At 40.1% G+C, this 55,601-nt stretch overlaps 2 protein-coding genes and 1 long non-coding RNA gene across 5 annotated transcripts; 1 reads left to right on the top strand and 2 right to left on the bottom strand.

Annotated features, from left to right (window-relative positions):
- Positions 1 to 447: 447 nt before the first annotated feature.
- Positions 448 to 1,903, top strand: LOC106651083 (transmembrane protein 223). 3 transcript variants are annotated; one of them, XM_023459389.1, is made up of 5 exons: positions 448 to 492; positions 633 to 830; positions 998 to 1,350; positions 1,418 to 1,560; positions 1,641 to 1,903. In XM_023459389.1, the coding sequence occupies exons 2-5, from the start codon at positions 637 to 639 to the stop codon at positions 1,788 to 1,790; spliced, it is 840 nt and encodes a 279-aa protein (XP_023315157.1). In that variant the 5' UTR covers positions 448 to 492; positions 633 to 636; the 3' UTR covers positions 1,791 to 1,903. The 3 variants fall into 3 exon arrangements, with proteins under 3 accessions (XP_023315157.1, XP_023315156.1, XP_014224954.1); XM_023459388.1 differs by having other exon boundaries at positions 486 to 531; XM_014369468.2 differs by lacking the exon at positions 448 to 492 and having other exon boundaries at positions 497 to 830.
- A 5,443-nt stretch (positions 1,904 to 7,346) lies between these two features.
- Positions 7,347 to 24,428, bottom strand: LOC111693774. Its single transcript, XR_002763477.1, has 2 exons — positions 24,070 to 24,428; positions 7,347 to 7,918 (listed from the first exon to the last, which is right to left on the bottom strand). It is a non-coding gene; the product is annotated as an uncharacterized LOC111693774 (long non-coding RNA).
- Positions 24,429 to 31,705: 7,277 nt separating this feature from the next.
- On the bottom strand, positions 31,706 to 50,786 carry LOC106654058 (zinc finger protein 467-like). The gene is made up of 3 exons (XM_014373785.2): positions 49,638 to 50,786; positions 34,552 to 35,718; positions 31,706 to 32,930 (listed from the first exon to the last, which is right to left on the bottom strand). Exons 1-3 carry the CDS (start codon positions 49,738 to 49,740, stop codon positions 31,831 to 31,833), a joined length of 2,370 nt encoding a protein of 789 aa, XP_014229271.1. The 5' UTR covers positions 49,741 to 50,786; the 3' UTR covers positions 31,706 to 31,830.
- Positions 50,787 to 55,601: the final 4,815 nt, after the last annotated feature.

The following is a 55,601-nucleotide window of genomic DNA, read 5'->3' on the forward strand; positions in this document are numbered from 1 at the left end:
GATGTTTCATTTTTCAGTATAATGCGCGCGGCCGTAATTGTGTATACTCCGTATACAGTATCATCGTTACAGGCCCGCGAGCTTTATTTTGTTGCGCGCAGGTGTCCGATCTGACTTGGGTTTCATCATAAATTGTATTCTGGCCGTGTGTATCACTCCAAGATTCGACTCGTCGTTCCTAGTATACCGAACCGATTTTACAACTTCCGCATCGAGTAAGTGGCGACACACGTACGAGTCTCAGACCAATGTAGATCGCTGAATTGCTTTGCGTTGGTAAAGAAAATCGGCCGAGCCGATCCTAATTTCTCGTATCGATCGTTGCACTTCCGTCGATATGATTATGACACGTCGGTTAGGTAAATGCGTCGAACTATGCAGAGCGCGCAAGTCGGTCTTTTGCAAAACTTGCGCATTTTCGCGCCAGATGCCACTGACTCGTTTACACTGCAGACGACGCTTTTAAATAGCAGAATAGCAAATGCCAAAATAGTGAGTACCTGCCATTTTTCATCACAAATTGTTTTTTAAGTAAACAAAAACACTATGAAATGATTATCTTATACTCGATTTACTCACTCGAAATAGCAATATTGAAATGATTCAAATTTTTTTTGTTTTGACAAATCAAGAATTATGTTCAGTGCAGTACTAGCCGCTTCGAGGCTGCATGCCGCTACAGGGACGGTCGTCGGTGGCTCGGTCTATCCCAAAATTGCTCAACAATGCCTTTCTCAAAGAGGCTCGTATTCTCAAATCGAAAAACCAATGCAAAAAGTTCGAAAATTTGGCGATTGGCGATCATTTTTCAACTCGAGTCTACTTTTCAGGTATGAGGTTATGAAACTGAATAATTCAGCGTGTATCAATCTGTACGCATTTCTTTACACTTATTCGTCTACTTATTGATTTATATAATTTCAAGAAATGTTTATCCTTTTACTTATCATTTTTTTACTGAATGTAGATTAATAATTTTCAATTTATATTGATGCAGGAGTGAAAATGTCAATGTCAATGCTGTAAAAAAGAACCATAATCAAAGTGTCAGCTCTAAGCGATGGAACATTATTCAATTTTTTAGAAGTTATTCAAATGTTCCACTAGCTAATCCTCTAAAAGTCAATACTAAGGTTTTAAATAATGTTATGTTATATCGATTTGAGAAACCTATCATGTTTAAAGCTGCAGCTGCATTTGGTATTCTTACATGTATTGGATGTTTAACAATGGCTGATACTATTTATTTAGTATTATGTAAAGATCTTTTTAATCCAGAAAAAGATTTATGGACAAGATTGAAAGCTCATGTATTACCCCTTGCAGGAATTTCAATCGGAGTGATATGTGGTAAGGATTTTATAAAATGATGTGCATTTGTAATAAATATCTAAAATTGTTATTGTTTTATTTGTAGGACCTCTTATATTAATAACTGTTTGGTTCATAACTGTTAGATCAGTTAAGTATTTAATACTGCATAAAGGTGGTAAAAGCATTACCCTTGTAGCTTATCATCCAATCAAAATGGAAAAAAAATATGCTCGCAAATTGGAAGAAGTAAGTTAAATTGAAATTTTCATCAATAATTGATCCTCATGCTGTTGAATTATAATAATCAAAAATATATTTTTTTAAAGGTGAGCAGTGTGGCAGCTAGAAGTGACAAGAAAGGCTATGTACCTTTAAAACTTAAAGGTGTAAGATTTCATTTCATTCTTGACAAACAAGGCCATTTTGTTAATCCAGAACTGTTTGACTGTACCGCAGGCGTAAAAAGATTCGAATAATAAAAAGTATAATGTATAGTGTAAATAAACGTTAGTGTAAATAAATGTTTGTAAAATTTGTAAAAAGAATATTTCACTAAAATTGATTTAATTTTTAAACATGAAAATTGAGTTAAAATATGATGCGCAAGGAAAATAATTTTCATCGCATTTGTTATTCATGAGATTTTTTTATTGTTTTGATTTAACATAATTACAAGTATTTGATAATTAAAAGATAAAAAGATTAATCATTTTATATTTACATATATATAATATGCATATTTATCACATACTTATGTACAATCAAGTGCTTAGAGTATATTTGAAGACTTTTATTTCAAAGTTACAATGAAAGAAAACATCGTAGTACATGCAAAATGCATTTTCGTCACTTAACTGAATCATTCTGATGAAGTCGTATATCGTTTAAGTTCGGTGAAGATCATATTGTGCTTTTCACGCTAGAACATTTCGATTCGAGTCAATGCATTGTCTTTTCTGCACTTGTTTATTTGAAAAATTTTTCTCGTCGGATGCGCTTGTTCGAAAATTGATTGATTTTAATCATTATTGTAATGGACGTGTAAATGAGGAAATATATATTTTTTAATTTCGCATCCGACATGATTACTGGCATTAAATTTTTTTGAAATTATTATTGTATTTACAGTCAGAATTATTTGATCGTTTAGAAAAGCGTAAAGCAATAGACTCTTTTTATTTTTTTAATTCTCAGCCTCTTTTTTCATTGATTTTCGTATAAGAATTAGTGTGGAAAATGACGATTTTACTTTTTTTTATATATATGGTCAATGGACGATCCATCATACATTTTTTGTAGTCGCAGCTAGATTTACAACATCGTTTCCATGTTTTATTCTTTATTTACAATCGAGAAGTACATAAATACCTACGAGATAATTTTGATTCGTTACTATTATAATTTTTTGTTAATTTTTTACATACAGTCGAATGTCTCTCGCACTGTGAGACTTATAATATATATAATATGTATATATTCGAAAGTTATTCGAAAGTTATAAATTTTTATCGTGAATATTATTCACGTAAAGAAGGTCTAAAAGGAGAAAATTTTGTTTTTCATAAAATTTTTTATATTATCTTTTAGAAAGTTTAACAGTACGGAAAATTTGACTGTACAATTTTTTTGCCGAAACATCTCATGTGTACAGAGCCGCAAAAAAAGCATAATTTTTTATATCTGGACAGACTTGACAAATTTCATTTGTCAAAAAATTTTTTTCTCTATCTCTCTCCCAAGTTTTATTTGTTTATTGCATCTTCTCATATTGCGCCGCACAATCGTATATAGATCTTTTTTATTCGTTTAATTTTTTTGCTATAATTTTGACAAAGAGATAATCATTCATATACGTTATAAAAAGGTCGTGCAGAATATTAAAGATTATTTTAAAAATTTTTTATCATTTCTTATCTAGTTCGAGACTTAGTTTTATCCACTCATCGTAAACAATATACGCTTACAAAATTCTTTCGCTCTTACAAGTGCCGAAAGAGTTTTTTTTATTCATAAACCGCAACTTTGACACGATATTCCGATTATGTTATAACCATAACGCGTTTTTTCCAAAAACTCACTTTTTTGATATGCACTTTTTTGCACGTTAATTTTTTCAATCCCCAACGTGCTAAAACTTGGAATACACATTTTTTCCATCCAAACGTCGCAAAATGGCGTTGGGGGTAAATTATCAATTTTTTATTGGAAATTCCATTCATTAACACCGAAATATACAATTTTCAAACAACGTTCGATCTTTCACAAAATTGAATATCGCGTCAAATATACAATAATTGATTATAAATATACGGGACGTGTTTTACGAGACGTGTTTTTCTCTCTTTTTTTTGTATTATCCATTATATATCCTAAAATTGAAAAAACACGAATTTTTTTCTTAAATATTGATATCGAATACATTACAGCGAAATTTTTCTTAATTTTTCACACTCCATCGATACATTGCGCATTTGCATACATACGTTTTTTTGTTAATATTCATTCCTAAACGATAATTTTTATTTTCCTAAGAATTATTCATGAAAGAATCCGGAAGCATATGATATTTATCAAAGTGATTTTTCAAGGACTTGATTAAAATGAATTTTGAAGGTACTAATATTAAATGCAAGTACATGACAATCATAATACAGAAAATATTTAAAATTGTAAAATTCACACGAAGATTTCCGGACTCGATGGTGATAATAAATAGATCATATACTTGTTAGTAATTTTTTTGTTCGATGTTATATACTTGTGTTGTTACTGTTTTTCATCATCGACTCTTATCATTCTTTTTTCTTCTTTCTTATATCCTTTCTCAATCACCAATTACGTGAAAGGTCTGTGGAAGTTATACAATGGTTGGAATAATATGGCTTTGTTTCAATTGTAACTGTAGAATTGTCTTCATTTTTAGTTTTGTTGCAAAAATAAAATCGCTGATTTATCTGTGTAACATTTGCTTATTATTTTGAGGTTGCGCTTATTATTGGAAGGACATGTTTATTATTTATTGTACCTTAATTACACTGCTCCATTTTGTTTTCATTTTTACCATTTCTATTAAATACTTTCTCATAGTGCGCTCGAGATAGTTTTTGCTCTTTCAATAACACATTATTTTTTGAGAAAACGGCCAAGAGAAAATCGGGAAAAAAGTTTCGTTTTATATTTGATAACAAAAACTACCTCGATTGATCATTCATCTTTTCCATTTCTGCCCGTAATTGTGTAATTTTTTTTGTTTTTTTTTTCACAACTTCAGTGAATAATACGCTCATAACTTTGCTTAAATTCATTTTTTCTCTTTCTTCATTTTCATCTATTATAGTGTAAAAATAGAAAACATTTTCAATTACAGATGCGCTCTAATTATCTTTTTTCTATGTATACCTCTGCATTTTTCAACTGCCTGCTCATTTTATTTTCATTTTTTGTATCAAGTGAACGGTTTTGTTTATTGTTTGTTTTTGTGCTCAACACACAAAACTATTGCGCAGTGTGTAATAATATAATTGTTATACTAAATATTGTTCATAGCAACATATTAATATTTCTTTGTTTCTATTTCATCTGTTAAAAATTGTGACAAAAGTACATGAGGAGCAAAGGTTAGGGGCTGAGGGAAACTTTCAACTTGTGTTTCAATTTTTCCCTTTGGATTTACACCATTTTGAAATTTTACGTATTTATTATTTATCATTTACGTTCGGAATTATCGTGTACCGTAATTCAGCTATTTAAGAAAACGTATACGTATTACAATGTTGTAATTCAACATGTCTGCTCGTGGGCGTGTCATTTTGTTTGTAATTGTACACTAATACAATTATAATAATTATTTAAATTTAAAACAAAGTTCCTTGCGCGAGTTTCAAAACACTATTTCGTTCTAGTAATGAATACTTTAACAGATAATATTTAATATCGATCCTTATTCATCGAGTGACCATAAACCATGTAATTATTACTGTTAATATAATGTTCAATAAAAAAATTGTCTGCAGTGTATTATAGTCTTTGAATTTTCATTATTTCATATTTTCGACCTTTAAAATTCCTGTTTATTTATTTATAAAAGGATAAAATTATAGTTTGTGTATATATAAAACTCTCTGCACGCTCTAACATCGTATTGATATGTCATTCGTCAAGAATGAAAAGTTATCCGAGGAAAAAATTAACTTATTGTATGTAGCTCGGCAATATGAAACAAGAAAATTCTCCGTAAATACTCTATAATTATAGTACAATAATCTTGAGTTTATATTCTGTACAAAGAATTCTGTCAACAATTATATTATCATTATTCATTAATTATTATTTAATATAGGAAGGCAAAAGTGGCGCACGCTCTTTACTCTCGATCTGGCTGTTACATGTATACATATCGATACGGTCACTCGACGAATGATAAAGGACTTGGGTTTTGATATTTTATTCTGCTCTCATCACGACGGCTGTTATTTATCATTTAATCGAGTACAATAAAATTCAAAGTTTTATTTTTTAATTTTGAATATATAGAGATGTGTGCGTGTGTAAAAACGTCAACTCGGAAACTCGCACTTCGTTTTTTGTTTACATGGAAAGGAGGAAATCCTTAGGATGATATATTTTTATTATATTTATTTTCTTAGCATTCTTCTTTCTCTCATACCTTACACAATACTGTTATATTAGTTATTTTTTATATACATACCTTGGGCGCCCGGAAAACTCACTGGATTCATAGTAATAATGCCTATTTTATTTGTATTATTTGTTTGCTTTGAACGACGTTCATTATTTACCAATTAATATCGGTTTAATTATAGTTTATCCATTTATTGACATGTTTTAATCGACGTTAAATCATAAAAAAGTTTGCTCTATTGTATCAGTCTTTTTTAATGATGAAAATTATACGGTATTGAGTATTCGATGGACTTGAAAAAAATCATCGTTATGTACGAGTTTTAGTTTCCTTTTTTGATTCCAGACGCTTTTTTCCTTTTCATTTTTTCATTTTTTGTTTATACTTGTCGAGAAGAAGTTTTTTAGACACCTAAATATTACACCATAAATATCGCATAATTATTACGTTTACTAGAGACGAAATTTTCTTACTCGTTAATATCGTGATTTTTTTTTACTTGAATACTTGCTTGTTTTGCTTATTTTTTTTTTTATATTTTTGCCATACATGAGATTAATAATTTTTATTTTCTTTACGCTAATACCATAATTTGAATTTTTCCTTTCATAGATAAATATGATAATAATTATTATGACGTAAAGGAAAAAACATGTTCAATTATTCGGACAATGTCTGCAAAAATTTTAGCTACACGTGTACATTGGTATATCGCACGAGGATTGTCAATAGGAAATAATGCATTTATTCGTATACTTTGATTGCAAACAGATCATTGACGTTCCGTAAGTTCTGCTTAAAAATAAAAAACATTTGCTTTTTTTTGCTATTGTTAAAAAAACACGCAACGACGCATCGCTTAATACGTGGAGTGAGCTATTGCGCGGAGACGGCAATTTACATTGAAAAATCCTCTTTAATTACTTTCTATTAGTACGTCATATCCATACAAGTATAAATATAAAGTGCACATGTTTTACGTATATCGTACATTGTATTCATCAACAAAAGAAGGAAAGACCATCAATAACTCGTTTGAGTCAGCGTATTCATATAATATGATGCGTTTTTCAATGTAAACCTGCCCTTTCTCCCCCGCAAATCGTATGTCGTTCGGATCTGTAATTACGTTGTATATATAGGCAGCTATGGCATAATACGTTGAGATTATCACGGTGTTGTATTTTCATTTTCTTCTTATTATTTTTTGTGTGAATTGTTTATTTTTTTTTTGCAGATACGCGCGCTCATATAGATTTATATTGAAAAACAAAACAAAGTGATGCTCTTATACCTACTACATATACATACCTAATATCAATTATGCATATTAAATTAATCATTTGCTTGTTGTATAATTTATTTTTCTTACTTATCCCATTCTCCTATATTATTTAACATTTATTCAATTCAAATGCGCTATATGCATAGCTCATCCTCGTCATCATTTGTATCATTATTATCGTTTATTCGAGACATTACGCTCTTTTTTCTCTCTCTCATTTGCTTATCTTAAGTCACACCAAAGTACGTATGTTCGATACGAGTCCTTTTTATTTGAAAAAAGATCCCCTTAGCCTTTTTCAATTGAAATTCTGACGCGCTTACGCAGCACGTGTAAGCTTCGCAAAACTTATGGACATTCGATTTTGGTAGCATATTCATGCGAGATTCTAAACTTCTACGAATACTTCCAATAAAAAATTCGTAGAAAGTTTGCCTAATTCTAAAAGTACCTATAGTATATTGTACGTTAATAATTAATTGTAATTAATCTTTATTTTCAGGGTCGAGATTTATTCTCGCTTTCGTATCCCGTGTACTTACTTTGTGATCGGAGCTTTTGAGAATCAAAAAAATCAAGCGACAATTTGCGTTTGAACAAAGAGTGATCGTGATGGGCAAATCTCAAGACGGCCTCTCTACTCAATACCATGGCCAGCTATTTTGCAGAACATTCGTCTGAAACAAAGCAAAACGAACGAACGATTAATTGACAATAAATGGAAAATTGTGATCAGTTTACTTTTTGCTACTCATCTACTCAGTATGCAGTGCTCATATATACGTTTGGCACTTAAAATGAATAGTATCTTGGATATTTATAAACACATGCAACCTCGAGTACATTTACATTCAAAAAAGATATCACACAGAGTAATTTTCAATTCATAGCATGTCAATGGTTGGATCACCAGGTAGGAGAAACGCGAGGCTCTCGAGTTGCAGATACCTATACATATAACTTTGAAAAATATCCTAAACACTTGTTACAGAGAGCTTTGAGAAGAGAAGTCTATTAAAAAAGTGTTTACCGCGCTGCTTAATGCGAATTCCGGTTAATAGCTCGTTTTATCGTTATGTTCCGTTTCCTGCTTTACCCTTGAACTCTATACGTGTTTTTACACGCTCACGCCGCGGAGAGTAGTAAAAAGAGCTCGCGTCACAAAAAATTAAATATGTCATTCGAGATGTTAGTGTGTATAGCTCAACGTGCACTCACGTATACATATATTTAAATTCTTTTTTTCATGGGAGACTTGCTAACGCGCCACTCGCTATATTGTGCATATATTATTCGCAGTCTTGAGAAAGTTTGATACATATTTCAGTTATTTAGACTACAAGCCCAAATGGAGCAACGATTTTGAATCTCATACACACGTTCCAATAATTTGCGAGCTTGCTGCCAATTGATTTACGATTGCTATGAGTCAGTCGATGGCATTTTTCAGAAAATTATCGTTTCGACGAACGTGCAACCGAGCCAAACACTAATGGGAATTCTATCGCTTTTTTCGTTGCATCATCTTTCAAAACCTATGATTGAGAAATGTCCAATGAGAGAAACTAATCGGCGGTCGACTGAGCTGAAAAAACTATCTAAACGGCATCAAAGCTGGAGGAAACGATAGCTTCGTGAGCAAGTGCACACGATAAAGGCAGAAAAGGAAAAGCAAGGAAGAGCGCGTATAAATACGTCGCGTCTCTGCTGTTTCTTCCTTCGTTCTGTTTCTCTTATTCTGTATTCTTGCTGTACGGTTACATACGCAGGTATAGTCCAGCTGCACTCCCTCACTGGAGTAGTAGGCCAAAGGATGTGTATGTATACACGCGCGCGCCTGGATTTATATGAGCTGTTTCTCTCGTAAGTCGTGCCACGTATTCACTCGTCATATTTTGTTTTATTTCCCTTTATACGGTATGATCAAAAAGAAAAAAGCAATAGTGTGCCACGAGACACCTTCGCTTTTTTGCGCGTCGAATTGTCGAAATAGGTCGAAAAAATAGATCGAAATAGAGGAGGAAAATCAGTAGTATAAGTCAATGATCCGATCACCCGGGCATTGTTTATTCGGCTGGAATACGGATTTTACTAAAAATATAGGTATAATGAGTGTTACAATTAATCGAGTTCGCATTTTAAAATAGCAACACATCGTAGTTGCTTAGGGCTAATGGGAAGGAAAAGTTGAAATCCCTAAACTCGCTGCAATTGTATTTATGCTATAAAAGCCCAGTCAGCCTATACCTCTTTTTTGCCATGAACATAATTTAACAAATCATCCTTCTCCTTTATTTGCCCTTTTTTTTAGAATCCACCCTCAAGTTTCATAATAAAAATTCTTTATTTTTTGTTGGTATATTTGGACCTATTTTTGGCTTGAAGTCCTATTAATAATCTTAGTAAAAAAGGCCTGAGTTTACGAGCATCTTTTAAATACTTTAGACCTGAAACGCTTATGAAATCGTCAAATTTTCCAAAATAATATTAAACCCGAATAATGTTAAATTATCGACAATTTAATATTTAATACAAATATTTTTAAACTTAAATTGAAACTTTAATTTTAATTTCAGAGATTTGATACCAAAGGCTCTATGAAAAAATATTATTTGGACAAATTCAACTTATTATCCATGTTTTTCAATTCTAAAATTTTGAATTCCATTAATTATTCTTGATATTTATTAATATTCTGATAAAAAGTTACAGTGTGAGACACTATTTACTTTTTACTCTTATGCAAAGTAGAGGTTGAATGTTAAAATTGCCAATACGTTTAGTTTAAAAACAACTTTTATCGAAAATCAAACTTGTATTTTTAATAACTGCATATTGATTCAACACAGAACTATATGTAGTTAAAGATGGTCGTATTTTGCATCATCAATTCGAGAACGACAATTAATTTTTCCAGCCAGTGAAGCGGTATTTTTTACACTAGTAATATTCCATTTTTCAGCAGTACTTTTTTAGAGAGAGGTTCCACTTCAATAATAATGAATTTAACGAACTCCCGCAATTTCACACTGACGATTTTTTTTCATCGTGCCATTCTCAAGCACTCGAAGAATGTTTATGTACAGTACGCAAGGCCTGTGTGGGTAATTAACGAGAAGGTAAAAAAAGCACGACGGAACATGTCGACGAGAGAGAGAGAGAGAGAGAGAGAGAGAGAGAAAGAGAGAGATCGTTTCTGCTTACACGTATGCGTGTGCATGGGTATATATGTGTAGGGCTCCTAATTAACAAAAAAGAAGCAAGGACCGCAGACTAAAAAGAGCCTTGAAGTTTCGTTTCGCTCCCGCGCACATCATTTTGGCTATACGACATATTATATGTGTGTTTGTGTGTGTGTGTGTATGTGTACACATGGCTGCGCGCATGCACCACATCCGTCTATGTACGATGACGAGACGCTGCATAAAACTTTATGCCATTCGCGTGCTCTCCTTACGGAGCATTTTTTCCTTTAATGCATCCGATGGACTTTGGCAAATGAAGCTGTTGTGCAAAAGGATTTTTATGGCCTAGATATCTATTGAAAAATGAAGGGTACATTAATATTGCAAGGAAGCATTTTCAAGCCAATTAAATAAAATTAAAGTATACACGGAGGTCCTGACACTTGAATGAGCTTTTTTTGCGCGTGCCATTCCACGCGGCGAAAGTATACATATTTTCTGTCGCTCTGCGCAGCGCGATATAATAGCTCAGAAAAAACAGACGAATTTTTCATGCGTCCATACTCATATATGGGATATTTAATGATATTGATTTGACCGACGTGCATAAAAAGCTGGCTTCTGCTCGGCAAACAAGGTGCCAAAAATCGATGTCCAACCAGTAAAGTTCCCATATTTCGCTTTTCTGCATTGATCATTATTCGCACGTGCTTGATTTACATTTTTTTTCATTGTAAAAATGTTTTTATTTGCATGTGCAAGCGAATCATGTAGCGTTCACCTTTCTTAAAAAAATATTGCAGTCGGACAATCGCGTGAGGTAAAAGGAAGTCGAGAGAAAGGGTCAGGTGGATATTTACAAACGTAGCGATCGGGTACTTGGTTCATTTTTTTTTTTTTTTTGGTAACGTGAATTGTCTGTATGGAAATATTGAGCTCAAGTGTATATGCTTATCTGATGATTCAAAGGTTAAGAGTAAAAGTCTCGGAGCTTATTGTGTACGCCTTTATAATAAATGAATGATAACTATACAACAAAGTGAAAGTAATTCTCAATGATAAAGCGCAGATTCGATAATAATTTGAAATCTCAATAATAAAGACGTCGGCCGACGATAGGTGTAGTCTCGGACAATGAAAAAAATATTCTCGCGCCCAGCGAGCAATGAATTTTCCATTAACGCAATTGAATGCAGCTTCTCGGGCGCGATTTACATAAGACAATCGTAAATTTTTAATGTAACGCTCAAAATCCAATGATGTCGCCCGAAAACGAGAAACTTACTCGTTTCGGGTAATTACATCGGCGACTGTCGGCTTTTTTTTCTCTCACTCCTTAACCTCTCGAGTGAGGCCGAAACAGGTCGTCATCATCGAGTTGTCTTTTTAAATACACCGCGCTTGCAAGGTTTTTTTTTAAAAGCCCAATCCAGAAGAGAGAGAGAGAAAAAAAGGACGACGACTTTTCGGACGTTATCAAAATGTCACATCTGCCGGGCGTCGCGCGGTCACACCTCCTCCCTTTCAAATATGATTTATATTTATGCGTATTATTTTATGAATGCGCCGCGCCACGTACATGTACCTGTTCCCCGCGAGCTGTGTATGAGATAATAATAACGTGTGCCAACCATTTTTCGATAAGCCATGAGAAACAAACGTTTCTTGTTTTTTTTCCTCGGCAGACGTCAAGAGGTTTATCGTCTTTATCGTGTAGAGACGAGAGCGGCCGAGCATGCGATTCTGCGCGAGGATTGCGCGTTGACAAATTTGCTCGGGTTCTCATGCCGTAATTACGAGGTTACAGCAGAAATGAACACATTTTTTATGTTTGCCTCTCTCGGTAGATACGGGCGGCTCCCCAAATGGAAATCGTTATTATATATGGAGATTATTTTTCAGAAGCGCAGAAAAGCAATCAATCCTTTTGTGCGCCCCCTTAGTGGATACGATAGCTTATTGTACCGAAAAACGATAACGTTAAGCGGTAAGTTTTCTGCCGCGAGCACACCTGCAGAAAAGTACGTCGAGGGCCGCGAGTGTCGCAATCGCGGATTATACCATATTTTTGCTAATGACTTTCGAAAGTGACGAAAAATGAGCGCCCTTGCGGATCGATCTGCAGGTCGCGCAGGCGATACAACGGTAATTAGGTCCGGGCTTGCGCGCGCGCAACTTTAATGAGCGAATAAATAATGGATTTGACCGTCGCTCGGGCTCGATGATAATTGACTTTTGCAATCGTATCGAGTTCACGGAAAAATTATTATTTATGACACGTTTTCGAGGATATCGTGGACTGTGTGAGAAACATTTCACGTAGTACGCGCAGAGCTATTAACGCCGAATCATAAGAAAATTCTCGTATTCGTCTTCGGGGAAAATCGAAACGATCCTAACAAAGCATCGGCGGCTGCTCCTCGCTTCTGGCTGCGCGTCCGTCCGTAATAAGCGTGTGTGTACACATGCGAGCTGCGGGGAGAGATGTCAAGTTCGGGCGGCGAACCTTGAACCCGCTCGCACTCGTAGGAGAGGCGTCAAGTCGTTTGAAAAGGCAACGCTCCGCAAGTGGCCCGAGCGACGCCACCGCCTCGCGACGTGCAAAGTTCGGCCGTCGCGTCAGCTCTGATCGATAAACCTACTACAGCTTCGCGAGCTAGTAGTATAATATACCTAGCGCCCTTCCACGAGATATGCGTACACACACACGAGGGCGATATATCGACTCGTTTTGTTTTTTTTTCTTTTGTCATTCGTCGCGGTATCGGTGCAGTGTTTTCGCCATTAATTACATTATCTACTCGAATTAATCCGCAGAATTACGCGAGCTTTGACGCATGAACAAAAAAAAATGAAAACGAGGAAAAAACAGCGCGTTCCTTGCGAGATAAAAATTAATTTCCTCTTTTGCAGCAGGACGCAGCGAGAAAAAAATTAGTCCCTGCATGCTCGTTTAAATCCTTATCTAGGTCGTGTAATTTGGAGGAAAAAATTTCGGGGCTCGCAAAGTGCGAAAATAATTCAGAGGCATGTGGCGCGAAACACGTTGCGTCGAGTTTTTTTACGTACGTATTAATGCCGTGCAGTTATATTCGGGTCAAAAGTGTCTATTGAAAAGCGAGTTATTTATTTGTCCATTAGTTGACACAATGCGACGATCGAGATCTGCAGTGAAGAAAAAGGTGCACCGTCGAGCGTAGAAACTAAAAATAGACGCGTATTAAAAAAAATAAAAAAACGATTTATTACACTATATTAAAAGCATCGTAAGCTACGACTCATCTCTTTTTCTCTCCCTCTCGGCTCCCACTTTGAATTTCTGGAGGCGAGCGCGAGCTCCGTACCGCAGTGCAGTGACTCGAGCACAAGCCCATGCAGCAGTAACATTAATGAAGCTACTATGCTCACATGTTCCGTGTACTTTATGCAGCAGCAGCAGCAACAGCAACAGCAGCGGCAGTAAAAGAGAGAGAATCATTTGGCCACTGACCTTGAGTAGGCAGAGAGTAGCGCACATTAGAGAAGCGCATGCATATATACCCGCACGCTATACGTAACGATTTTCTCTGCTGCAGTCGCTTGGCAAAAACGCGCAGTACGTTAAATAAAATGGCGATCGGCGTCGCTGTGTGGCGTCGCGAAATCGTCGTTCCGCAGTCCAGCGATGTAAATGGCCGCTCGCTTGGGCTTGATTATGCGATTTAATTGATAAATATGTAAAGGTAATTGCGCTGCACCTGATTTGCGCGTGCGCGTGCGGATCGGCCGCGTTTATATCGCTCGAGTGCGTCGTGCCCCCCGCGCGCACACACACTCGCGAGCCGAAATTTATAATATATCTTTACAAACAAAAACGTGTGTAAATGGGCGTAATAAAGTGTGTCGTTTAACATTTTTACGACGCGGGCGCGCGCGCACAGCATATATCGGCCTCCTGCTCGAGCTATATACTCGAGAGAGCTCGACTCGTTCGTTGGCTCGTCCGCATGCATTGCTCCGCCGTACGCGCGCATTGGCGAGTTTATAAATTACACGAGAGCCAGAGAGTCTCGAAAAATAATGAACTCAGAGCCGGAGAGCAGGCGCAGATTCAAAAATGTTGCCCGAGCTGCACATACGCACATGCAGACACACAGACACACAGAGATCGGTGATTAATCATTCCAACTGCTGCTGCTGCTGCTCTCGCGAAGGAAAAGAAACGCGCGCCGGGTCGGGACCGTGGACTTGTACACTTGAGGCTGCCGCGAAAAAACACGCGAGAGCAGAGAAAGGTACAACGGCGTAGCGAGCAACGGCCCGACATTGGGGGACAGATTACATAAAAATAAATTGGGAAACGCGAGCGTGCCGAGCCACCGCCAAGTAAGCCAAGTAAGAGCTTTTTTCCCCGCGCGCTCGGCTCGCAGCGATCGTGTGGCTTTGTGTACAGTGCCCTCCGTACTTGCATTATTATATACTGATTGACGCGAGCGCGAGAAAACAAGTCGCCCGTAGCACAACGGACAACACACCGAGTCGACAAGTGGGGCGCGTACTTGCTTACTTTTCAAGCTACTACCGATCATTTCCTCTCTCTCTCTCTCTCTTTCTTTATATACACATAATAAGATATTGTAGTAAAAATCGAAATTGTAAATTGGGTAAAATATCCGTGTCTGTTTGCTAACAACGTCCGGGCGATCCTTGAGCTGCAGCGAGTCGAAGCGAGAAAAGGCGAATAATAATCCTTGCTGCGCTCGGCGTGGATCGTCATTAGCATAAAACTCATCATGCGCAGCACATATCGGTTGGCGCGAGCTGCCGCCACCGCCGCCGCCGCCTGCACATTCTTCCAGCGCGTGCACGTCTGGGGCGTTCGAAAACCACAGCGCACACGTTTGCATGTGCAGCAGCAACGGCGCGCCCGAAAAAAGGGCCCCGTTGATTGAGAAACGCTGTCTCGCTCAGCAAAGGAGAGAGAGAGAGAGAGAGAGAGACCGGCTCGGCTCAAGGCCATGGTAGTAGTCGCGCACGCTCGCAGTCTCTCTCTCTCTCTCTCTCACTCGTCCGCCCGCACTCCCCCGCCGTTACAGACGCGTACAACAGCACACATACGCGAAAGAGCAGCACAGAAGAAAGAAAGAAAGAGTCAAGGGCGTTCTTCTTCTCTTCTGCAAACGTCGTGTACATAGAGTAGGGGGCCTCATGGCATACAAATCCTCTTTATTCTTCTTTTGCTCCTTCTTCTTCTTCTCCTCTGCTTCTTCTTCGTCGTCGTCGTCGTCGTCTTGGCCGTGCTTCTTGCTCTGTCTGTCTTTCTCTCTGCAAAGTCTCGTGTTCGTCTATTTTCTGCACCGCTCCCCTCTCTGCCAAGCCACCAACTTTTTTTGCTCTGTCTCCCAACACACCGTGCATGTATATCACACAGACGCGCATACATATACCAACGCCAGCGAGATGCATTATTACTCTTGCTCTTTTTTTGTCATCGTCCACGACGACGACGACGACGACGACGATGATGATGATGATGATGATGCGAGGCAAAAGCCTATTTTTCGCGGTCCTCCTTCCTTTACTAATTCTTCTTCTCGCTTTCTTACCGTCCTTCTTCTTATTTTCGCTCGTCGTCTCTATTGAGCCTTGTTCTTTTTTCTCTTCTTAATTTATTTTTTTCACTCGACGTTGTACAGGTTTTTTACCGATTTTTTTTTCTTTTGCTTCCTTCAAAAATATGGGAGAGCGTGTGGTTTTAATGCGAATTTTTTTTCTAATACTCAGCCGTTCCTGGCTATATAGGATTATATTATACTTGACTTCTCTTCCTGCACAGAGGTTCGCGACGATAGCGAAGAAAAATATTCGCGTAACGATTCTTCTTCTCACCTCGCCGTGCCGATATTATTCCTTTTGTTTCTTGTTTTTCGCGGCCGTGCATTTTTTCCTCCATTTTTCATCCTTTCCTTCTTATTCTGTTGCACGCGCGAAACCGCTATAATACCGAGCTCATTCCTTTTTCTTTTGCATACGTATATATAGACACGCGCCCGCGAATACACGCCTCTGTATGTGTATTTCTTCTTTCTTAATTTTTTCTTTGCTTTCTCTTTCACCCACGTGCTCGCGTGCGATTCTACGTCTTTTCTTTTTTCGACACACATTTTCTCTTTCACTCTCATTGGCTAATTCTCTGGGACGCGCGCCACTGCACTCGGGAGCGCTTTGTTTTTCTTCTTCTTGTTACGATTCTGGACATTTAAACTTTCTGGTCTCGAATCGTCTATTTTGCGTGTGTTTATGAAATTACGAAAAACCAACAGCTCTGTTTTAATCGGTCACGCAACGCCAACAGTCTGCACCTTCGTTTTTCTTTCTCTCTCTCTCTCTCTTCTCTTTCTGTCGGTGTAATTCATGGCATTATTCTTTTAAAAATTGCAAAAAATTACATATGGCATTAAAATTATAATAAGCGCACGGACATTTACATTTCTTCTGTCGTGCCCCATATTATTTCGTCAATTGGGCGTACGTCGAGTATTTTTCACATTTTGATTATATGTGCACACAGGTAGATACATGTACAAATGGTTTCTCTCATTCGTGTACGGGGAGGTAATTTTTGCTGTATACACTCTGCAGCTCGCACTTCTCTATACACGTCTCGTTCTCCGGCGCGCATTTTAAATTCATAATGAAGAGGAGGATAATGATGATGATGCATCGTTTGCGATATTGATTTCGAGAGAAAATAATAAATTCAACGACTCCTTGGCTCGACGTTGTACACAAGTACGCGATATCGTCAATGATCTTCAATGCAGGGCGAGGTGAGGCCTTTTTTTCGACAGTTTTACGGTAAAGTCGTACTGAAAAATTAATTTTATTCCGCCAAAAAAAAACCGTATCTTCGCATACGCGAATACGTACATGCTACGTACATATAAATTGATAATCTGCAGCGAGCTCGAGCAATATATATTCCGCAATTTCTTGCTCGGCCGTATACAATATATCTTGTATATCGTCTGTATATCCTCTCTCACTCGCTCTCCCTCTCTTTTCGTTCGGCTGTCTTATCTGCGCGTTGCCAGGCCGTTTTTGATAAGCCTCTCCCTCGGCAGCTGATGGCTTCAACGCGCGAGCCCGTCTCCACAGCGCACTCTCATTTACATACACTCGCCTTTTCTTTCTTTTAATTTTTTTTTTTTCAAGTGAGAGATTCCTTCGGGCCGCTCGAATTTATGACTTACTTTTTTCGATTGCAGCAAGCCGATGACGGGAAACTCGTCGAATTATCGAGCTGTGTACCGTGTGTCCGCGTGCGCGACACGCAGATCGACCGGCATAATTTCTGCCCGAGGTACATCACGCGACTGGATTTCGCAGCTGTAATCGATCATTTCTACGTATAATTATGCCATTACTATTTACATGATAAAATAACTTTCTCGCGCTCTTTAAATTTTTTTTTCCTCTTTTGCTTGGACAATCGGTCGAAATGACGCTTTTTCGAGCGCACAACGTAATCACGCGAGGCAACGAAACGGCGTCAAAACAAGAAATCTTAATCAAGTGTCTGCTCCTGCTGCGTCGAATTCAATAAAAATCTATCCATAAAGCGTATATTTGTTATCGGACAGCTCATACGGGCTCATGGTTGCAGACATCCATCACGCTATGATATATCCCCCTGGCTAGCTGCGCACATATCGAAATGTCTGTCGTCGTCGAAAAACAATCAAAGTTTATGTAGGCGTTTATATGCGTGCAGCTCGACACGTCCTTATAAAAATAATATCTTTTATGAAAATATTCGGGCCTGTGAATAATACATTTTACTGTAATTTAAGAGCGAGTTTTTTTGATGACGATCCGGCAGCAGCGGCGCAGCAGCAGCCGGTTTTCACGGTCAAGTTCAAAGACGATCCTCAGAAGACGAGATTCCATCCAAAATGTATACACGAGACGATAAACAAAATTAAATCATTCTTTTAGCGGATTTTATAATACTTGGCGCGATTTAAGCAGAAAAATCGAACGCATGGTACATGTCTCGAGAATTATATAATTGGCCTAGATTTTTTCAGTGTCGCTCGGATTTCTGCTGCAGGTTCTTTTAATCGCTTTGGATTTGTTTAAATTACTCATTGGGAACGAGCTCGCGCGGCAGTGCATGTATATCGTAAAAGTGTCATTTTTTGCGCGACTACATGCACGGTAGTACTTCTCGATTTCACCCATAATTTTTGGAGCACGTCGGTCAGGGATCAAGTTCAATTATTATTATCCATATTTTTACGGTTTCATTTTATCATTTTATAGCGTGAGCTTAAAAAACTTTCAACAATAACTTGCCTTAAATATATTGCGGTTGTAACGAAAAGGAGAAAAAAAACTTTTATGAAATTTACGAAATACTATATACCACAGATTGAAGAAATAACGTACACAGTGCATTTATGCGTTACTTGCTGAGCTCGCGCGTTCAATAAATTAATTGAATTTGCATCGACAAGAATTTTTTCTCGAAAATCAGGTGAACCGCAAATTTTTATGTTCCTCGGCTCGATTGTCCATTGTAGTTATACGCGTATAGGAAGTTTTATCTCTTTGCCAATAATCTCGGACGTTAAATTTTAATTTTTTTTTCCACGATCAAAAGTTTAATGCACGTTTAAGCTGTCAAAGGCTATATAACTATATTTAAAACGAGCAGTTTGAACAAACGATAATTAAACGACGCACGTAACTTTTTTTCGGGGCCTCGGTAACGATTTATCCCGTCACAGGCGTAAGCGTGAATAATTTTGTATACATCACACTTGATATTTTGGTAAAACACACAGACGCGCGTACGAATTATAACGTAGATGCAAAATTTGAGGAGTTAATAAGTGCATGCGTACGGTGCATGTCAGTTAAAGCACACGAGGATGTATAATTTTTTTCGTGAAATAGGGGAAGCAGCAACGCGCGCGGTTAGGTGGCTGCAAAAATGTTAATTCTAAAATGACGATCGTCGTCATCATCGACGGGCCAAGCCACAAGGTAAAAAAAGAGCGAAAAAGCAGAAAAACAAAAAAACAGCGTCACGATCGCGGGTCGAGCAATTGCACGTAGAGCTCTCGAATTACAGTCAGTCTCTCGCACTCGAGACGTGCATAATGTGTTTTATAAAAGCCGCAGGAACGCCACAGTGCAGAGCACACACATACACATTTACATTCGAAATCCTGGCAGTAGCCGAAACTTAAAACTTCAAGCTCGGTAGCTCGAATCGATTCACCCTTTTTCTTTTCTCGCAGGTTGCATCACGCGATATCTCGGGCCCTTTAATTGGAGACTTTTTTCTCCTTTCTTTTCTTTTTCTCTCTCTCTTTCTCGACTTCGTGTTATAGATGCATCGGACGAATCCAAGTCCCTCTTTCTCTCTATCGGCTACCGATCGATTTCTTTTCAAACTCTTCTCACGATGTCTTGGGCGAATTTGCATACAGGCGCGTAAGTAAATTATTTTTCCGAGTCATCGGCGGCCCTCTTTTTATTCTACATATAAACTGTTTACATTGCGTATTTGGCCGTTTAATGTCGGACGGATCTTGAGCTGCATCGGTGATCCATCTGCGGGAAAAAGTTACGGCTCTACGCGAGCAAGTCGCGACTCTGGCCAGTACATTTGTGTGTATACTTATTCATAGTGATCGATCATTGCAGTTGGCCTATGGTACAATACCCAAACGCGTATCTGCATCGCTGCTCGTTCGCACGCGTTCCACGAAGTATGTAGTTTGTACGTACAGGCTCGATAAAAGAATTGCACTCGGCTCTCTCTCTCTCTCTCTCTCTTTCTTTCCTTCGCTCGGCAGCGAGCTGCTGTCGATATTTTTTCGTCTGCCTTTATCGCGAGTCTTTAGCTTTCTTTTCCGTTACATTGTCCCTTAATCTCAGCGTCCATCTCACTGTGTCACGTGTACGTGAGTATATACATGCGTGTGTGTCTTTGTGCATATAGACACGTAAACAAACAAACACACACACACGAACCCTACGCCGCTTTTAGTCCTGCAAAATGTAACGTGTGATTTTTGACGCGCACATGTATGGGCGATTTTAATGAATATAGGCACGAGCTTGGCACAAAGATTGATTGGATTGCGAGTCGATTGATTGTAAAATGAGGGAGAGAGCGAGAGACGAGTGCAAGTTCGTGAGTTTGTTTTCTGTGCGCTCTAAGGTTACGCGCCAGGCGTTTTTCAATCGATTGGACATTTTTATGCCAGCAAAAGTAATAGATCGATTATTATTGCGAAAAAGGCGCCCGATCGACTTCCGTAGTTAGGCGCGCGCTCGCGCCACCATATCAGAAAGAAAGTGAACTCGTAAAAAAATTCAAACTCAGAGAGAAGCGAGGCGATAGTCATCTCTATAAAGTCCTGCAGGATTCAAATACGTTGGAGGATCGGATGATAAGTAGGAGCGAATCGGCGAGTAAAAAGTTTAATAATAGTTTCGCGATCGACCGCCCCGATAATTAATGGCTTTAATTGAAAGTGTAATACGCACCTCGCTGAGAGCTTGTCTAGAGCTAATGGAATAGACTGCTTAATATTTTCACGGCTAATCATCGATATACTTTATACGACTATAGGAATGATTCTCAGTTTTAAATTAAAACTCGGGCACGAAAAATACTGCGCGTTGCATGAAAAATGTTTATCGACCGAAACATCAGACGTTTATTATAATAATATGATGCACAGCCAGCGGCGCATATAATGGAATTTTTTTGGCGTTTCGAGACGCGCGTAATATGCTAATTCTAATTTCTCGATGGATGGATTTTTCGTGTTTTTTTCATGTCGAGACTCTATATAGCCATTGCACTCACAACTGCGTCGTAAAAATATTAAGTGTATCTAGGTGAGTCAAAAGTCGTTGTCTGTCGCCGGCGATGCGAGCCGATTATCGCTGGTAAAATAAAAATACTATCAAAAATGTAAATTCCAATTCAATCCTTCCGTCTTTATTTACACGATATAAATTTTTTTCTCCTGCAGCGGTCCTCCGCACACGCAGCAAAACTTATATGCGCAGCGTAGAGACGCAAAAATCCAGGGGGATAAGAGATGAGAGAGGAGGGCAGCAGCGGGAGGGAGATCCGGCCGATGCTGCACCATGAGTCTGCTTGTGTTTCTGTCTGCCCGCGGCTTTGCATGTGTGCGTCTGGGCATAATATGCGCATGAATGTGTGCGTTTGTGCGTGTGTTTATGCTGTGTGGCACGACACGCCGCGTTGTCGTTATATATACTTGCACTTCTCGCGCGTTCATGACGCATAAATTCTCCGACTCGAAAGATGCGGTTGTTCTCGACCTGCGTGCTTATAATATCAACGATGATTTAACAACGGATCTACTTTTCCTTTTATTTATCAATTTTGTTCGATCATCTAGCGAAAAGTCGAACATCTTTGGAGAAAATTCATCAATCGTATGAGTTTTAGGCGCGAAAAATGTAAATAAATGAATTATATCGTATATATTTTAGATATATTCTACAGGCGCTTCCTTACGGCATTCAATTGGGTCACATTGATAGCGCATTGCGCATGTCGCATCGAAATTACCAATTCATTTCTCGTATTTATTTTATACGATAATTATTTTAATAAAAGAATAAAATGGTTACAAAAAAGAGCATTCAGGATTTCTAGGAAAAGACAATCGGCTCGAGCACCAAAACAGGTCATCTACACGTCGTTTTTTTGCTCTCTTTCTCTCTCTTGGTCTTTTTCTCATTCTTATTCTCGAGGCACACAATACGCACACCAGCGAGACCGATGCGAAAGCAAAATTTATGGCGTTTCGATGTTGCAGTAAAAGTTTCGATCACGCGCGCGCACCCGCGCGAACGCGGCACAGCCAGCCAGGCAGAGGCAGGGTGCAGAGGCGCAGGCACCGCAACGCACACACGGTGCGGCACATAATGCTGATAAAAAATTTCTTTCGACTCTCCGCAGCTAGCCAGTTTTATGAATATTTCGGGCCTTTTTATACCTCGCGAATTTTATAATCGCGCGTTGTTACGATCCGCATTTCTGTCCTCTATATAATGTTTTAATTACCCCACTTAATTTATGAATAAACTCGTAAAGTAAATTTTTCCTTTTATGATATTTCATAATTCATTGGGAGTTGCGCGCACGCATGCCGTACACATGTCCAAGAGAGCATTAAAAGCAAATTTTTATGCGTAATAATCGCAGAATAGGAAAAAAAGGGTAATTTTTGTCATGCATCGGGCACAGTTTTCGAAGAAAAAGAAAGTTTTTCACAACTGCATTTTTTAGCCCGAGTCGCGCCGCATTGCCAATTCATGGCATCGATGATTCACATTTTATTGTTCGTATAAATATTTTTTACGCTTCTACTTTTATTATTATTTCGGCATTGCAGTCGTAACTTTTATTTTATTTTTTACTTTTGTTTTTTTGTTCTATATAAATAGAGGTACACACGTGCGGGCGTAATAAATATTTAATATTTAATGCATCGTGGCAAGGCGTATATGTATTCGAATGTACTATCGTGTAGTATGCATCTGGCTGCGGCTTCGCGAGACAAGTCCCTCGCAACTACACATCTTGCACTTGCAGATGTACGTCCGGATCACCTTGGAAGTAATAAAAAGGAGAAGAAACGGGTTCGAGCGTATTAAAAGATTTATCTCGAGCTGCCAATAAGCTTTTCGTCGGGGCTCGAAACCTTACAGACTTTTGCTGCGTTGGAAAATTGCCTAAAAAAAGTTAAAAAATTGCAGACAAAATTTAGACGAATCCTAATGGCAGCAGTAGGCCCGATGTAGCGGCGAGCAAAAATCACATCAACATTCATCGGACGCGCGCTCGGTATCGAGCGGCCGACGCTCGCTCCTCCCGAACAAAGAGAAACAACAAAGCAGCAATGGGCAGCAGCAGCAGCAGCCACAGCAGCGAAGCGAAGCGAGGAGATCCGAGCCTGCACACAAAGTGCATAGCAACGGCGGTACAAAACCTCCTTCAAGGACACTTGGTATGTATAGCATGAGTAGCAGCAGCAGCAGAAACGCGCGGCAACAGCAGCAGCGCATATTCCGAAACCGAAAGTGCGATCCCGCGAAAATCTAACATCTCGCACAACCGGTCTGACCGGATTCGGCGCGCCACCGCCCCTTGCGCCGAGAGAGGCGAAGCCGCATCTCTCTCTCTCTCTCTCTCTCTTTCTCTCTCTCGCCGACTGGTTTTTCGGCAGCAGTGTAACAGCGTCATTTGCAAAGAGCTCCAAACGTGCTTTATGTATGAGAATATTATAATGTATACGCGCGCCTCCCAAAGAGGGGATATATTATGGCTATATGCAGACTCGAGAAAAACGAGCAGAGATGCGCGTAGCTCTCAAAGATATATAACCGATTAATACCCCACTGACTCCATTTCTTTTCGTATGTAGATTTTTTGTTTATTATCGTTGTCTATGCACAAGCTCGAAAGCCTCGCCGTTTTCCAATTGATTTTCCACATTCGTATCCAATATCATTTGGTCCGTCTTATTTACAAGTCATATACATTCGAGTAAATCTAACGTTTTCTACACATGTGCATGCAATAAATATGGATAACATACCAGAAATCCTTAACAGCAAGTCTGACGAATCTTCCACAAAATAGGCCGGTCCATGATCCTCTACGATGTGAGCTTGTTAGTAAACATTTACGTAAATTATTAGTCAATTGTATTTTCAGTCATTTTTTACCAAGCAATAAGAAATGCATAAAAACGAATGATCGAATTTAAAGTGTAATTCAACGTATAAAGAATATTTTCACGATACAAACATAAAAAAATAAATGGAGCAATAGCAATTTGTGAAATTATACTTTTTTCGTCTTTTATAGGTACAGATTATGTGAATATCAAAGATATATTCTATGCTTTCAAATTATCTGTAAGAATATCGGTATCAGATATTTCAAGTATTTCAAAATTCGCAATAACTTTGTTTGAGAATAAACTTCAAAGATGGATTAGTTAAATTTTTTGTTCAATAAAGTACGAACAATTGTTTTTTTTTCGTTATCGTTAGTGAATCTTTGATTGCAGCTTCGTTATTTTGCCTGGTCGAATATCATAGCTAATTGAAAAAAATTAAATTAACAACTTAATCGTATAAATCATGATATGAAAATAAAATTCAATTCAAAAACAGCAAAATTGATTTAAAACAAAAATAATAATTTATTTCCTAAACATATAATATATTTATAAAAAGAAAGTATATAAAGTATAAAAAAAGTCATTGTCGCTCATTCAATTTCAACATGAAGAGTGAAAATCATCGAGTTACACTCGCATTTATATTTTTCTCTTCTCCTACTTTTTTCATGTTTCATTTTAACAAGCTTATAATGATAAATAATTATCTTCGATTATTCACGCGCTGTATTTTCACTCCAACTTATTGCACTCAGTATTGTTTATTCGTAAAATTACAAAAAAATTAAAAGAAGAGAAGCAAAGACAGTACAAATAAATTATAATGTTAAAAGCATATAAAAATTGTTTCTCGAATTAAAATTCACACGCACAAGCGTTCCTCGCCAAAAACGAACAGCCTGATTAAAAGCGATAAAAATACGAAATGTTCAATGAATAAATGACCCGTTGAGTATCATAAGTCACGGAATAGTTTAACATCTTACAAGAGTAAATAAGAAAAACATAAATTATTTGTCTATTGTAAATCTGATACATTAAGTCTCTGCATGTACATGCTCAAGGGGTTTTTGAACTTTTCGTATTCTGTCGCGAATAAAAATATATCACGCTGTTCGTCTGTGGGCACTTATTCGAAATAAAATTTAACATCAAAAAATCGTTTCGAAAAACGGCGTGTTCACGCAACTCAAATAATTACAAAATAATCAAAATGCTCGTGGTACGTCGTACAAAATAATCCGCTGAAATCAAATTTGCAATATGCTCTGGTCGTCTATTATAAAGTATATAATAAATATTATGGCATATAGAAAGGAAGACTTTTTTTTGTTTCTATCTGTACTTATAGATAAGATGGATCGCGATGAAAAGTTTTGCGCTAAAACACGAGTATGGAGCACCAAAAATAGAAATAATAATTTGGATCTGTTAATTCGTATGTACTGACAAAAGATTGGCTGATTACTTTGAGAATTTATAAAGAGTTTCGTCGCGCTGTGCAAAAGTTATCGTCTATAAACTAGAACGCTTATGGCACGCTGTGTTATAAAAAAAAGAACGATAAAAAAACCGTCTGATTATTCAACAATATAATCGTAGTAATGTTTCCAATAAGTAGCAAAGAAAAAAAACTCGATGGACGATGCGAGAATTGCACATTTCGAGTGCGCAGTAACAAAAAAGTAGTTTTTATCGCACAACGACTCAGGTGTATGGAAAATGTCGATTATATCATATAAATTCATTTGACACAAGTAAAAAGTGTTAATAAATGGTGCTTTGTGGCGCATATAAATATAGAATAAAACAAAAAAATTAATAATGGTATAGCACGCGTCGCATTCGTATATATTTTATATTTAAATATAAATGCCTGGTATACAACAAACAAAACAAAATGGCGTTGCAGTCGCAGATTCTATATTATAAATATCATACATAAACACAAAAATTGATACGACGCTTAAGAATCGAGAATAAAGTAAGAAGGTTGGATTATTAAAAAAAAGAGAGAATACGTTAATATAGCGAGAAAAAGAATAAAGTCTACCATAAATCGTTAATTATGACGTTAAAGTAAATAACTGATATCGGCGATTCTTTAAAATTTACTTACTATGGCAATGGCGAATACAAAAATTATGCGACAAAAATGTTTGTTCTTTTTCTCGTATCTACACCTTAACTATTTGTAACGTATTTATAAATATCATTTATACACTGAATAAAAAGGTTGTTTAAGAAAAATTACTCCTCGTCTCGCGTACTAAGTGTATAATAATTAAAAAAAAATTCGAGTGACACTAATATTTCCGCGCTTGAGACGCAAAAAAATCAACAATATTACACGAACAAACGGATAAAAAGAATCTACATGTCTATATGTCCACCCTGGATAAACGAGATAATACATCGTCCTTACTTTATAAAACAAAAAATGCATTGAGTAATGTATAGCGCATGTATATGAATATTGTATACCTCCTATTTGGTAATGGGTCTTCGAGAGAGATGAAAAAAAAAAGGGAAAAAAGAAATCTCACATTCGTCCCGTTTTGCATAATATGTCGCCGCCGTCGTGTTTACATTCACATCGACTTCAATTTGATTTATAACGTTTGTACACGTATGCAAGTGTATGTATGTATGTATGCGTATGTACCTGAGTGTGTCTATATTTTCGCGTCCTTTCTGCATGTCTATCTATTTATCTCTTACTTTGTAAGTGCATGCAGGCGCGCGCGATTGTATGGTGCAGCGAGAAAAAAAGATAGATACGAAAATAAAGCATTAGTAGATATGTTGTACGAGCTTGTATGCGTTGACGGAAAATCAAACGATCACTTTATTCCGGTGGTTTTCTGCTTTTTTACAACTGTATAAATATTTATATATATCTGTATTTATCCTATATCTATATATATGAGTTTTGATTGGCGTGAGTGTCTATATTCGAGTGGCGTCGATCGCTCAGTGAACGTGAGAGACACAGGCGCGCGTCGTTTAACTATTATACACATTTGATCTATACATTCAACTATTGTTTAACTATTATATTCCATTAAATTAATAAGGCTTTGTGTCGTGCGTGTATTCGAGGGGGTCAGGGAGAGCATATCATGAACGTCACCTTTCGGAGAGAAGGCACCGCAGAGAGAACAAGTGATCCGCCAGTTCATTCATTTACTTATTACGTATTGCAATGGCTTTATTTTTTCTTGTGAATCATTTTGCGCCTGTATCGTCTTATTTTCAAGTTACGGTCGTTCACTGAGCGCGCGCAATCGAGAACAAAAATTAATATACTTTCAACTATTGCATCTGTTACGTTTATTAAAATTACGATCAACAATCAACAACTATTTCTCGTACATTTTGTATTTCGTGGAAGATTCTGTAAAACAATCAGTAGTATTGCACGACTCTATCACTTATTATATTGTATTACATATTGTAGTTAACCACCGGAATAGTGTAATAAAACACGTCAACATATAAGATTGGTATTGTTAGCGATGACTCTCGCTCCAAAAATGGAAAGCTCAAATGCATACGTCTCAATAAACGGCGACTTTGCGGTAAAAATCGAGACTCGCAATCTATTTAACAAGCTGCTCTTGTTAGTCGCTTGTTAATGTGACGAGGAGCAATCACGATGACAAGGTGTACGCGAAAGAAAAGTATCCAGTGCGTCGTATGTCCACGCGAAAAAGAGTACACGATCCAAGATGTAAAAGCATGAGAAAAGTTATCGGGACTCACTGCGGACGACATGGCCGTTTTTGCTGCCTCTGACGTTCGTTTTGCATTCGATCTCGCGTTTATTTTTCGATCATATGTACCGTCTGCGCGCTTCGGATAAACAAAAGACGTTCATTCGCCGTACGTACATATTTGAGCATTCCTTCCTAGGTACTGCAATGTATGGATGTGAATGTGTGCGTGTGTGTGTCTATGTCTGTGTGAAATTACGTATGTAAACGAGTGCCAGTGCAAAAACATAATGTACATAGCCGAGAGAGGGAGAATAGAAATTTCAAAATGAAAAGAATAAAACAAAGTGCTTGAGAGAGCATCGCGGGTACTACGCATCGGGCAGTTTGATCTTTTTTTTCACTCGTTAGACGATGAATATATGCTTATACACACTTTGCATTATGTTAGGTATGAAGGAGCGACAGCGACCTTGAAAGATTCGCTGCTTTTTTACAACTCATAACACGATGATCGTCTCGAGCCGCCAATTCGTCTGTGTCTGAGCTATGTGAGTAGGTTTTTATATTGTCGCACCTGTGTTGAATTAAAGCTATGCATCACGAATTCATTCATCAAAGAAAAGTAAACAGATTATGGCTGACCTCGGTGAAGGTCAGCGCGAGCATCACAACTCCCACTATTTATCAAAAAATAAATTTCTTCGATCGAATTGGCGGCATCTAGCACGAGCGGATAATCTAATAATCCCACCCAAACCACCTTTCCATGTTTGGTAATTTCATTTTTATTCGTGCAAGATGAACGCGAGATTAACTCATCTAAAATAGGGGCTTTAGAAGCCCTGATCACATCGTCAAAGCGCAATGATACAAATATAATATTTACACATTTGTTACGTATACCGACGCGTTGTATTTTAACGTATAATGTAAATTTCCTTTTTTTATGTACAGTCTGTGTCTTGCATACATCGCTATGGGTATGTATGCTTCTTTTTTTAATGTTTTATGCGTACGCAATTTGACGGACTTATCGGATAATGAGTGATTTTTAAATATTTCTTGTTTAACGTGCCACTACTTTCTCATGACACGGCTAATTAAATTAATTAATATAATAAACATTTCACGTAAAATTCCACTTTAATGACACCCCTGCCATTCTAACCGTAAAGTTGCTAATTTTTTTCGGCCGATTAATTACAAATATTTCGCATCTCGTGGCGAACGCGCGCGTGCTCGCCTTTTTTTCTTCGCTCGCTGCACTTTTTCCTATTCAATTCGTCCGAACTATCGTTTTTATTTATTTATAATAAATAATGCATGTACGCACTACACAGCTATGCAGGCGCGAGTATGCTTTTAATAACTAAAACAAATAAAATGATAAAAAAAATTACTGCACCAATTAGCAGCAATTCCGAGGCACTACGAACGAGTCATAACGGCGATTATGACCGTACAATTATCATCTCAATTCTTTCTCTCTCCCTCTCTTCATGTTCTGTTTGTCCAAATTAAAAAGACTACATAAAATATCTAATTCGTAATATATTATATATTATATATTTANTTATATATATATATATATATCATCCGTATTTTCGTACTAAGTAATGTGTATCATAGATCAAAGTGTGTAATATACAATAATAAAGAGAGATCACACGTCTTAACTATAGAACATTTAAAAGACTATCGATATTTATATTGCGCGTAGAAGCGCGTAAAATTTTTATTAAGTATTGCCACAAATTCATAAAAAACGAAAATCGCGTTTATAAAACAACAATTATTTCGTATAAAAAAATAACGATAACGTCGGTAATATGAAAAGGAAAGGATTAGGGAATAGTAATGCAATGATTAGTGAATGATGATAATGATACCGATGGTAATAATATTAATGATAATGGTAATGAAAAATGACTATTAAGACGATAATGATGATCGATGATTGAAAATATTAATGACGCTTCATTGCCAAAGATTGATAATTTTTTAACGAGAAAAGGACCTACGCTACTGATCAATTTCCTCGTTTTCCCAAAAGACTCCGATCAAAAGCTTAGTTAATTTGTTTTATACCGATTATATCCTGATTCCTATGTCTATAACGTTTACAAATATTTCAGCATTTTTCCATGAACTTCGTAATTATCGCTATAACTCTATATACGTCAATTCGCGCATTGGGCTAATTTTCCCATTTTTCTACCTTTATTCAGCACCAATCTGATTCGCAAAAAAGTTCTTATGGTAATATAATAATTATAATAATAATAAAATTGCAATAAATAAAATACTCATCACTGTCTATTTAAAATAATAACCAGTTGTTTGAGTCTGTGAAGACGTTTCCGTTTGTGTTTGCAAGTAGATAAAATATACATTCGAATTGTGTAACAGGATATCAGTTCACTTATATTCACTGCCCATATATATTATTTCATTAATTAACGTTAAAGAACTATTTCATTGTTTGGGCCTACGAATTCGGAATACTCGTCGGGCCTCTTTTATCATTTCTTGTGTGCTCAATGAAGTAAATGCATTTTCATTATTCTGATTATCTCGTTTTGATTCCTCATTCCTCGATGCGCGCGCCTAATCAATTTCCCTTCCGATTTTTCAAGTTTTCTCTAAGTTTCATGTTACGCGGTATACACAGTATTTACAGACGTTTCGTTCGCCCATACAGGTTACTTATGTATATATTTTTATTTATATATATTTATATTTAGTATATGATTTTGTTCGCTTCATTTTTTTCTCACAGTCCGACAGAAATTTGGACGCCTTTTTTCTACATTTATTACTCTTCAATGTCAATCTACCCGTGAGAATTGATCCACGCACTCTTTTCTTTCATCATTGAAGACAAAATAAAAAGACGTTTTGTATATAGGCAAGTTAAATAGTTATCACAATCATCTTCAGTCTAGTCGAAAAAATCGAACATGTTCGAACCCGTTTTTTAAATTATTATTATTTTGTTTGCTCGGTTTTGTTGTTGTTTTATTTATTTATTTTTTTTTGGCAAGAGAAAGTCAATGTATACGGTGAAGTCTTGTGTCGAGCTTCGATCACGTCGCGACATTCGCAAGGGAACCAAAGTGATGAGCGCGGAATAATTGTACAACTTGCGAAGAAAGATATCCATAATGTATAATATATATGTCTAGTTTTTCATTGTCGAATGTGAACGGACGTGTTTCATTCGTTGATATATGCACTATATATTATTATGAGTGTTTTTATATAGATACATTACCTTGTTAATGTGCCCAAGTTTTTGCTTGCTATCACTCTCATTTTTGTACGTCAGGGCATCTTTCTCTCTTTCTCACACACATACACACAGCGTTATCTCTCGCACGATTTTAAACTTGGCTTAATATACAATAAATAAAAAGAACTTACAAAAAGGGAAAAGGTGCGTGCAGAAGAGGTGATTGTGAATCGTACGTTAAACGAGGTAAGTAGAAAAACAAAACAAAAAGAAGCTATCGGTTCGCACGTCAACAGTCGTGTCCCAGTCGTTGCTATATCGTCGCTTCGTTTACGGATAGAGTTGCTGGAGTGGTTGGGGCTGCTGACCACACCGGCTGGGAGCGTCCGGAGATGAGGATGAAGAAGCGATCGACGATGGCGACGAGGATGCCGACGAGGACGAAACCTGCTGCTGTTGCTGATGATGATGCTGATGATGATGATGATGACTATTGGAAGATGCCGACGGAGGCGTCGAGGCAGCGGCTGCCGAGTTGTGCTGCTGCTGTTGCTGCTGATGCTGATGCTGATTATGAATATTATGGTGCTGCTGCTGCTGCTGAGCGGCGGCACTGGAGTTGGCACTAGCTGCGCCACTCGGTCCCGGGCTGCCACCGATGCATCGCTGAAACCTCAGCGGTATTCCTGCCTGCTAGTATGCCGCAGGATGGACGGCTAGTCACTGGGGCGGCAGACCGGTGGGCGGCTTGAATTCCCCGGTAACGACGACGTTGGACTGGCCCACCGGAAACTGGGCCGAGGAGACCGACGGCTGGTGATTGAAGGCCGGCGCGTAGCACTGGGGGAAGTAGAGCTCGGGCTTGACGACGGCCGGGGTGAGGCCGCGGGCGACGCTGACGGGCCCGAGGCCGCTGGGACCTCCCGGTCCGGGTGTGGCCGCGCCGTTGCTGGCCGCCACCGCAGCCGCTGCCGCCGCCGCCTGCTTGGCCTCGTTGCTCGAGTTCCGCCGGATCTTGGCGGCGTGCGGGTTCATGTGGTTGTCGATGTGCTTCTTGACCTCGGGCTCGGTGGCGAAGCGACGCCGGCAGTTGGGCATCGGGCAGCAGAACGGCCTGTCGCCCTGGTGGGTGCGCGTGTGCTGGTCGAGGATGGCCTTCTGACGGAAGTCCTTGCCGCATTGCTGGCACTTGTAGGGCTTCTCGCCCGTGTGGATGCGCAGATGCTGATTGAGTATGGTGCGCTGCCTGAAATTCCGGCCGCAGTAGACGCAGCCGTAGGGCTTCTCGTTCGTGTGTATGCGCAGATGCTGGGTCAGGTGGGACTGCTGCCTGAAGCGCTTGCCGCACTCGGGGCAAGGGTACGGCCTCGACTCGATGTGGATGCAGCCGTGCTGCAGCAGCGTCGACTTCTGCTTGAACTCCTTCTGGCAAATGGGACAGCGCACGTAGAGCGGCATCCCGGCTGAGCGTCCGTGCTGGATCACGTCGGGGAGACAGCCCTTGGTGCCGTTGGCCCCGTTGCCGTTGCCGCCGCCTCCGCCGCCGCCCTGCTGCTTTATGTACTGGAGGGCGCCGAAGCTGCCGCCGCTTCCCGCCGCCCCGAACACCGAGTGATTGTTGCCCTTGGGGTCCTTGAAGTAAGCCGGGTACTGGGTGCCGTTGGCGTCGCCCGGTGCTGGGCTGAAAGCTCCCGACTGAGTGTCCGTGTCGCCGAAAGTCGATGCTACTTCTTCCTTGCCCTCTTCGGGTGGGAAAGGTACGTCTTGCGGCCACAGGGTCGGTGTCATACCATTTTTGAAGATCAAGTGCGGACTCACGTCTGAAATGATAAAAGCGAACACACACAAAGTGCCGTTAGATGAGATGACAGGTCTTCGTCTCATCGTCGTCCGGCTTGCGTGCGACGATGATGTACAATAAAGTGTTAATTGATTACGGTTTTTTTTCTCTGACTCTTTCGTTTCTTTCTTTTTTTTTCTTTCATTTTTTTTTTTTTTTTTTTTTTTTTTTTTTTTTTTTTNTTTTTTTTTTTTTTTTTTTTTTTTTTTTGCCCAAGGATCGCGAGTAAGGATATCGTATGGGATTTAGGTTATTGTTATTATACTCATTTCTTCCGCTCCACTGATTAGTTGATGTATATTAATACAGATGGTAGTGAAATATAAGAAACGCGCGCTGACGAGAGATATAAGATTTTGCATCTTTGCGAAAAAACGACGACGAAGCAAAAAAAATTTTTATCACGTCGTCACTGATCGGGTCATATAATACTTGATCATACTGCGGGATAGGATTTACTTAAAAAGGAATTGAAAGAAACACTCTTTCCAAAAAACTACATGTATATAAGGTAGGTAAGACAGGTATTATATAAGCAAAGCTCTACACGTCTCAGACGTCTTGTTAAAAAATTTATTCTTAACTTATTGTAAAAATTATCTTTTATTTATACACTACATATAAATAGCAGAATTGCTTGACAAATTTTAAATTTTTCGTTAATTCCGATTATTTTAGTTATATAAAAACAAATTTACAAATATTATTATTAATTTTTTTTTTTTTTTGAAAATTTTTATGAATTATCATAATTCACTACACACACATATAACTTCCGTCGAATTCTATAGATAGGATTTTCTGCGAGACGAAATAAATCCCTTGAATCCGTCATTGACCACTGTATATATAAATCTGCATATATATCGTACATACTGAGGAGTAATAGACATTTCGTACAGAAGACACAGGATTTGAGCGTAGAAATTTATTTAAAAAAGCGATCCAAGTATCGATCGATTTATAAAAAAGCGTCTTGTGTCTTCGCTCGACTCGTGTCTGTTTATATATACACAGTATACGAAGAAAGTATGTGTGTATGTGCGTAAAATGCGAATGCGTAAAATTAGAGAAAGACGCGTCGCTTGCCACAAGCCCTCCGCATATTCTTTTTTTTTTTTTTTTTTGAAATACGCGTCATGAATATCCAATAATTATATTTACATACACGTACGATCATAAACATGCGTCGATACACAATAAAAAAGCATGTAATAGCGAGATAGCGAGAGAATGAGTGAGAGACAGTTAATAATTGCAATGCATTTTTCGTTTCTTTTGTCTTTTTAGTCGATGCTGTTTTGCTGAAAGTCATCGAGCCGACGAGTGATGGGCTTAATTACGAACGACCACTGCTCATGTTATATCGCCGAAATGATCGTCGACGTCGATGAAATCGTCATCGTCGTCACTCGTGATCTCGCGGTGCCGGTGTCGGCGGCTGTTATTATTATGATTATGATTATTTCGTCTAGGTCGATTCGCGCCGTCGCGATTGTCAAGGTCAGCGTCGGCGGCGTCACGGTCGACGTCTAAGTCGTCGATATCGCTCGTCTCCCGCATCGAGGGGGAGTCTGGGTTAGGCAGAGAGAAATGCTCGCCTTGGTGTGTGCGGACGTGCTGATTCAGGATGGCCTTCTGACGGAAGTGTTTCCCGCACTCCGGACATTGGTATGGCTTCTCACCCGAGTGGATGCGCAGATGCTGATTTAGGATGGCCCGCTGTCTGAAGGTGCGCTCGCAATAGGCGCAAGCGTAGGGCTTCTCGTTGGCGTGTATGCGCAGATGCTGGGTCAGATGGGACTGCTGCCTGAAGCGCTTGCCGCACTCGGGGCAGCCGTAGGGCCGCGAGTCCGTGTGGATGCGCTCGTGCTGCAGCAGCGTCGATTTCTGTTTAAAGTCCTTGCCGCAGGTCAGGCACTTGAACAGCCGCAGCTCGCTGTTGGCCGACTTGCTGGACTTGCCGTTCTGCTGGACGATGTCGGGCAGTCCGCCGCCGGCGCCCATGTTCGGCCCGTTGGCCGAGGCGTACTGGTGGGCCGCGGCGGCCTCCAGGCCCCCGGGACCGGCGTCGCCCGTCTGACCCAGCGACGTGAGCATGACCCCGGGCTGCTTGAGGTAGTGCAGAGCCGAGAAGCCGCCGGGCGCCAGCATGTGCGGCGGCACCGACGGCGATGGGTGTGGCCGCGCGTCCTTGAAGTAGTGCTGCGGGTACTGCTGCAGCTCCGCGCCCGACGGGAAGCAGTCGTTGCGGTCGACCTCGTGGCCGCCGATCTGCTGCTGCTGTTGCGGCGAGTGGTCTTGATTGTTTTGCACTTGCTGCTGGACTTGCTGCTGCTGTTGTTGTTGCTGCTGCTGTTGTTGCTGCTGTTGTTGCTGGGCATTCTGTTGTTGCTGGGCGTTTTGTTGCTGCTGCTGTTGCTGCTGATTAGCCTGCATCTCTTCGTCGGGTGGTGTGAGAGCTTGTGGCTGGTCTTGGGCCGTCGATGGATAGGGCGACGGCACGGGCGACGCGAGATTGGCCGCCTGGGCGCCGTTCTCGTTCTCGACCGGTGGCCCACAGGCCTGCTGAGGACTACCGGATGACGAGGAGCTTTGCTGCGGTGCTTGCTGCTGTTGCTGCTGCTGTTGTTGCTGTTGTTGTTGCTGCTGCTGCTGTTGTTGTTGAGCGTAGAGGCTGCCGTCCTGGAGAGATCCCGGGCCAGGGCCCCACTGGCTTTGGGGTCTCTCCATGTTGTCTTTGTACAACACGTACGGCGTGCCAGTATCTGCAACAAATAAATAATTCGACATTGATTACTTCTCCTCTCGTACTCATATCGTTTATTTGGCATTATTTTATATGATTCAAGTTGAGTGGCAAAAAAATCTTAATTGTACGTGGCGATTCGGGAAGCTGATTTACGACGGGCAATGTACGACGGTTCAGCTTTTTCCGAGCTTTGCAGTCTACGCAAAAGAAAAGTTAATCAGGGGGCGACGACAAAAACTGCTCGTAAACAGCCATAAAACTGCGAAAATAGATACACCTTGGTTCGAGAAGCAAGGAGACATGGGAGAGAAAGAGAGAGAGAGAGAGGGATATTTCAACGCCATAAAACGAGCACGCAGTTCCGTTGGCGAAACTGTTGGACAATTATCCTCATTTTCCAATAACGTAATAAAAATTATAATCCCATGCATATATTTATGCGCTGAATTTTTTTTCACTCTTTTAATAACGCGTGCATCAGAATCGGTGCGCTCGTTTCCGTACTACAAAACACTCCGAATTTCTGACAGTTTGTGCGTCGTTATCGGAAGAAAAAGATAAGATACGTCGATGAACTTATGCGGCAATTGCGACTATATATAAACGCGCAGAGCGGAAAGCTCTAGCGCACACGTGACCCACTGAATAAGATTAATACATGAAAAAACAAATGTACATTTTATTTGCATACAGCAGCGTGACCATCGGTCAAATAATTTTTTGCTGCATATAGCTGTCTGTACACAAGTAGTCGAGAAAGAGGTGAAAGAAAATCATCGCCTCTTGATCGCGTCGAAGCCGACGTCATCGAGTGTTGCTTTTTTTTTCGTGAGTGTATGTGTAAAATGAAAAGAATAAGCGAGAGGAGCGTCGCACTAGATGCAGCAAGTGTCTGTTACCGACACGTCCCAAGTGCCCCGTCTCGAAGCTTTATCAATAGCCGCGTCGTCGTCTGACCTAGCGTACGAGCGTAAAGCGTCTCCCCCTCATCGCAATGCAGCAGTTGCTCGACTGCTAGTTTTAGTTTAAAATCTTATTTTTATGATATTTTCATTTAAATATTGCATTTTTGCATCGTTAAAGGCACAGCTCGAGCCCCAAGTCCGAAGCTTCCTCAGCCATTGTGTACATTAGTTTGTATTTGACCCCTCCGAGTTTGACTTGCATTAATTACTATTATTGCGTATGTAGATTTTCCATCACACTAGAGTGACCAAGCAACGTTTGCACTGAGTAAATATGCACATACAAGAATGAATGCGCGCACGCGTCGAATCTCAATAATTGAAAGAATGGTTCGATTAAACGATTCCCGTTCAACATTTTCATTAACTAGATTTGACTTTTTGCTACTTCTACTCCTTGGTCTGTATTGTGCGCTCGCTCGATGCCGTCGAAAAAAATGGTCTGCACCCCACTCGCATTCGTCGCGTCGCGCGATCAAAGTTAAGCGGGTTATTGTTCTCTTGCATCTTCGATTTCCGGTTTTACTCTCTTTCTCTTTCTATCTTTCTTACTTATAACGTTAAATAAGAGTTTAAATATGCGTCATCCTCCCGCGATGGTATATTCTCTGAAATTCCAATGTGTACGTTCGAAAAAGGGATAATAATCCTTGTAAGAGTGTATGCATTTAAGGCCTACAGGGACCGGTGAAAAAAAGAAGAAAGACGTCTTTACGATTTGTTTTGGCGACGCTGGTGCCACACACGAGAGGTGCGCGAGTAAAAAAAGACGCCTGCATCGAGCTTCTAAGGTAGGATACACAAGTACATATACGCGTCCACACGTACAGAACTACAGATACACATACACATACGTACACGGCCAGAGAATACCGAAGAAGGGATAAGCACGGCAAAAATACGCACGCACCTACACACGTAGCAAAGTAGGAGTAAGCGCGCGCGCGCAGCACGAGTGCAGAAAAGAGGAGAAAAAGTTTATGGAACAGCAGCAGCAGTAGCTAGCACTGCAGAAAAAGTCCGCTCGCGAGCTCGAAGGGGGAAAAAGTGAGAGAGCTTGCCGTGCCGAGCTTGCAGCTCTCTCTCTCTCTCGCTCTCACGTGAGCGCTTGCGCAGAGCTTTTTCGTCAGAACGGTATTTTTAAAGATTTTCCTTTCCACAAGAGCCAGCGCTCTATGTGTGTATCTATATAAGTATGTGTGTATGTATGTGTGTGTGTGTGTGTGTGTGTGTGTGTGTGTGTGTGTGTGTGTGTGTGTGTGTGTGTGTGAGGGAGAGAGAGAGAGAGAGAGAAAGACATAGCTACGTAGCTTTAAACGGGCGGGTCGTTGACAAGCCTCGAGCTTCGTGCTCGCTGCGAGCGGCGTTCATTGCCCGATAACGCGAAAGCTTTCGTAAAACACGTCCTCGGCGTCTACTAGATACGCATGCATGACGATTTGTTACTATCTTTGCGAAAATCAAGAACTTGTGCGCAATCTGCATGTTGTTAGTTTACCATTTTTCTAACGAGGCGCGCAAAAGCGACTCTTTTTTTTTTAGTTTTCTCGCTCGAACGCGCCGTGTTTGTTAGATTGGATTGCGCTTTTTCGCCGAGGCTGCGTTGTTTATGAATCAATACTGCCCAACAGACAGGCTTGTACAGCGCAAGATTTTTTTTGGTAATTGACTTTTGGTTGGGTGCTTTTTTTACCGCCCGCCCTCGCAGTAGGTTTTGTTCTGGATATTTTTATTTTCCTAAGCCTGTTACGATGCCTGTGCTTCTTGATTTTGTAAAATTGATGCTTTAAAGTAGAATTTAAAAACAATACAATTTATGCTTGTTTTTTATCAAACTGGCAAAGCTGCACTTTTCCGTGGTTTAATTCTGGTATGGAAACATTCGTAAAACCATTACGAGGAAAATTGAGTAATCGACAGAACTTCACGAGAAAAATTCTTATTCAGATTCTTCGAGTATTTCCTATGAAAGTTTTCCACGCAATTGTAAAGAACTCATTTTAATAAAGAATGATACTCTTCAGTCATGTCTGAAAGATTTTCACAGAGCCAAATGGTAATTTATATGTTTTATAGATGGCGCATTTAGTGCATAAATTAAAACCGTATCCAGTGATAACAGTCGAGCTAACTAATTCAAATAATCTAATGTTGATAATGATAAAATAAGTACTTTTTTACACTAACTTGAAACTTGAAAATGTTAAATTAGCCTAAGTGAACAATTTGATATTATTCTACATCAAATAATAACTGTTCTCGGTTGGCTTCATGGTCTTATATTGAACGTTATGCTTGGCGTCTTTTATAACATACAATCGCGATTTTAAAATTTTTTTAATGTGGCAGTACTCGATAAATACAATAGTTACTTTTATTTTATGCTTCAAGAGAATATTAAAAATAATAAAATAATTTCACAAAGTATGCGTACCAATTTTGAGCTCAAATGTAATTTTATTCTAAAATTTTTGATCGCTTCTGAGGATTTCGAGACCCTCGACTATTACACTTTTTTGGCTCTGTTTTTCAAGGTTGAGTTCGATATTATAAAAACAGACTAGAGCGAGTATAAGTCTTCATTAATCTCATTATCAAATCGTCCTGATCGCTTTCCTAAAATTCAGAAACACACATGGACCTATATCAAATATTTTTCGCTCCAACGAGTCTCGCGCCATTTCTATGATTTTATTTATATAATTTCTCGAATTGATTGTTCGTACGATTTCGACCAAATTTATTCATTTTACAGGTGTACAAGCCCGTCGTTTAAATCCCGCACGCTAGAAATATTATTTCAATTTTTTATTTCGATACGTGTGCAATTTCGCTAGGCTACTGTACAAATTGTTTTTATATTTACGATTTTGATTTCGTATTTTATCAAATCTGTTATCGTCTTTTTTCGATTCACTTTTTTCCATCCATCTAACAATCTTCATAGCCCTTCAAAAGAGAAAAAGCACTACCCACGAATTAGACTAGTTCAATTTTTTTCATACACGTGATGTGTCTGTGCATGAACACATACAAAAAAGGGGGAAGAGAGACGAGGTAAAGGTTGGCAAAAATAATTTACGAGAGTTGCTGCTGCAGAACGTACAGCACCGTGCATTTGTGTGAGTGCGTCTGTGTGTATGTGCTCTTTCCATTTGAGCAACAGCGGCAGCAGACCCTCTCTCGATAATCTCGAAACCCGGGGACATGAAAAATCGAGAGGGAACCTGTTTTTTTCGACGAAGCCTACCGTGTGTGTGAACGCGACAAAGAAACAGACTTTTTGGGACTTCGATGAAAGAGTGGAACGCGTAGCGCGCTGAAAAAAAAAGATCGAATGAAAACATTCCTTTACGCGATAATTTTTCAAGTCGCGGTACAAAGTAACTAATTTATTGACCGTTGCAAGTGTTATAATAATATTTATTCAGACTTTAATTGGGACATATCCTCGAGTGATCACCTGTTATAAAAGTAATTAAGTTTTCTCATTTATAACGCGTGGATGCCGCTCGCCCGAGATTTATGTATTATGGATTTTTAAATGAAATAAATGAGAGCTCTTCATCTCTCTTTCGCTCGTGAATTTTGGAGAATGTATATTTATGCAAAATGCGTCGAGACTATTAACAGGCTGATTAAACTCAGATTGACGCACGAAAATTGCATCCAACGTATTGTATTTCATCCTTAAATATGCACGATTTCACGATGTACGCTACGATCGAGTACATTCACATTCATTTACATAATACAATATTTTCAAGTTAAATGTACATCTACATGTTGCTGAAAAGTGAAAACTGAAAGTTCACTACGAGACGTCTTAATTTCGTGTGCATTATTATTATGTCATGCATAAGCGATCGAACAATGAAGAAAAATCAAACATTTTAATCGAACAAAATCAGCTCTCGGTATTTGCATCATGTCTCCAAGATGAAAATTTTAAATTATAAAAATATTTGCGAGGCCCTCATAAAATGATGCAAGTTTGTCTAAAACATTTCTGTTTTTGCCCAAGAGAACACAACACATATAATGTGTGGCATTAAGTTTCGAAAAAAAATTTCATGAGAAATTCTAGATTTATGAGCTCTATCGGACAATTAACAGTAGAGAGAAATTTATGCAATATACTAACCTAGAATACGGGCATATAATGAGATTCTTTTTTACTAATAAAATTATAATAATAAATAAGATGCATATCGTTCTTGTGAGTGAAAAATTGATGTATCTTTAAATTGAAGTTCGTGTAATTTTCAACTTTTCACTCGCCAAATAAATGTCATCGTTAATTCTCTGATACATTTATAATTTTTATAATGACAGGGTCATCGTCGCTGAGATGAGATTGAAACTCTCCTTCCTTTTTTTTAACCAAATAAAAGCCACGCCGCAGTTTATATATTACATGGGCGCGTTTTTTATTTCTTTTTTGACCCTATATGTATAAATCAGAAATCGACCAAGATTTTTCGATATTATACCTTTATTACATACACACAAGCGCTCGCCTGCATCAACAAAACATGAATTATTACGTTACGACGTACTTTTCTCTCTCTTTTTATCTTCGCAAGAGTATATTATTATTACGTTTGATCACTTTGCACTCGTTAATCAAGCGCGACAAAAAAAAGTTTACACGTAAATTTTGTTAATGTAACATTTTCATCAAGTTTTTTAGGGGGAAAAAAATTATTATGTCTGCTCCTCTAAAAGACACGATCGTGTCTACGTCATCTCTCTTGACAATGCAAAAGCTTGTGAGTCAATCGAAACATGCATGATTCATCGATATATAATCAACAAACATAATTATTGACTTTAACAAGCATCTACGTAGAGAAAAAACAACAACACGCGACTAGACTTTTTCATCTGGCTGCATTCGATGGGACGTGTAAAAAAAAATTTCCAGAGAGCTTAATACACTTTTCCTCTAGTTGCGCGCGTACAAAAGTTGAACAGCCGAAAAAAAGTTTGCTGCTCTCGTACGCGTACAACGAGCTGCGATCGTCACATACATACACTGCGCACATGTCCCTTTCTTTATTGTCGTAGTCGTCGTAGACGTCGTTGTCGTCGAGGGTGAAGGTATGAGAGAGACAACGCGTGAGTGTGCACACGCAAGAGCTATTTCGGGTATAGAGCGAGCGAGACAGAGAGAAAAGGTCTACGTACGCGAAAAATAAAAGAATAATCGAATCGTCGACTGGAAGCCTGCGTAGCAGTTCTTTTTTATTTGTGCGAATGATGCAACTTTTCGACGATTATATCTATATGTGAAAAATACAATCGAAATCCGATCGTAGCGGCTAAAATATTCACCTACGAAAATTTACGGAAGGCAGGATCATCATCGGATATAGCGGAAATTTGAGCTATGGCGGTCATTAGCGAATCGCGTAAAGCGAAATTACAAGTGACGTTTTCGAAGAAGCTCTTTACATACATACGACGCGCAACCGCGTCTTTCTAATATTATAACGAACTTTCGCCTCTCGATGTCGTCGTCGTCTTCGTCTACACTTGGCATTCGCGTCGCCAAACGTTGCAAAAGATGGAGAGAGAGAGAGAGAGAGAGAGAGAGAGACGAACGTTTTGCCAGCTGCACTTGGGGGGCTTTAGCTCTAAATGTGGTAAGTACGCAAATATCTCGATGTACGCGCGTGTGCATCTTCTTCCCATAAAGAAAATTCGTACACTCTTTCGGGAGTCAGGAGCAGTAGGCTTGATACATGCGAATATATATTTCACGATCGCGCAACTCTCGAGACTGGTAATTTTTTTTTTCGGGTTCGAGCTTGGGAACGAAAACAAATAATGATACGCTACTGTTGGTAAGAGCGGAGTGAAAAAACAATTCCACGCTATCGAGCAATTAACGCTTCTGTGTGCTAAGAAAGAAGAGAACACACAGACGGACGCGCTCCGAGCGCGCACACGTACACTCGTACTTATATAGATATATATTTGAGACGAAGAAGAGATGGGCTGCAGTTTCTTGACCGGCGAGAAGTTATCGAACGTTTCTTTTCTTTCTTCTTCTCTTTCTCCTCGCGTGCGCAAGAAGTAGCCGCGCGCATCATTCGATCTTTCTTCGCGCGTATATGTATGCGGCTCGTTCGGCTGCTCTCCAGCGTATATTCACTGAGGATCTATTATTTCTGCCGATTATTCGCTTCAATCAGTCATTCCGTCGTGCGTGTGTATATGAACTCGCAGCTCGAACGTATGTGTGTGCATGCTCAATACGCGTAATGCCATGATATACTTTGATCGTTTGCAGTAATTCAAATATTTTAACCAATTTGCCTTTGTGTAACAGTCGCTCCGTAGAGTGCACGTCTAAAAACGTTTACAATAACAGGTTTTTTTCAAAATGCATTATGAAGATTAATTTTTTTGCATTTGTTTGGTAGACATGCAATTCATTTCGGTGTCTACGTAATGTCAAGGTGAAGAAAAACAAACATTCACATCGACTTTGTCATGTCGATATTGAAAGATATTCTTAATTCGTTAGTTAAATAAAAAAAAAGAAAGGAAGAAAAAGAGAGAAAAAGTCGACGAGTCTCAAAGTTTTACGAAGCAATTCAAGAAAAGCAAGGAGCATCCGAACTCTTCACGAGTTTCGATCAAACCTATTCGTGCATATAATAATGCAGTCATAATACAAACAATTTCGAGATACTTGTAATACAATTTGAACAGACGTTTTTGAATTTTTCACAGAATTAATTTAAGCAGGCATTGTGTGCTAGTGTGCATAATGAAATGTTCGAAGTTTTACGGCTCCCTTTTCAATCTAATCTCTTTATACACGGATTTACATACGTTACGGTCAGCGACGGGATTTTTATCTCATGCATGTACCAATAATGCAACGACAATCTGTCCGAAGATAAATGAATTTTTTCAAAATGCTTCATACAAATTATTTTTGTTTCGTTGAGGAACACGTGTATGCGTTTTTGCCTGCTTACGATCCAATTACGATTCCCGAAATCGAAGTCTATACGATGATCCAAAACCGCTGAAATGACGCTAAAGTAAAAAAAAAAGTGTCTCGTGCGTTTGTAGAAACGACGTCAGCTTGTCGCGCGCATCTTGCCACAATATGTGTATGTGTCTGGCCTGGAGTAAAGGATAGACGGTCAGTTGACGACGTTACATTAGACGACCCTAAAGCAATCAAGAGGCTTATATGTCGAGTTGAACGAAAAGAAAGAGAAAAAGACAGAAGGCGCTTCAAAAGAGCAGTGCGCCGCGCTACACTCGCAGCTCGCTTGGTCGTGCGCTACACGCGAGAGTGCAAGTTGATTCTAAGAATAGAAATGGAGTACAATGACCATCTGTATGATATATATTCGCCAAGCGAGTATTTACACAACGGACATATATTTTCAGCAGAATATTCAGCAAAAAAAGAGGAAAAAAATGAGTATCGGCTAGCTCTGGCGCATCGTATTGAATTTATCTTCGCAGCTACTTATTGCTAGTACGCGTAATTAGATGTATATCGGCATACTATCTGCATTCTTGGGCTGCACAAGTGAAGATTTTTCTCGTACGAATCGGCTCGAGCAGGAGCAGGAGCAGCGGCGAATTTTAATGATTCCGATAAACGCAGGAATTTACGCAAGGCAAGCACTTCATAAAATTGACTGAGCGCGACCGGGGCTATTGAAAATTCCTCGTTATGAGCGCAGCGGCAAAAGTTGATCCCGAGCGAGCTTTTTTAAAATACATTCCTCGCTCGAAAAAGTAGATCATAATGAAAATAGTTGTTATGATGTCGCGAGCAGCGATAGGGAATATTGATAGAAAGATATTATTTTTTCATTTATGAAAGCCGAATCAAAATTTTAGCTTCATGCGCTATCGAGAGCCGCGCCAGCTCGAAGGAACAAAATAAAAATACAGAACGAAAAATCCTTCATTCGTACGTATATACGCACTCGCGGCATCGTCAAAACCGGAACCTTTTTTTCGATGGCGTATACGCAACAACTCGTACATATCAACCCTTCGCTCGTAGCAAAAAAAAAAAAAAAATACACATATATATTCAACGTCGCGTCAACGATTAATCCGACGTACAGAGAGCCAGAGAGAAAGAGGAACGAATCGAAACGAGCTACTCGCGAGTTTTATATACACGTATATCTCGCTCGCGATAGCTCCATAGTCCCGCATATAAAGTCATCCAAGCGAAGAGAGACACTCTGTATACTATATACGTCCGATGCATGCGTACGTATGCATGCGTGTGCGTTCTTGCTACATTTCGATTCGTATATATATTTTTTTGTTGCACCTACACACAAGAGCTGTACACGTATTGTCTCTATTATTTTTCTCTTTCTTTTTTTATTTGTTGTTGCTGTAAAGACTGCGGAGCGTCTGCAGCATTTGTTATTATTCTCGCGAGCCCGTACATGATGATTTTTCTAATTGGATGATAAGAAGAGGCGGCTGATTCAGAGGATGTTATTACAGAGGAGGTGTAAAGTGGTGAGGTGTCTTGAAAGGCCGGCGCGTGCTTTCTTTTTAAAAAGGCCTCGGCGGTAGAGCAGCAGGTGTTACAAAAAAACATCGTTTATAATCTCTTTTCTTTTCAGTCCGTCACGAAATTCACACAATTATCAGTACAATTAATTGAATAATGCGTCTCCGCAGTTCGACTAGATTTAAATGCGCTACACTGGTAGGGCTGACGCCGTGATTCGAGCGCGTTGCAAGGCGCGCGTGTTGGAGCATGCACACACATGCAGTGGAGTTGTTTTTGAAAAATCATCAAGTACCTCGTACTCTCGTGCGCCGCAGTCAACCATCCACCTGTTGAATCATCAAAGGGCAATTTCCCCAGCTGTTTTTTTGCGCGCTCGCTGCACACAACGAAACAGCCACTAAATCTCTCATTCTCGTTTTGTGTGCTGCTGCGTTTCCCCCCTTTCTCTCGTCACCTGCCTGCAAGTATCAACCTACATTTCCATACAAACAAAGCGCTGCAGCGAAAACAAAGCATCGCACGCGCGTGCGTGTGTGCTGCACTCGGGGATAGACTCAATGACTCCTATTTTAAACCAAGTAAAGGCTACTCTCTCTCTCTCTCTTGCCATACATACAGTATATCGGGTACGAAAAGCTCTTTTGTTTGCTTTGGGTACGCGTGTGTGTGTAAATGATGCGAATCGCGCGCGGAATCAGCTGATGGGGAAAGAGGAAGCCATCGATTAGTCAGTCAGCCCCCGGCACTCTGCATGCTCGATGCTCCTGATGATTTCGAGGGCACGTTCATGTGGGTCGACCGAGGGGGAAATTTACACATATTTCTTTCTTTTTTTTCGTGCCTCTCTCTTGCGCTCTCGGTTCGTTGACAGTAAAGCGGGTTGCTGTCGACGATTTTAAAATGATGATAGATTCGGCGGTGGTCAGGTGCTTCGTTTGTTTGAGCTTAAAACTTGTTGATCGGGCAGCTATATAGCCTCGAGTTTCGAAACTATTACAAATGTGTTATTAAATACGTGTTCGAATAGGACGATATTCTTATCTCCTTTATAAGACTCTTTTTTAAACTATACATTTTATCTCTATAAAGTTGGACAATTAAGTACTATAAGGTTACTAGCAGCCATATAAAAGACGAACCCATAACCCTTACTGTGATATCGTAAAATAAAAAAAAGCTGCCTATGCCTTGGACTTGCAAGTAATGGCACATTTTGAATTAAAAACCTTTTCCATCTGAACGTGTAACAAAAACTTTAAGTGCTCTCGTCATTTTTCTATTAATGAAAAAAAGCAATAACGGAAGTGAATATGTACTATTTAGACGAAATGATTCGACGCGACGACGGTCAAGGTGATTGCGTTGAATACGTTGGCATCCCCATTATGTGCAGACACATCTAAATACGGATATGCAGTCATTGTTGCAAAATTTCATAAATTGGTAGACGGACAAAAATATCGATTTAAAATTCAAGGTGAATATGCGTCGAGAAGAACAGAGAGCAAAAAAAAAAAATTTGAAATCTTAATGTCTATGCATAAGTAAATGTCAATGTCACGGATTTGAGTATATAGACGAGAATTGAAAAAAAAGGAGACAGTCAAGGTCCCGCGCCACGGTTTATCAAGCACCGCTGCTATATAATAAACTTATAGCCACTTATATACTTTGTCAAGCGGAAAGCAGAACTTTGTTACAACTTACAACTCTGCTTGAAAACTGCTTTTACTTTTCTACCGTTTGCTCCTATCCCTCTCTTTCTCTCTCTCTCTTTTTCTCTTAGAATTTTTAATTGACTTTTGATAAATGTTTGGTTTTACAACTTGGCTAGTAACAGCAAAGTTATCCATGCCACGAGGATAAAATAACAACAACAGCAACCCAAGTGTTGTCGGTTTTTTTTTCGATATGGTTGCCCGAGCAGTGCATAGTCATTGTTCGATCATCGAGAACGCAAAGTCAATGTCACGAATCGCCGAAAACAAAAAAAAAGAACAGGCTAAACCAAAACTATGATGAAAAAAAGGATCAAGGCCTCGTCGTGCTTCAACGCTCACGATCGCACAAAGCAATAATTATATATCCCGCGCGTAAATGTGTATGTGTATGTGTGTGTATGCACTACACATGGGAGGACTCGTTTCCGCGAATATTGCTAGCTGGCAAACTAGAGGCAGGTTAGATCAGAAATTTTATACTTTGCGAGCACGTTGGTTCTTAATCAAAAATTAAAATTTATTCCGAAAAGATGTCATTTTAAATCCGTCGGAGGGAGCCCAGGATTTCAGCGGCGTTTCTTTCGTTTTTTTCTCACAGTGCGTCTAGAGATCGTATATTATAAAAGTATGCACGCGGCTAATAATACGAAACGTCGAAAAAATAATACAGCTCTGCATCAATTAATTATAATGGGCTTTTTGCCAGCTTTGCCTTGACATTCGCAAGCCTTCTGAAACGTGAAATTGCATAACACGTGGCTCTGCGTGTGTTTACAATTTTTTCCAACTATTTCACTATAATTAAGCTTACAAGACGCCACAAGATAGAATCTTGGCAAGCGAGTCTCTCTCGGGCTCGTGCGCGCGAAGAAGCTCACATGTACGATTTTCTCAGTCGTTTGTTTACACATGGTATCGCATCTTTCATGCGGTGTAGCTCCAAGATTTAACTTATTTAAGACGATATTCGAGAGAGTAAGGCACCATATGGTGCAAAATTTCACTTCTCTCTCGAGGCAAACAACGAGGCGGCCGAGAAAACTCAATTTTCTCAGTAGTAAAAGCGTCGTTTTAGTCAGCCGTTAAGCTAGTAACAAGATGAACATAGTTTTACGCCCTCGCGCGTGTTAAAATCATCAATGAACGTTGGGCGTTTGAAATAACTCATAGTACAAATGGTTTGATTTAGAAGCTGACCTCGCAAAATTGCCTGTATCGTTTACAACGAAAATCCGCCCTAAAATGGGGAAAAAAATTCGGAGCATAAAACAAAGGTTCGCGCGCTGGCTTGGTCAAACATTGCGTGGGTGTTTGGGCTAGCTGTGTAAAACGTACGCGAGTGCGTAAAAGTTTGAAAAGTTGGACTGAATGGAAATCGAGCTATTGTGGTATATCGATGTACGTAGCAGTCATCCTGAAAATCACTCTGGAAAGAGGGTGTATTAAAAGCTCCCCTTCCTTGCACGAGAATTCGCAGGTCGTGTGCGTGAGCAGCCCGTCATACATAAACCGCCGACGCGCAAATTTTGAATGGAGAGTCTTTAGTGGTAGTAGTAGGCAGTAGTAGCAGTCGGAGCGTCATGTGCCTCCCCACCCACGCGCAATGACTCTTCACGTGCTCGCACGCGAGAAGCCGGTACGGATATATACGTGCACCTATGTGTGTGTGCCTGGTGTGTCCGTGTGTTTATACGTGTTTTCATGTATACGTGCATGCATGCCGGCGTGAAACCGAAATGATGATGCCGGTGTTGTCTGTACGTATGTATATTGACAGAGAGTGCAAAAACGAGCCGAACATGATGCGTGGGTACGTGAGTCTATATATCTATAGACGCACGCGGACTAACCGACCGAACGGAGGGAATGAGTATATAGCCCGACGGATCGTACCAATCAATGACGAACTGCGTATTTTTTGCGTTCAGCTTTCAAACGACCGTTTGATATAGGAAGAGCGCGTGAGAGAGAGACAGAGAGAGAAGCAAACATTTGGATTGAGCGTGAAAGAAGTGATTTTGCGCGTGATGCTTTTTTTGCAACTACCAGCCACGGAAATTCGAGGTGCGAACAGTTTCGAATTTTTGCGGATTGTTGGATTGTTATCGAGCTTGCGGTAAATCGCTTGATACCGCGCCGTCGACTGTTTTGAAAAATTGCACCAAATTTTTCGTACTCCCACTGGCGTAGCCAAAACTCACTCTCGGCTATTGTGCTTGGCCTTTTTTTCTCTTTTATTCCGCTTATTATGCACTCGAACGCGTCGGGGAGCTGAGTAATTTGCTCGCGTCACAAGTACTAGTCTGCAGTAAAAAATTTTTATCGAGCCGATAAAGGCATTGAAATTTGGGAGCTGATATTTGGCGCGCTATTTTTTGTTTACGTAGACGACGTATGCGAGTATGCACACACGGGCTGGGAGTAGAATTTCACAACGAACGAGCAGCGAACGAGGCGTATGCGTAACGTTTAGTCCGGTCAATCCATCTCCGATAACAATAAGCCAAACACACATATGCATCATCGAGAGAGCGTGTACGCGCGCGGCTCGGCTACACACCGCAAAAACCAGAACTGCGCGATTTCCCGCCTCGCGATCGGGCCGACTGTATCCGACTGTATACACAATGTGCGACAGATAAAAGCGACATTCCCATACTGCGAAGAAAAATGATTATGCCACTATTTTTTGGTGGGCTTTATTCGTATCGTTGAAATAACTCACCAGAATTGTAGTATTCCTTGAAGTAGCGCGTTGCGGCGCGTTGCACTATCGAGTAGTACAGGTTAACGTACGACGTCGACTGATTCTGTGCCGAGAGCGCCATGATTGCTTTTTTTTCTGATTCTTCTTTGACGAATATAGAACGAGTGTTTATACGATTTTATTTATCTGTCGCAAATCACCAAACAAGAAGGATCGATTCAATTTCGCACTTTACAAAATGTTTCAAGCAATCACTTAGGAATATCGAGAGAGTTTCGCAAGTGTCTTTTTGTCGTTGTAATTTTTATTCACCACACCTCCGCACTGTGAGCTCCGATCGGTCGAAACAACGGCGATGGAATCGGTATTGAATCCTCGGCAGCGATGTCGTGTGATATGCTGGCCCGCAAGCACACGCACTCTTCTCTTACACACACGTGGAAGAGTCGAAGGAGGATTTCCTCAGCAACGTAGAAAATCGCCGAAAAGCTCGGATGGATTTCTACCTCCTCCAGCTGCCGTTGCACTGCGGAACGGATTCATGTCCTTCTTGCTGCTTCCGCGTTCGATCGAACTTCGAATTATCATCACTGGACTCGATCTATTATTACGGATACATTTTTCGTTATCGAGCACTTTTAGTCGGAGATAATTTAAGCGTAACCAACGGTAAAAGACGAAACTAAAAAGGCGAACTAAACGAAACGTATTTGACAAACACACATGTATTTATTTAATCGAATAAAACTTGGAGAAATAGAGAGAGAGATAGAGAGCGAGCCTTAACGATCTACCCTATATTATAATATAAATAAAAAAGAAAATTTAAAGCTGCATCACTGCACTATGCGATAACTTTTCTTGCTCTCTCTCTTTCTGCGTAAGATTTGCGAAACACTTTTCCACTGCGCGGGTGAAAAAAAGCGTCTGCAATGCCGACGACAGCCAGAGACGTTGGGCTGCGTTCGGCTCGGCTCGTTGTTCGTTTCCTCTTGGCCGTCACGTATTTGTAAACTTATTATTTTGTGTGTTGCCTCGCGTTCACGGCGTATTATTGTATATATTATTTTGCACGCGCGCACGCCGGGGCCCCCCCGAGCTATATACTCCTCTCCAATACACAACGCGGCGCGACGGCTCACGGCTGTACACGACGACTACGACGACGACGAAAGACAGACACTGTATGTAGCTATAATAACGCGGGCGCGCGCGGGGCTCTTTTCTCTCTCCGTCTCTCTCTTGCCTGCGTACTTGCGCTCTTTTACTCTTTCTCTCTCTCTCTCTCACTCTTATATTCGCAACGGCGGCGGCTCGGCGGCAGCGCCAGCACAACCAGCAGGGAGTATCGCGTGTATGTGTGTACATGCAGAAAGAGAGTCTCCAGCGTGTTGTATCACTCTCTCTCTCTCTCTCTCGCTCTTTCTCTTTCTCCTCCCGAGACTCTCCTCGGAGCAGCAGTAGCAGCAGCAGCAGCAGCGGCGGCGGCGGCGGTGGCGGTGGCGGCGGCGTTGCCATGCTCTTTTGCGAATATATAGCCTGCAAAACCGGCGCTTCTCTCTCTTTCTCTCTCTCTCTCTCTCTCCCACCTCCGGCAGTCTCGAAGCCAATCCAGTTCAGAAATGTCTCCCTCTCGCCCCTCCATTAGCTGCATGCTCTATAGCTATATAGGACTCGTGTTGCGGGTAGGAGAGAGAAAAACTGTAGAGAGAGAAGAGAGAAAGAAAGAGGTGGAGAATAGGAATTGACTGTGCGCCGTTGCTGCTACTGCTTGCTCCTCTATGTATGCATACACACATACAGACAGAGCCAGGGATGAAAAAAAAGTTGCGCGATTGCTATATAGGTGGGGCGCGAGAACATACCAATGCTACGTATACACGAGACGCATGTGCATATCGTATACCTATATAGGCGCGCCATCCAGGGGGGCGCCCCTGAATTTTCGCTGTGTGCAGTGCTGCGCGCAACGAGGGAAGCTTCGTCGTCGTATAGACGGTCGGAGAAAAAAAACGCGGACTCGCGCGCGCCGCGCGAAAGAGTTAGAGGCGCGCGCGCGCGCACTGAGAGCGGGGATTCCCCCCTTGAGAATTCCCCACAAACACACACGCACACGTGTATCGTGCACGCACACCAGCGCTACTTATGCTCATACATGTTAGATCTCTCCCCACTTTTTTTTGCACTCTTTCTATGCTGCCGCTGCTGCTGCCGTTGCTGTAGCTGCATCGCTTTGCGCGCCCGACGTGTGTGCAAAAAAAGTAGCCGTATAGCGAGGAGGGTTATACGACTGTAGCAGTGTGAGCGTGTTTCTGCCGATGTATGTGTGTGCGTGTGCGAAAGTGTGTATGCATGTATGGGTTAGACGACGCCGACGACCGAGGACGAGGACCGAATCAATATTACTCGTTTAAAAAAAGCACCACCTGTAATCACGAAAGCCCCGCGCGCGACACTATAAGAAAGAAAAGAATGGCTACAAGAGCCGTAGCTACTACCCTTCTGCGGTTTTTAGCTTTAAAGCCCGTAGCGCTGCCCACGAGGGATGACTGATGATTTTTTCACCAAAAGGGAGAAAAAAGAGACGAAAAAGAAAGAGCGAGCACGAGTTGCAACTTCGTGTGTTATGATGTGGTTATTTGCAAAGTCAAGTGTGCCCCCGGCCCCGCCGACGCCACCGCTACGCACAGCTCACGGCCTTTTTTCTTAACCAAGTGTCGTAAAGCGCTTTTTAGGATTTCTGCTCAAAAGCTCCGAGCTTTATAAAGTCTCTCTAGTATAAGCGCGTAAAAGTATCATTTACCAGAGGTTTCTGGCATCTTTTTTAAGAATTAACCCTTCCATCGTATTTCAATTAGATCCCAAGCTTGCAAGCTTTTCTTTACTATTGATATACTATGATGTTAAATATATTGCAATTGTTTGATAAAAACCTTTTACTGCATGAATGGCTGTTTAAATGGAAATAATTTCAAAATAATTCTGTAAATTAAAGATATTCCGAAGCTAGTGAGAAAAAAAAGAAATGAAAATATAAAATGAAAAGAAACTGGAAAAAATTTTTCTAAATAATTACAATAAGTAAGAAAAAATGTTGCATCGTCATTTCAGCTTCCACATTATCTAAACCACGAAAATTTAAATTTACGTTTTGTATAAAAATAGCAACGACGTTTTAAGCAGACTTAATCAAGGTAGTTGTATTTTCAAGGAATAAAATTATTTTTTCAGCGAGAAACGATTTTTCCTACTGACGCTCGAGAGAGAAGAAAACGCGTTCCAATTTGATACTTAGAAAGTACCCTGAAAATTAATTTGGAAGGAAAATTTGAGTCTTGTGTTTGCCAAAAAAAACCCCAGGAAACCTACATTCGACTAAATATAGCTCAATGAACTTGAGTCTTGTGAGTATAAAAAAAATCTTAACCCACAAAGTAAAGTTTGACTAGCAACGATCCTCTTCAAGGGGTTACACATAACAGTAGCGGCAGGAGCCACGCGAAAGCACTTGAATCAGACTTTGGTGGTGGCGGCGGTGGCCTCGAGACAAATGCGTAAAAGAGTGTCTCGCAAAAAAGACGACTGCGACGACGATCATTGAAAAACCATAGATATACGTAAGCACGGGGGAAAAGGGAAAAGGGCCACGCGGGCGCCAGACAAGCGAGATAAAGAGGGGGTAAGCAGTCGCAACGGAGGGGTGAAAAACGATGAGACAGGTCAATTTGACCGTCTAGGATTGCTCTCTCTCTCTCTCTCTCTCTCTTTTTCTCCTTTGCTCACCTTCTCCTGGAGAAAACGCCTGTATATAGGCATATAACGCGATAAAGTATAGAAGTCGCGTTCACATACTTATTCAAAGGTATAGGCCTGCGCCAGGAATTCATAAGTGTCCGATGACGAGGCGCAGGATTTACCCGATTTTTTTTCGAGCTTAAAGTTTTACTCCCATGCGTAGAATACTCTATTCTATGGTTTAATTTTCTTTATTCTAACGTCAAAAAATTTTTCCAACGCAAAAAAAGGAAAATTGACCAATCTTTTTAAATCAACCAATCCATCTTTGGACGTTTCGATTTCCGCGCGCGCCCAGCTATCTCGCCAGGGTTTTTCTACTCAGGCAGTAAATCCAAAAAGCCACGAATAAAGCAATTAACAAAAATGGAGAAAAAAGGAATTTCCTTAATCGACTGTCATTCTTAGCGCTTGCTATGCAGCGTGGGGTAAAAAAGTGTAGGCGGGTACTGCTGCTGCTGCTGCTGCACGAGCATGCAAAAAAGGAGAAAAGAAAAAGAGAATGAGCTCTGGTCAGTATAAGCGCGAGGAGGCAAGAGAGACAGAGAGAGAGAGAGAGAGAGAGAGAGAAAAAGAGAGAGGGTCGATGCGGGCTTGTGCAAAGCGGCTGGGCATTATCTCCTAAACCTAAAATCGATACAGTGCGCCGTTATATACATGCACACATACAGGCAAAGCAAGCAAGTGTGGGTGTCTCTATGTGTATATGCGCTCTACCACTACTTTTATATATTCTAACAGTGGAAAGGGAGCGAAAGATAGAAAGAAGAGGTAGAGAAAAACGTCGGTGAATTTTCCGAGAGATAAATGGCGGCTCATTGGGAAAACCCTTCCTCTCTCTCTCTAGGCTCTTCGATCCCTGTACTGCAGTAGCAGTAGCAGCAGCAGCAGCAGCAGCAACTATATACGTCCTACTCTTTTTCTCTCTCTCTTCCTCTTTTCTCGCACCCCTTTTCTCGTCTTTTTCCCCGCCGGTGAGCTCGGGCTTGGTTCTCTCTCTTCTTTTTTTGCTCGCTTTGCCTTACTTCCTTTTTTTGCGTGCGAGCGTAGAGAGAGCGAGAGAGAGAGAGAGAGAGAGGCAAGCCTGCCTGTACTTCCCTCCTCTTCCCTCTTCTTCAACGGCAATGCCTATATGTATATACACGGTAACACAAGGGGATTATGTGCTAGAGGTAAAGCATATATATGTCTCTGTATATACATATATAGAAAAGCGAAAGAGCGGCTCTTTCGCGCGTTAATAAAAAATTTCCCGAATAAATGATGGAATGGCGTACGTATGTATGTGTGAGTGACTGCGTCGGTGTGCGTGTGTAGAGATACGCGAGAGAAAGAAACAGAGAATCGAGCTTTCTACTGTTAAGATAGCCTCTGCAGTGCACACAGCACATATACGTATTTGAATTCTGGCTAACAAGAGAGCGCAGTTGCGGAGTTTTGCCCGCTGCAGCCGCATACGTTGATTGGGAATTTGAAAAATGAAAGGGTTATTGGCTTGAGATATATTACTCGCTGTAGAATCGAAGCCAGAAACTACTATTGCCCATCGGCGGCGCTGTTGCTACTTCTGATTTTGATGAAACGCGCTTCGCTCCGGCCACTGGGCAGACGAGCTATATCTACCTTTTCGACGTTGTGTTTTTTCTTTCTTTTTTTTCGTCCATTGCGGCTTCATCATCAGCGACGAGATTACCACGAGAAGAAACTTTTTTTATTTTCTTTCTCTTTTCGTTTGCAGCAGCATAGAAGCAGTCGACACGAGCGTCGTTCCTCGCTACGCCGCCGGAGCCTTTTTCAGAGAGAAAGATATTTTGCGTTTTAGTGCACGAGAGCCGTAGCAGTTGCTGTGTGCGTCTCTGTGCGCGCGCCTACGTATATACTGCTCGATACTCTCCCGCTAGGCGCACGTACATATGCATGAGAGAAAGAAGAAAAAAAATTTGCTCGGACTTGCGAAGAGAAAAGATGGAATTAGCCTTTTGTCAAGGGTGCCTCGCCGGCCAAACGTCGCATTTTTTTCATGCAAATACGCCTTTTCTAGCGAACGTCGAATATCGAATATGCACGTAAATATATACGGTGCGCAGCTATATAAATATTCTTTTTTTATATCCAGCAAAGTATGAACAATTTCGAGTGTGACTTGGACGCTTCGACAAGAGGTAAATAAAGATGTAAGAAATTTCA

The sequence above is a fragment of the Trichogramma pretiosum genome, unplaced genomic scaffold (genome assembly GCF_000599845.2).
Source record: "Trichogramma pretiosum strain Unisexual culture from Peru unplaced genomic scaffold, Tpre_2.0 scaffold57, whole genome shotgun sequence".
In the NCBI taxonomy this organism is placed as follows: domain Eukaryota; kingdom Metazoa; phylum Arthropoda; class Insecta; order Hymenoptera; family Trichogrammatidae; genus Trichogramma; species Trichogramma pretiosum.

Excerpts from the sequence above, each read along its gene's own strand:
- LOC106651083 (XM_023459389.1), top strand. The coding sequence starts at position 637 with ATGTTCAGTGCAGTACTAGCCGCTTCGAGGCTGCATGCCGCTACAGGG. Across the intron at positions 831-997 it reads AACTCGAGTCTACTTTTCAG|GAGTGAAAATGTCAATGTCA; the intron begins GTATGAGGTTAT and ends ATATTGATGCAG. Across the intron at positions 1,351-1,417 it reads TTCAATCGGAGTGATATGTG|GACCTCTTATATTAATAACT; the intron begins GTAAGGATTTTA and ends TTTTATTTGTAG.
- LOC106654058 (XM_014373785.2), bottom strand. The coding sequence starts at position 49,740 with ATGGCGCTCTCGGCACAGAATCAGTCGACGTCGTACGTTAACCTGTAC. Across the intron at positions 35,719-49,637 it reads CAAGGAATACTACAATTCTG|ATACTGGCACGCCGTACGTG; the intron begins GTGAGTTATTTC and ends TATTTGTTGCAG. Across the intron at positions 32,931-34,551 it reads GCACGTCCGCACACACCAAG|ACGTGAGTCCGCACTTGATC; the intron begins GCGAGCATTTCT and ends TTATCATTTCAG.